General features: G+C 34.8%; 1 protein-coding gene and 1 non-coding gene across 2 annotated transcripts; one reads left to right on the top strand and one right to left on the bottom strand.

Moving 5' to 3' along the window:
• The first annotated feature begins 22,795 nt into the window (after window positions 1-22,795).
• On the top strand, window positions 22,796-22,904 carry LOC121205698 (small nucleolar RNA R71). The gene has a single exon (XR_005900774.1). It is a non-coding gene; the product is annotated as a small nucleolar RNA R71 (small nucleolar RNA).
• Window positions 22,905-40,903: 17,999 nt separating this feature from the next.
• LOC107948025 (50S ribosomal protein L9-like) lies at window positions 40,904-43,525 on the bottom strand. The gene is made up of 5 exons (XM_041074528.1): window positions 43,372-43,525; window positions 43,138-43,272; window positions 42,108-42,212; window positions 41,469-41,573; window positions 40,904-41,144 (listed from the first exon to the last, which is right to left on the bottom strand). Exons 1-5 carry the CDS (start codon window positions 43,435-43,437, stop codon window positions 41,127-41,129), a joined length of 429 nt encoding a protein of 142 aa, XP_040930462.1. The 5' UTR covers window positions 43,438-43,525; the 3' UTR covers window positions 40,904-41,126.
• Window positions 43,526-60,540: the final 17,015 nt, after the last annotated feature.

Below are 60,540 nucleotides of genomic sequence, written 5' to 3'. Positions count from 1 at the left end.
TTACATGAGTACACACCCCAACCCATTCAAGGAGGCGTCGCTATATATCACAAATTCCTTACCCGACTCCGGTTGCACTAACATTAGGGCTTTGGTCAACAAAACCATTAATTTCTCAAAACTTTGTTGGCATTTTTCTGACCACTCGAATTTGACATCCTTCTGTAGTAGCCTCGTTATTGGAGTAGCGATCATAGAAAACCCTTGAACAAACCTTCTATAGTATCCGACCAAACCCAAAAAGCTTCGGACTTCTGTTACATTATTCGGCGGTTTCCATTCAACAATAGCCAAGATTTTGCTTGGGTCAACTCTAATCCTATCAGCCGACACAATGCGTCCTAAAAATCCAACCTCCCTAAGCCAGAATTCCCTCTTACTGAACTTGGCGTACAATTATTTGTCTCTCAGGGCCTGTAATACAATCCTCAAATGCTTCGCATGTTTACTCTCATCACGCGAGTAAATCAGTATGTTATCGATAAAGACCACCACGAACTTATCCAAATACGACCGAAAAATACAGTTCATCAAATCCATAAACACCGCTGGGGCATTAGTCAAACCAAAAAGCATGACGAGGAACTCATAATAGCCGTATCTTGTTTGAAACGCAGTCTCCAGTACATCTTGCTCTTTCACTCTTTACTGGTAGTATCCTGACCTCGGGTCAATCTTGGAAAATAAAGTGGCTCCCTTTAACTGATCAAGCAGGTCATCGATCCTTGGCAAAGGATACTTGTTCTTCACTGTTACCTTATTGAGCTATCTATAGTCGATGCATAACCTCATTGACCCATCTTTCTTTTTCACAAAGAGCACTGGAGCACCCCACGGGGAAAAGCTCGGTCTCGCAAAGCGCTTGTCAGTTAACTCTTATAGTTGAGCTTTCAACTCCTTTAACTCCGTAGGAGCCATCCTATACGAAGCAATCGAGATGGGTGTCGTGCCCAGTATCAACTCGATTCCAAACTCTACTTCCCTCACTGGAGGTAATCTTGGTAATTCCTCCGGAAACACGTCTGTAAACTCACAAACCACTGGTACTGATTCTATCTTCTACTCAGACACTAGAGTAATTAGCAAAAAAGTGAGATAAGACTCATATCCTTTCCTCAAATATTCCTCAACAGTCAAAGACGATAATATTACAGGAAAATTATCCGATTCATCTGGCCCAACCCGAAGAACATTTTCGTCTTAACATTTCAACTCAATAACTTTTCTCCCACACTCCACTACAACACTATGAAAAGTAAACCAATACATTCCAAAGATTACATCAAATTCATTAAACGGTAATAACATTAAGTTAGCCAGAAAACAATGACCTCTAATTGTCAAAGGACAATTTCTACATACTTGGTCCACTAGCACATGTCTGCCTAAAGGGTTAGACATTTTATTACAAACTTAGTGGACTTTACTATCATGTTCATATGAGGTATCAATTCCATACAAATATAAGAGTGGGTAGACCCCAGGTCAATTAAATCAACAACAGATATTCCATGAATAGAAAAAGTACCCGTGATCACGTCGGGAGATTCTGCCTCTTCACGGGCACGAATAGCGTAAAGCTTTGGAGGTGCTCTGCCCTTGGACCTCACTGTAGCATCTCTACACGCACCCCTACTAGTAGCCCTGCTTCCAGAGTTCTTTTGTGGTCTACCCCTCGAAGGAGCACTACTTGATTTCGCTTCTTACTTTCTCTCTCTCTCTCTTCCATTTTAGGACAGTCTCGGATGAAATATTCTAATGATCCACACTTAAAACAACCCCTTTCATTCCCCCAGCACTCACCGAAGTGACGCCTACCACATTGCAAACATTCTGGCCTATTCGGTCGAGCACTACCGTCGCTCGCAACAAAAGTGGTCTGAGCTCTAGAAGTTGAGCTCTGCCAGTTCTTGTTTCTATTCGAAAACCCCACTAAAGCATTCGATTGAGTAGAAAATTCCTTTGGTCTCTTAGATGAGGACTGATGTGACTTCTCCATATGTCTCTTCTTTGAATCTCGCGACTCAATAGTCGCTTTCCTCCTCTCTTTCACCACCTCTTCTGCCTTGCATGCTCTCTCAATGAGCACTACAAGTTCTCTTAGTTCTAAGATGCCAAAAAATACTCGGATATCTTCATTAAGACCATCCTCGAACCTCTTACACATGGCGGCTTCTGAGGACATGCACTCCCGCGCGTATTTGTTGAGTTTCACAAACTTTCGTCTATACTCCATCACTATTCTATTGCCTTGCTTTAACTCTAAAAATTCCTTCCTCTTTTGGTTTATAAATCTCTGGCTAATAAACTTTTTCTGGAATTCTTCTTGGAAGAATGCCCAAGTTGTAACACCCCTATCCTATAACCGTCACCGGAATAGGTAAGGGGCATTACCAGACTTGTAACTCATGTCAGAACAGTAAAATTTTGAACTTTTTCTTGAAATAAAGATCATTCATTTAAATAAGTACTAAGCACAGCCAGGGATAAAATTTAAACTTCTCTAAGTAAACATTCAAAAGATGCCATTTTCGCATGGCTTATATACATTAACCAAAAATATTCTTCCGCCACTAGTCTATTCTATACATGCCATAAAATAATTCTAAACATAACAGTAACAAGCAGTGGATAGTGATAGTGTGACTAGTTGCTGACGATCCCCGAGCCTGTAGCTTCGCAATGAGATCTATAAAACAGTGAAAACAAAGTAAACGGAGTAAGCATTACAATGCTTAGTAAGTTTTAAGCAGTGTCAACAGATAACAATCAAATTATAACATAGTTGTTCATATTTTTATTTCACTCTTCCTTCGGGCATACCATCCCTTTACCGAATATGCACATCTCATCATATACAATAGGCAGATAAACTTTCACATAAAAGTGAGCTCATGTGACATAGATATATTGTATGATTTCACATAACCTCTCACACTGATCCGATGTCACATAATCATAGGAATAGTCTCATAGATTGCTCTCGTATGCATCACATAACTACCTTATGATTTAGTTCAAATCAAGCTCACATATAAACTTGAAGTACATACCTGTTTAACCTTTCGCATTGAGTAAATTTATAAGTAATTCTTATTACGAAGTCTTATAGCTTTAAACTCTCCTCGGATTATCGGCGGGACCTTTAGCTCAGATGAAATCTCCACACGAAGTCAGCGGGTCTTAACCCGGACATAGTCACCACATATAGTCATCGGGCCTTAAATCCCGGATTTACATCACAGAGTTTCATGCATATTTATTCACATGTTACAGCATTCACATCGACTATCATATTTGTAATTTATTTACCTCATCAATATCTAATAAAACACACCTTCCGCCGTTTGTCATTTGGCCACAATATATATATACACATCTCATACATATCTCACATTATCCATTTGGCTTTACCACATATCCATCTCATACACGTTTCGCATTAGCCATTCGGCTTTATCTCATATCTAACTCATACACATTTCGCATTAGCCATTCGGCCTTACCACATATATACATGTTCACATTCATCACATTGGCCATTCGGCCTTATCTCATATATGCATGTTCACATTCATCACATTGGCCATTCGGCCTTATCGCACATACGCATGTTCACATTCATCACATTGGCCATTCGGCCTTATCGCACATACGCATGTTCACATTCATCACATTGGTCATTCAGCCTTATCACACATACGCATGTTCACATTCATCACATTAAAATCCTAAATCAAAATATAAATTTTCATGTATTCACATCACAATTATCCAAATATACTTCACATACCACATATACTTTCACGTATACACTTTGTCTTGGCTGAATCTACATCTATCACTCATATACCATTTTACAATATCACAATTTAGAATTCACGTATGGGTTTAATCAATAGCTTATGAGCAACTAAAACAAGTTTTGTCAAGGTTTACAACATAATCTCAAATTCAGCACAAGCTGTTTTTCCTGAGCAATAGTCACTGAATTATTTATAACTAGAGCTAAAAAACTCCAAATCAATTACCGTTAATTTTCTCTGAATATAGACTTATATATCTTCCATCCATAAAATTTTCAGAATTTTTGGTTTAGCCATTCAATACCAGATTTTTCTTAAAATTTCCCCTGTTTCACTGTTTGACTAATCTGACCACTCTTCACTACGAATCAAATTTCTCATTTTACAGAATTCAAAATGTGTTGTATTTGATTTCATTTAAAACTAGACTCATTAAGGAGTCTAGGAATATAAATTTTATCTTATAACCATTTTTGTAAAAATTATAATGATTTTCTAAATACAGAACAGGGAATTTCGGAGTCATTCTGACACCGTCTCACACAACTTTAAATATCTCTTTATAGGAAATTTCTTTGCTCACACGGTCTCTTTTATAAGAAACTAGACTAATTAAGATTTGATTACATATTTTATTCAGCCTATTATTCCACACCAACAATTTATGGTGATTTTCTAAAATCACGTTACTGCTGCTGCCTAAGCAAATTTTTACAATTTGTTCTTAAATTTCCAAGTCCAAACACTTATGAACTTACCATTTGAGTTTAAAACATATCATGGCCCCATCATATCTTATTAAATCAACTCACTATGTCGTATTATGATTGAATTTACTCAATGTTTAATCACTTAAAACTTACCTCGGTAGTGGTCGACGACTAGATATCCACGGCTATTCGTTTACTTTCTCTTTTCCCTTATCCGACTTTGATCCTCTAAGCTCTTGAGCTAAATCAAACAATTTACTTCCCAATCAAACACAATCACACGGCATCCATATACATTTTAGAACCATTCTTAACATATTTACTACTCATTTACAAACAAAATACTCATATCACATTTATAAAACTACCTTTCATAAACACTATGTATAAATATGCATTTCTTCACTATTTACTAAGTCAAGCCAAACCACATGATTTATTAATCGTTAATATATATATATATACAGCATTAAGAACTTCACTTAAGCTTAAGTATAAAATTTGGTCTTACCAAATTTTGCACATTTTACCAAAATAATAACTACCAAATTTACACATAAGTGCCGAATCAAATCATACCATAGTTACAATATCACTTGACTAATGAAATATCCAAAATATCAATCTATCATTTACCAAATTCATAAACCACATATAAGGCACATTTTAAACTCAAGCATGTAACTTAACAACTTAACCATTAGTTGCCGAACCACAAACAAAACATATCATAGGCATGTAAAAACATATTTTACCAGTTATAAATATACAACCCTTTACCATTTCCAAAATACATATGCATGGCCAACCTTTTAACCATATATTCGGTCATAAAATTTATTCCTTAATAATTCAACCAATTTCACAATTTAAATCAAAACTAATTGCATCATTTATAACCGTACCTAAATGAACATCAAATAGTATACAAAACATATTCATACGTTAACATCTCAAACCTTACTTTAACAACCAATATGCAAGATATCACATATACATAACTTAGCTTATGAAAGCATATGTATTATATCATAAACACATCTTTTACCAATTACCTCACTTAAGCGAAATTTTATAATCAACCACAAAAAAAAAATATACCACAAATCATTCTTCCAAAATGAGCTACTTCCATGGCCGATTATATTTCATCATTAACATATCTCATTTTCGAATCATATAATCAATATCACATACACATCACCCAAACACAAATCATACCTATCATATAACAAGCATAACGAAATAAACCAACCATGTCAAATATAACCATAATTTGATCAAACCTTGAAACTGAACTTAACAAAATAAACAAGCCATTGAATGATTAGAACTTGAACTAACCACCTTCTTTATACATAATTTTTCAAGAATTTTAAGGTACTTACTTCTTCCAAACCTCAAAATTCTAAGTTTAATCTATGGGATAAGTAGAGTTTGAACTAATCATCTCAAACATGCATAGATTTTCAAGAATCATTCAATACATACCTCATTCTAGCCATCTTCTAAGCCAAAAATCAAGGCAACCAAACTTTCTTCTCCCTCCCTTTAGGCTACGGTAATGGAGGACAAGGATCAACCAACTTTTGATTCAATTTTCTCTATGACCGAATGCACATACCTCAAATTTTTAGCTTGCTATCTTGCTGAAATCCTCAAAACATATTTCTTCTTCCTTTCATTTTTTTTCGGTCAAGAAGAACAAAGAGGATGAAGCCTTTTCTTTTGTTTTCATCATTTTCCCTTCCATTATTTTATTACCATGCTCCTTATTTTATCATTCCTCCCATGAAACACCAACATAACATGTTATGACATGTTTTGCCCATCACACTTTGTCCACCCTATTTGTCATGGCCGGCCACTACTAATTACGGGGGGAAATTGACATGCAAGTCCACCCTTTTTATTACATGCACTAATAGATCCTTATGTTTTGACCTATCACATTTCAAAAGTGTCACACATAAGTCCTATTGACTAAATTCACATGCAATTTACTAAATCAAAGCTTAAAACTTTCACACATTCATATTCACATATAATAAACATAAAATATGTTGGCTAATTATTTTTATGACTCGATTTTGTGGTCCCAAAACCACTTTTCGACTAGGGTCAAATTAGGGGTGTCACACAAGTGATCCTCTCTCTCGGTACAACAGACACAAGAGTATTCTACCACTGATAAGCTGAATCCCGTAGGAGTGACACTGCGCACTTCACGCACTCTTCAGGCGTGCACGACAATTCATCAAACACCCTAACGGTATTCTCTAACCAAAACTCTACTTTCTCTAGGTCATCATCTAAGTTAGCCTGGAACTCTTCGACCCCTTGCTTCCTAATCTTATCTACTGGAGGCTTCTCCCTCCTAATAATGTCCGCGCCTTGCGGAGCTACCTAGGCATACTGAGGAATCGGAGGAGGTAAGGGAGGTGGAGTGTTTGGATTCAAACAAACGAACTCCGTGTACCAAGTTTCTACCATTCAGAGATAGGCTTTTCTAGCCCCTCCGCCTTGGCCCATAGTCACGGGCTCGTTCTCAACTGGCGTAGTCCCCTTGGCGGGAGCTGACGAATTACTCTTTACATTATCCATCGTGGCTCTATTAGGATCCATTTACTATATAGAAATACAATTTATAATCGTCAGAAGTCGTCACACTATCAATATACAGTTATGGCATGTATAGCAAGACCGTGCTCTCGCTAGGTTAGTCTTAAAACCGACTAAACCATAGCTTTGATATCATTAAATATAACACCCCATACTCATAACCCACGTTGGAGCGGAATACGAGGCATTACTTAACTCGATCTCATGCACACAAATGTTCCCCAAGTCACCGAGACTTGATCCAAATTAGATTTTTTTCAATTTCTACTTAAAACTTCTTATTATGGGCTTACGAGCCCCAAATCGACCATTGAAAACTATTTGGGATCAGCCCAGGTCCTTAAACCATCTATAAAAAAATTGACTTTGAAATAGGGCACACGCCCGTATAGAGGGGCAACACGCCCATGTGGCCATTTCAACATGGTCATGTTGATGGCCCATGTGGCTCACATGACCTACGTAATATAGGGACACACCCGTGTCCTCCACCTGTGTGAAATTAATTCTAAATGCAAACCTACAGGGGTTTTCTCATGGCCTGACACACACTTGTGTGCCTAGCCTGTGTCCTTCACACGGCCATGACATGCCCGTGTGCAAAAACATGGACATTCTATTTTTATCGTCAGCATCCTAAAAATATCACACGGCCAATGCACAGGCCCGTGTGCTAGGCCATATCCATCACACGGATGAGACACACGACCATGTCTCTGCCCATGTGTTTACTATCATGCATACTGACTTGAAATTTTTACGTGCAGGGGACACACGGCCGGACCACAAGCCCATGGGGCAGACTGTGCGTCACACACGGTCTAGACACACGCCCGTGTGTCTACCCGTGTGGACGATATAAGGCTATTTACCAAGCCTATTTGCCACCCTTACTTACACAACCTGCATAATAGCAACCACAATCAAGATAAGACTATCCCATGCAACCAAATCAGCCACAATAAACAACATTCCATTTGTGCATTTTACTCATCTATGAAAATAACATCTTTGCATATAAATCAAAATGAATATTAGCCATCATTCAAGGCTTAATACAAAATGAAGGGTTCCCAACCCAAGCCAACACATTTGGCCAGTTTTCAATGACACAAAAATAGCAAAGTAGTTGTATTATTTACATAAAAATCAAGCAATTCATGATATAATAATTCAAATACAATTCAATACATACATAAGCAATGTAGTTGTATTATTTACATACAACTTACCTTGGATTACAAAATGTGGCGACTAGTCGATTTAGTCGATTTACTTGGCTTTCCCCCGGTCTAGGTTCGGATTCGGTATTTCTTGATCTATAATAGAAAAATGCACTTATTTAGCCACTTTATAAACCTAGGCACTCTACAATTCATAATCGGGCAAGATGACCAATTTGCCCCTAGACTTTTGCAAAATTACCATTTTACCCCTAGTCTGAAAATCAATTTTTATCAAATTTCTTCACATCTTACGCCTAGACGAACCCTTTTTTTCTTATAGCAACTCCAAATTATCATTATTTCAAATATTTAACATCTATTTTACAACTTGTGCAAAATGGTTATTTTAAGTGTTTTCATGCTAACACCTTAGACTCATTTTCTTCCACAAAAACTCAGCAAGCATTACAAATCCTTTCATGGAAAAACCCTAATTTCCTATTCATTTTGCAAAATAGTACCCTCATTTGAAAGCTTATGCTCCAAGGGTCTCAAAAGTACAAAAATATTCAAGAAAAGCCATAAAATCACTTACTTGCAAAAGGAATGATTTGCTAAAAATTTTTAAGCTCAAACCCCTAACAATGGCTAAAAAATCGATGGTAAAGAAGAAATAATGAAAGAAAAAGATGATAGCTAGGCTTAAGGCATTATTATATCATACATTATGTCATTAACTTACCTAATGTTGACTTTTCAACATTTTTACCTCCCATGGTCGGCCAAGCTATCACAATAGGGTCTAATTTCCCTTTAAAGACCTCTGATTTTTATTCTCGAGGTATTTGACACTTTTAGCTATCAATTTAGGACTTTTGCATTTTATGCGATTTAGTTATTTCTTGCAATTGGACTCGCAAACGTCAAAATTAACAAACCAATTTTTTCATACACTTATATAAACATGCAATGACTCCAAAATAATAATAATGAAATAATTTATTCAACTCCAGATTTATGGTCCCGAGACCACTATTCCGATTAGGCCCTATTCGAGCTGTTACACATATCTTGGATAGTGTGATTTCTTATGTTGATCCGATCCTCTAAGCCTTCAAAACGTAATCTACAAAATGAGACAAATACAAGTAAGCTTGAATAAAGCTGAGTAAGTTCGTTCGTATATACTGATAAACCTTTCCAATTAAACATAGTAATCAATTAAAATTAAATGCTGAAATTCCATAAAACACAACTTTTATCAACAATTAATAATCAGTACAGTAGTTCAGTATATTTAGTGGATAATGCTCGTTTGAGCTTTACTCAGTATATTAGTAGATTTCGCTTGACTAAGCTTCTTCGATATATCAGTGGATAACATTCCTTGAGACTTATTCAGTATATTAGTAGATTCTTTTACTCACTAGAGCATTCTTTTCAATAAATTTAGTAGGTATGGCTCAAAAATGCATACGTTTCAGTAAATTTAGTAGGTATGACTCATCTGAGCACCAATTCGTATGTCAGTTGGTAATGCTCTTTGATCTCATTCGGTACATAATATAACATTCAATAACAATATATTAACAGGAGTGTAAGAATTATTAGAATCATAATTAAATGTATGAACTTAGAGAATTAATTTGCAGTAACGACTCATAGTATCTCAATCAGTGATCAATGTCATTTCAATTCCTTATTTCCATTTTCAGTTACACACATCAATATAATCCAATATTATGCAATTAAGTTCGTATAATACATTTTAAAACGTACTAAAATTAAACAATACGAACTTACCTGACTAAATTGTAGCAAAGACAAAGGTACAGGGACTATCCGATAATTTCTCTTTCCCTCAGTTTTCCACTCGTTCCTGATCTAAAATAATATTTCCATTCAATTAACTAATTCCAACGGTAAAATTAACTCATTTTATGCAATTAAATCCTTTTTGGAATTTTTATAAAATTGCCCCCAACATTTTATCTTTATTCAATTTAGTCCTTATGCCCTAATCATGCAAATTAACCATTTTTATTTAAAAACATCCATGGCCGAATATCCAGTGATCTCAATACAGCCCATATTTGCAATTATTTCTCATCAAGTCCTTGTAACTTTATCACTTTAACACTTTAGTCCTTAAACCTTAAAATCATTAAAAACTACTTTATAAAATAGTCTTATCTAACAACCAAATCAATATTCTTTTATAAAGTTTCAAGAATAATACAAACTCAACAATGGCACAATCCAAAAAATTTAAAAATTTCTAAAATTATTCCTCAGATTAGCTAGATTAAACTAATATGAGCTTGAAAATATAAAAATTACTAAAAACGGGTGAGATTTCACCTACCTATTATGGAACCAAGTATGGTCGAATGGTTTCATCTTCTTACACTAGGGTTTCGGCTCAAAATGGAGAGAAAAATGAAGAAGATGATTAAATTTCATCTTATTTTAATGAAATTTAACTTATTAACATAATTAAATTTTGCCCTTTAATTTCACTTATTATTTTAGCAAAAAGGAAACCAAAACTGTCCACTATCCCTTAAAATGGTATATTTATCATCTAATGGTCTTGCCTTACATTCCCATTATCATTTAACGCCTTTAATCTATAGAACTCCACTGTTATAGTTTTTACGATTCAATTCTTTTCACTTAATTAACTATCTAAACGATAAAATTTCATAACCAAATTTTAACATAACATTAATAACCCTGTAAATATTATTTAATATTTACGATATGACACATCAAAATTGTGGCTTCGAAACCACCATTTCCGATCATACTAGAAGACAGATTAATTAGTAAGATTAATTAGTAAATCCTTAATTAACTAGGAATTAATTGAAATTTACCGAAATCTAGATAATTTCATATCACTTCTATTATTAGGTCATTTAATGAGGGTCCAATTACACCATTAGTCCTTCAGTTATTTTAAATTTTAACTAGACAAGCTTATTTTTAATTTAATCCTAAATTAATTAGGACTAATGATCAAATAGCCCAAAAGTTAGTGGATTTAATCATACCACCGCTTGGACTTTTTGACCATGGTTTAATTACCATTTTGGTCCTTTTACTATTTTAAATCTATAGCAATTACCTTTTACCTCTTTTACAATTTAATCATTTTTCCTCAATTAAGCAATAAATCATCAAAATTACCTGACCCAAATTTAATTCACATATAATATGACTCTGTAAATATTTAATAAAATATTTACGGCTTTATATTACGAAAACGAGGTCCTAATACCTCATTTTCAATAACCACTTGACTTTTAAAGTCACTCACTTACACTAACTTTTAATTCAATTGTCTAAAATCATCAAATCAAAATTCAATATAAAAAATCAATTAACTCGTATAATTTAAATATCAATTATATGAACTTATTCGTGGGATTTGTGGTCCTGTAACTATTGTTTCCGACACCACCGAAAAACGGGTTATTACAAGTTAACTCACACAAGAATTATCTACTCACCTAATAAATAAATCATGAAATTTAAAATGAATATGCAATAATTAGATTAATCTCATATCATAGAGATATAAACTGAAAACTCGCGTCACTTGTTGTCAGCTTTTGCCTTTCCTTTCCCTCTCGACAGCTTAACGTCGTCTTTAGCTACAAATAATTATTCAAAAATAACAAAATATCAAATTCCATATGAAATCAAATTCAATTACAAAGCCAAGCATAATTTTCAATTTATTTAATTTAGTCCCTAAATTCGGGACAAGCATAACTTTCGATTTAAACCTTTAGATTAAAATTTGATTTCACATATACTCATTACGTACCATCTATTTTCTATTCCTACCAAAGTTTCATAACTGAAGGTCATGAAACTAACTAAAAATTTGACTTAAGGCAAGCGCACCAATCGAACAGTAGTATAGTTATGGTGAGACCGGAAATATCGTATCCACGAGGACTAAAAGTACTAGTAATTACTATATTTTTATTATCTAGCCCAAGAATTAAAGGGTGTTTTTAAACTAAACTAATTTTCTAATTTAACTAAGATCACGACAGAGATGGAAGTTGGAAAATACTTTTGAAAAACTGATTAAGAAAACAATACCCAAGGAAGAATCCACCTAGACTTCACTTATTACCTTTGACTTAGACAATTTATTCACTTGACTTATTCCGTAGAAATCCCTGATTTATGTTAATATCCTTTTTGAGACTAAAAACAACTGACTTTAGGTTGATTAATTGAAATCTCTTTCTAATTAAAACCCCTATTGTCGCATTAACTCAATCTATGGATTCCCTTATTAGATTTGACTCTAATCCGACAGATTTATGTCATCCTATCTTTAGGATTGCATGCAACTCCACTTAATTATGAATGATCTACTCTTAAACAGGGACTTTTCCTCTATTGAATAAGCACATCAAAGACCTGAATTAATATCCTGGAATATTAAAGCAAGAGTTAAAACTCACAATTAAGAATAAGAGCAAATATTTGTCACATAAATCAAGGAGTAATAAGATTCGTCTTAGGTTTCATCTCCCTTAGGTATTTAGGGAGTTTATTTCATAATAATAATGGTAAACATCTCAAAGTTTGGAAAAAAAACATAAAGAAACCCAAAGAACTTCAAGGAAATTGAATGGAAATCTTCAGACTTGATGTAGATCCTGGCTCCGAGGTGATTCCGATGGCTATTCTCGAGTATTTTTTGCCTCCAACTCTGCGTGTCCCCTCTAATCCTCTTCTAGGGTGTTTATATAGGCTTTAGAATGCTTCCAAACCCTCAAAAGTGGCCTTTTCTGAGTAGAACTAGACTTGGGCTCGACAAGGACACGGCCGTGTGCCATACCCGTGTGCAAGTGCTCAAACTGTATGCAATTCTGACTTGGATTAATGTCAACACGGCCACGACACACGGCCGTGTGGTCTGCCCGTGTGTCACACACTGGCATGTGGATTACCCGTGTGGAAATGCCTAGGCCGTGTGAAACACTATTTTAAGCCCAATTTGTTTGTTTTTGGCCCGTTTCTCACTCCTTTTGCTATTCCAAGCTCTCCTGAGTATAAAACATGAAATTAAAGGATTAGGAGCATCGAATTCAATAAAACCAAGGAAAAATCATCCATAAATATGTCAAGCATGGGGTAAAAATATGTATATATTACAGTTTATCAAATATCCCCACACTTAAGCATTTGCTTGTCCTCAAGCAAAATCCTCAACTCTTAATTAAAATAAGTTCTTCTCAACTTATAATTCTCACCAATAATGTTTGAAGTAATCCTCAAGTAATCATACGTTAAGAGCTTAACTATAAGAACATTAAAGTTTCAAACAATGCAGATCGAGCATTTAAGTCATAAAATTATAGGTATCCCCCTTTAACTAAGTAATCACCTTTAATTCCAAATTGACAAGGTTGACATCCTCAACATGGAAAGTTATTACCATAGGCTTGCATGAAAGTCAAATCTTGACCACTAAAAATGAGATGATACACAAATAAAAAGGTCTTTGAAGGGTTGTAACGGGGCTTTAGGTTAAAGGTGTAGATACAGGCTGAAAAAGAAACAGTTAGAATCGAGATTAAATTAATAAATTACCTAACTGGAAAAATAACTAACATCAATTGAATAAACATGAGCTTTTTCTCAGAATATGGAATTAAATACTTAAGCTCAAAAACAAAGAATTACTACCAATATGTATATATATATTTTTTTCACAATTAAGAACAAGTATTTGTATAAGAGATAATCAAACGATTTGAATGAAAGAAAATAGTTAGGCAATTAACCAAATCAAATCTCGACAAAAAGAGACTCAATAAATTAGGAAAAATTCTCAACGAATCAAAAAGTATGATACAGGGGTTAAAATTTAGGGTAAATAATAGAAAAAAAATAGTTTGTTAAGCTCAAATGGGTTCACTAAGGGTTAATTATGAGGGTAGGCTTTTTATGAGGTAAATGGGTTAAAACCTAAGTACCTTCATCATTTTCATATATCAAATCAAAGGTGTGGTCTCGACATGTATAATCAATGCAAGTTATAGAGTAATAAATCAATGTTGACACATTCACAACCAATAAAATCAGTGAGCAAGAAAGATATATGCTCTAAAAGGCTCAAAATCTCACGAAAATTATGGGAATTTTGATGTCAATCCTATAAATTCAAAACTTCAAGATAATGCCTCAATTCAGGGAAACAACCTAGCAATTTTATTTCTCAAAAGTCAACTCATCATGCTTGATTCCTTAATATCTTAAAGTTTAAACAATTAATGCACAATTACCTATGGTTTAATTCAAAACATATCAATAAAAATCATAGATCAATCAAAATTTACTCTAATAATGATATGAGAAAATTATTTAAGAATAAGATAAAAATTCAGGGATTTTCTGATAATCACATAAATAACCTCCCCACACTTAAGGTGTACATTGTACTCAATGTACAGGGATAGATAATAGCAATATAAGCATAAGATTAGAAGAGAGGGAGAGAATCGAAACTGCCCTGAATTTGGATGTAATCCTTGAAAGAGCGGGAACAGGTTTAGAAGCATTAAAAGTGATGTGTATGTGACATGTAGATAGAGGTGAAGGTGGTGGTACAGGTTGGGTTCAGCAATCACAGTGCCCAGCGGTGTCGTGGTGGCTATGGTCGTCGTCGAGCAGGACATGGCAGTCGTGGATGATTGTATGTGTATGCCTTAGTAGTACCCTTCGACTGAACCTTTTGAAACTGCGATACCATCGATAATATTTAAAAGATTTAAATGTATATGGTTATTAGGGTTAGTAATAATGAAATAACTAGATAAAATAAAATTCAAATTATACTAATAAAAGTCTTGTAAGTATTTGATAATGAAAGTGCAAAAGAAATGACAAAATAAAAATAAAATAAAAAGAAAAGCAATTTAAAAATTAGATGGACTTAATAGTCCTCGTCGACAGCTGAAGCGTGCGGTGGTGGTGCTGGAGGTAATATGTGAAAATGTTGGCAGATTTTTTGTAGCGTCGCCTCGATGCTGTCGAATCGCTGAGTGCAATACTGCTCAAAGCGATGAAGGTGGTCAGAAACTTTAGATACTGAAGTAACCGCATGAATTGGCCGGTAGCTCGGTGGTGGCTGTGATGGTGGGTCCTCCTGAAATGCAGGGATATCATCAGGAATATCCTCAGCGTCATCCTCATCGGTAGCTCGTACAAGTCGGTACTGAAGAGGGTCGAACCCATGACGACGCTTAATCATTCGCATATGGAGCATACTTTGGATGCCTTGTGGGGACATCTGGCCAATGAGAGTGAGCGATGAAAACTGCGCCACCGTATTTAGGAGCCCGAAGTAGCGCGCTAGACGAGTCACATACGGGCCTAGGTTGATGACTCCCTTCCGGTGTGGCTCGGTTTAATGGCGAAAGGCAAGGGTAATGAAGTAGGCGAGGTAAAAAATGTGCCCCTGCCTCATGCTCCACAGGAAGTATGCATCGTGAGTGTTCACTACACCAGTGCTTTCTCGTCTCCCTATTAATTTGTATGCCAAAAGAGCGTGGAGATATCGTAGAGCTGGAGTTAGCGCCGATACCTTGGAACGGCTGGGGTCATATATGCCTGTAGCAGGCATCATGGCATTCCAACATGATGAAGGCGCATAGTGGATATGGCGGTGGAGGTGAGGAAAGTTTTTAGCCTCTATGAACTCATTCGTATATAGTCCTAAGGCGACGCCAAATTCTGGGACACTCAGCTGCCGTACTAGCTCGCCAAAGCGGAATTTGACTGTTCCTGGGTCGTCATGCTCCGCCAAAACTGTTTGCATCTGAAATGTCGAGCATAGTTCCAAAGTGAGCTCTAGGTATGTTGGCTCGACGATGTCAAAGAATTGGTCCCTTGGAGTGGTGGCTAAGAGGGCTCGAACCGAATTAGCTAGATGGACCTGCTCTAGTGCAGTCCAATCAATGCAACGACCCACACCTAGGGATCGGGCCCGTAGGATCTGAAATAGTTCTTCCTAGGGTCCCGGTGGAAATTGAAGGAATGGGTATCGTATCTCGATGGTGGGACTCAAGGAAGATGTCGCTCCTTTTTGTTTCTTTGAGGCAAGAACTGCACTTTTCTTGCCTTTTGAGTTTGTCATGATATCTACAAATACAAGTTTTAATCATCAAAATAATCTCCAAATCAAGCAATCATCTTCATAATCCAAAATAATAGCTTGCTCGTAAGATAATATGAACAACTATTCAAGTATGTCAGAACCAAGTGGTGATATTGCATATGAATAAAAGGGCCAAATGGTTATTATTGAATAAAAGATGAAAATAGTCTTAAGGCTAAACAAGGCCAATTTTAAAAGAGAAATCAAGTTATAGTGGATAATACCAAAAATATATAAAAAAATGACTAAGAATTGTCCTAAACTGATAAGCATGAGAGTATTATAAAGAGGAATAACTAAATAAGCAAAGATACAAAAATATGATAAAGAACTATTGATAATACTAATTATGTGGGCAAATCATTAGTAGTGGAAACAAATTAAACAAGACTAAATCCAGAAATAGCATAAAGAAAGGAAAAGAAATGAAAATAGTGAGGTGAAAAGAGGGGCAAACGTCTGATGAACGATGGTGGTCCTTGACGGGGCTTGGGGTGTGCGCAGTGGGGGCTGGTTGGCGGAGGAGGAGTGCGTATAGAGGAAGAGGTGGTCGGCGCCAATTTGTGGTGGTCGAAGGGTGGGAGAAATGGAGGAGAGGGGAATGAGGTGAATAGTAAAAAATAGGGGTTTAAATAGGGAAGGGGGAAATTAGGGTTAAAGGTTGGATTTAAAATGGGCTCCACGGTCGTGTAAGCCCTATGTTGGGGCAACGGTCGTGGCATGCGCCTGTGTGGTGTGTCCCTAGCCCGTGTTTTTGGTGAAATCGTAGTCAGGCTCACACACGGGCCCTTCGCATGCCCGTGTCCCCAAGCCGTGTGGTACGCACGACCACTTCGCATGGCCGTGTGCACTATCGTTCACTTCTCCGACGCCTGTGTTAGGTACACCACACCCGTGTACCTGGTTTATGTTTATGGTTTGATGTTTCAAGTCAGTATCACACACGACCTGAAGACACGTCTGTGTCCTTAGGCCGTGTGACCCACACGGCCACATCGCATGGCCATGTGGTGCTCCTTTCGTTTCTCCCACGCTCGTGACCAATCTAATACGCCCGTGGCAATTAATCAGAATTGTACACGGCCTTTAAGCATAGTTGTGGCGTACACCTGTGTTCTATTCTAACTTTGTTTATCATTTCAATTTTTTTGGGAAGTTCTCCCACGGCCTCCAGCACTCTCGTGGTGCAAGCCGTGTGTCTTCCACGGCCGTCTCACACGGCTGTGGTGTTTTATTGTAAGCCGTGTCTCTACTGAATATTTTTGGAAATCAAGGTGCAATTTCACCACGGTCTGGGACAAGCCCGTGTCCTTTAGCCGTGTGATGCGCACGGCCGAGTCGTACGGCCGTGGCTATCTATCGCAGCCCGTGTGTCATTCAGTCTTGGGAAAAATATGTGTCCTATTTTAGCACGACCATGACCACACCCGTGTCTCCTGCCCGTGGGGATCCCACGACCGAAACCACGCCCGTGTGCTAGGCCTTGTGTGCCGAAAATACCTACAGTTAAGGATAAAGTAAATGGGACATAAACAAACTAAGTTATTTAGTGGGGTTAGTACTCGGGTTGCCTCCCGAGAAGTGCTTATTTAGAGTCTAAGCTCAACTTTACCTGGTAGGTATGTTTATTCAGGTTCACGAAGCTGAAGCTCCTCTCCTTTGTCTTTGAAATCCTCACCGATATAAAGTTTAAATCGATGTCCATTTACCTTGAAAGTGCCCTGAGTTGGGTGACTTACCTCTACTGTGCCATATGGAAAAATGTTTTGGACGACAAAAGGACCTGACCATCGTGATTTAAGCTTTCCAGGGAATAATTTGAGCCTTGAGTTGTATAACAAGACAAGATCTCCCACTTCAAATTGTTTGTTTTGCTTTAAACGAGCATCATGGTGGCACTTTGTTGCTTCCTTGTATATTCGTGAATTCTCGTAGGCATTAGCTCGCCATTCATCTAACTTGTTCAGCTACATCAATCTCCTTTCACCTGCGAGTTTGAGATCAAAGTTTAGAAATTTTATAGCCCAGAATGCTTTATATTCTAATTCAAACGGTAAATGACAACTCTTTCCACAAACAATTCTGTAAGGGGATGTTCCTATAGGTGTCTTAAAAGCGGTTCTATAGGCCCATAAAGTATCATCTATTTTCTTTGCCCAGTCTTTCCTATTTGACTCTACAGTCTTTTCTAGAATGTATTTAAGTTCTCGATTAGCGACTTCGACTTGTCCACTAATTTGAGGATGGTAAGAGGTAGCGGTTTTATGGTGAACTCCATATTTCTTAATGGTTTTATCAAATTGAGTATTACAGAAATGAGTGCCCCTATCAATGATTATTACTCTAGGTGTTCCAAATCAAGAAAAAAGTATCTTAAAGAACTTTACCACTACTCTAGCATCATTAGTAGGTAAGGCTTGGGCTTCCACCCATTTAGACATATAATCAACGGCTACTAATATGTATTTATTCCCAAATGAGCTGGGGAATGGACCCATGAAATCAATACCCCATATATCAAATATTTCACATAAGAGCATGCACGTTTGGGGCATTTCATCACGTTTAGAGATACTACCAGTTCGTTGGCATTTATCGCAAGTAGCAACATACCTATTGGCGTCTTTGAATAGTGTAGGCCAATAAAAACCTGATTCGAGTGTTTTATGTGCGGTCTTAATTCCACTGTAATGTCCCCCAGTCGGTCCTGAGTGGCAATGCTCCAAAATTTTAATCGCTTCTGTCTTTGTAACACATCTTCGAATTACTTGATTTGCACATATACGAAAAAGAAAAGGTTCTTCCCAAAAATATTTTTTCTCATCAGTAAAGAATCGATTCTTTTGCTAATGTGTCAACCCTTTCTGTATAATCTTAGCGGTTAAATAATTTGCAATGTCTGCAAACCAAGGTTCTTCAGAGTCAGAGATAGCAAAAAGTTGTTCTTCAGGGAATGAGTCATTTAATTCCTGTTCATTCAATTCACTGAGATGTGGGTTCTCTAATCTGGATAGATGATCTGTTGCAAGATTTTCTGCTCCTTTCTTATCTTGAATTTCTAAATCGAATTCGTGCAACAATAAAATCCATCTTATTAGTCGAGGTTTTGCATCTATTTTAGTAAGGAGGTATCGAAGAGCTGAATGGTCAATGTAAACGACAACTTTAGATAATATTAAATAGGGTCTAAATTTGTCAAATGCAAAAACCACAGCCAATAATTCTTTCTCAGTCGTCGTATAATTTTCTTGTGCAACTATCAATGTTTTGCTAGCATAGTAAATCGGTTGAAAGTGCTTGTCTTTTCGATGTCCATGAACTGCTCCTACTGCAAAATCACTCCCATCACATATTAGTTCAAAAGATAAATTCCAATCAGGTGCAACAACAATTGGAGCATTAATTAATTTATCCTTAAGAGTATTGAATGCTTCTAAACACTCCTGACTGAAATTGAAGGGCACGTCTTTTTCTAGCAAATTCGTTAAAGGCTTAGCTATTTTAGAAAAGTCTTTAATAAATCGTCTATAAAATCTAGCATGATCTAAAAAACTACGAATAGCCTTAACTATAATAGGAAGGGGTAATTTCTCAATAGTTTCAACCTTTGCTTTATCAACCTCGATTCTCCTACTAAAAATTTGGTGGCCTAACACAATCCCTTCACGAACCATGAAGTGACATTTTTCTCAATTCAGTACAAGATTAGTTTCCTCACATCTAGTTAGAACTAGTTTTAAATTTTTAAGGCAGAGATGGAAAGAGTTACCAAATACCGAGAAGCCATCCATGAATACCTTCATAATGTATTCTATGAGTTCATCAAAAATAGCCAACATGTATCTCTAGAAAGTAGCAGGAGCATTACATAGTCCAAAAGGCATTCTTCGATAAGCAAACGTACCGTATAGACATGTGAGTGTTGTTTTGTCTTGATCCTCAAGAGCTATTGGGATTTGGAAATAACCGGAGAGTCCATCTAGGAAGCAATAATACATATGTCCAGATAATCTTTCTAACATCTGATCAATGAATAGTAGGGGAAAGTGATCTTTTCTTGTGGCATCATTCAATTTCCTATGGTCAATGCTGACTCTCCATCATGTGACTGTTTGTGTTGGAATTAATTCGTTCTTCTCATTGGCCACGACAGTCGTGCCTCATTTATTAGGAACAAACCTGCACAGGACTCAGCCAGGAACTGTTAGAGATAGGATAATAATTCCAGTATCTAGAAGTTTAATTACCTCAATTTTTATAACTTCTTTCATGTTAGGATTCAACCATCTTTGCGCTTGCACACAGGGTTTTAATTCATCTTCCATTAAGATTTTATTTGTGCAAAAAGAAGGGTTAATCCCTCTTATGTCAGAAATCTTTCAAGCTATGGCTCTTTTATGCTCTTTTAAAACTTTGAGTAACTCGTCCTTTTGGTTGGCTGTAAATCTAAAGCAATAATTACTAGTAATGTGGAATTATCCCCAAGAAATGCGTATTCCAAGTGATCTGGTAATTGCTTTAATTTCAATTTAGGCGGTTCTTCAACAGAGGGTTTTAATTTTACTTCATTGTTTACCTCAATACCCTCGTAGTTCTTCTGTCTCAATGAAGGTTCATTAGAATTTAGTTCTACTTTTATCTTACCTATCTCAGAATTATCATCATTAACCTCATCTCCTTAGAAAAGACACAGTTCCAACGTGTCCTTATGTATGATTTCCTGCAAAGAGTCTTGAGTAGCATGATCAATAGAGTTAATAAAATAACATGAGTCATCCTGTTCCTTAGAGAATCTCATAGCATCATAAATTTTGAAAATAATCTCTTTGTCACCTACTCGAAGCACAAGTTTACCATCACCCACATCAATAACAGCCCTAGTAGTGGCTAAGAATAGATGACCTAAAATTAAAGGCACCTTAACATCCTCATCCATTTCAAGCACAACAAAATCAACAGGGAATATAAATTTGTCTACTTTTACGAGTACGTCCTCTATAATACCCCTAGGATATTTAATAGATCTATCAGCTAGTTGAATACTCATCCTAGTAGGTTTTGGTTCCCCAAGACCAAGTTGTTTAAACATTTTATATGGCATCAAATTAATGCTAGCACCTAAATCAGCTAGTGCCTTCTCCACATTCAAACTACCAATTAAATAGGGAATAGTAAAATTTCTTAGATCTTTGAGTTTGGTTGGTAGTTTATTTGGAAGTATAGCCGAGCATTCCTTATTGAGTTCTACTGTAGATAAGTCTTCAAACTTCCTTTTATTTGTTAGAAGCTCCTTTAAAAATTTTGCATATGTAGGCATCTGCGAGATAACTTCAACAAAAGGTAAATTAATATGTAATTGTTTAAAAAGTTCAAAAAATTTACCAAATTGTGCATCCATGGGGTCTTTCTTCAACTTCGCTGGGTATGGGATTGGTGGTTTATATTCCCTCAAAATCGGGTTTTAATTATCTTTGATTTTTTCCTTCTTACCTTCTTTTTTATCAGCTTCCGGTTGCAGCTTTTTTTTAGATTCAACTAGCACCTTCCCACTCCTTAATGTAACTGCTTTCACATGCTCTTTTGGGTTGGGCTCGGTATTGCTAGGTAGGCTCCCTGGTGGTCTCTCTGAAATCATCTTGGCCAACTGTCCTATTTGATTCTCGAGTCCTTAAATTGATGCTTGCTAATTTTTAAGTGCGGTTTCAGTATTCTGAAAATGAGTTTCCACTACTGAGATAAATATTGTCATCATCTCCTCAAGGTTCGGCTTTTTCTCGAGCTGGTACGGTTGTTATTGGAAGCTTGGAGGGGGTGGTGGTATTTGATTTCCTTGGCCTCCCCATGAAAAATTTGGGTGGTTCCTCTAACCTGTATTATAAGTGTTACTATAAGGATTATTTTGACGCCGAGGATTATTACCCATATAGTTCATTTGCTCCTTCTCCATGGTAGGGTCGTATGATGGATAGTTCAAATTGTTTATTCCACCTCCACTTGTATCACACTGCATTACTGGATGAACCTGTGAGGAGCCAAGCAAACCATCAATTTTTCTATACAAATGTTCTACCTAATTAGAGAGCATAGTAACCGAATCGACGTTAAAAACACCGACTGCTTTTGTTGGCTTTGTCCTCATGACTTGCCACTACTAGTTATTTAGTGACATCTTTTCTATAAATTTATAAGCCTCTTCAGGTGTCTTATTATTTATAGTCCCACCAGCGGCTGCGCCAACCATCTGTCTAGTTGAGGGATTCAAATCGTTGTGGAAAGTTTGAACTTGTAGCCAAAGGTAAATCATGGTGAGGGCACCTTCTCAATAGGTCCTTGTATCTGTCCCATGCATCATAAAGTGTTTCTAAATCCATCACTACACAAAATAAGAAATATCATTCCTTAATTTAGCTATTTTAGTCGGCGAAAAATATTTTAGTAAAAATTTTTTGGTCATTTGTTCCCAAGTTGTGATTGACCCTTGAGGTAACGAGTTCAACCACTGTTTAGCTTTGTTCCTCAATGAGAATGGAAACAACCAAAGGTGAATGGCATCGTCAGAAATGCCATTGATCTTAAAAGTGTCGTAGAATTCCAGAAAGTTTGCTAAATGAGTGTTTGGATCCTCGTCCTGCAAACCATCAAAATGAACAAACTGTTGTATCATTTGAATCGTGTTAGGTTTCAGTTCAAAATTATTTGCAGCAATAGCAGGTCTAACAATACTTGATTCAACTCCTGTTTAAAGTAGGTTTAGCATAATCATACATAGTACGAGGAGCAGGTTCCTGATTTACTGGGTTTACAACAACGACCGGAGGTAATGGATTGTTTTGATTATCAGTCATCTCCTCGGTTGTGGTTTGAATATCGTCCTCTTGTCCTTTCTCTATGTATCGTAGGCTTCACCTTATTTCCCTTCGGTTTCTGCGAGTTGTGCTTTCGATCTCACTATCAAAAAGTAGGGGTCTTGACGGGTTTCTTCTAGTCATAAACTATAAAAACCTGCCAAAAGTAAATAAAAAAATTAGTAATTTAAGAAAAAATAAAATTAAATTGCAATAAAAATAAAAAATGACTAAAGTAATAAAAATTAAGCGTTTCTAATATCTTAGTCCTTGGAAATGGCGCCAAAAACTTGATGGTCGTGAAACTGACTAAAAATTTGACTTAAGACAAGCGTACCTATAGAACAGTAATTAGTTATGGTGAGACCAAAAATATCGTATCCATGAGGACTAAAAGTACAAGTAATTACTATCTTTTTATTATCTAGCCTAAGAATTAAAGGGTCTTTTTAAACTAAACTAATTTTCTAATTTAACTAAGATTATGATAGAGATGGAAGTTGGAAAATGCTTTTGAAAAACCGATTAAGAAAACAATACCCAAGGAAGAATCCATATAGACTTCACTTATTACCTTTGACTTAGACAATTTATTCACTTGACTTATTCCGTAGAAATCACTGATTTATGTTAATAACCTTTTTGAGACTAAAAACAACTAACTTTAGGTTGATTAATTAAAATCTCTTTCTAATTAAAACCCCTATTGTAGCATTAACTGAATCCATGGATTCCCTTATTAGATTTGACTCTAATCCGGTAGATTTATGTCATCCTATCTCTAGGATTGCATGCAACTCCGCTTAATTATGAATGATCTACTCTTAAATAGGGACTTTTCCTCAACTAAATAAGCACATCAAAGACCTGAATTAATATTCTGGAATATTAAAGCAAGGATTAAAACTCACAATTAAGAATAAGAGCAAGTATTTGTCATATAAATCAGGGAGTAACAAGATTCATCTTAGGTTTCATCTCCCTTAGGTGTTTAGGGAGTTTAGTTCATAATAATAATGGAAAACATCTCAAAGTTTGGAAAACAACAAAACATAAAGAAACCCAAAGAACTTCTAAGAAATTGGATGGAAATCTTCAGACTTGATGTAGATCTTGGCTCCAAGGTGATTCTGATGGCTATTCTCGAGTATTTTCTACCTCCAACTCTACGAGTCCTCTCTAATCCTCTTCTAGGGTGTTTATATAGGCTTTATAATGCTTCCAAACCCTCAAAAGTGGCCTTTTCCAAGTAGAACTAGACTTGGGCTCTACAGGGACACGGCCGTGTGTCATGCCCGTGTGCAAGTGCTCATACCGTGTGTAATTCTGACTTGGATTAATGTCGATACGGCCATGACACACGGGCATGTGGTTTGCCCGTGTGTCACACACAGGCGTGTGGATTACCCGTGTGGAAATGCCTAGGCCGTGTGAAACACTGTTTTAAGCCCAATTTGTCTGTTTTTGGCCCATTTCTGGCTCCTTTTGCTATCCGAAGCTCTCCTGAGTATAAAACATGAAATTAAAGGATTAGGAGCATTGAATTCAATAAAACCAAGAAAAAATCATCCATAAATATGTCAAGCATGGGGTAAAAATATGTATATATTACGGTTTATCAATAACATTTTTTTATTTTCTTCAATTTTGCTCAGAACGTACGAAACTAACAATTAAGCTTTACAATTTAGTCATTTTCATAATCTAGGCTTAATTTCTATCAAATTCACATCAATTTCATCCATTTCTCAACAATGATAATTTTCAAAAACTTTAACAATTTTATCTATTGATACATGAGTTATCTAAATCAATATCCGATGATTTAGAAAAATGACTACTAACTTATTTGAATTTGGTAGTCGAATGTCCAAGGGTTTTCAAGCTTTCTTCTTTTTTTTCTCTTTTGGTTTCCACGATTGAAGATGAAGATGATAACATTTTCAATTTATTTCCATTATGTTTTATTATTTATACTTAAATTAACATATTTTAACTTTAATGAATTAACTGAAATATTTAATTAGTTTAAGTTAATTGTATCCACCATCAAATCCCACTATCATATATTTTAATTTAGTTTATTTACCCTTTTATTTCTTTGGATAATTATTATCTAAGTCCCTAAGTCTTTTCCTAATTAAAAATCTATAGAGATTAAACTTTACAATTTAGTCCCTAAGCCTTAATTAACCATAATTCCGGCTAAATTACTTAATCAATTTTCAATTCATCTATTAGATTTGAGTGACTCAAATCCTTGTTAAAATAAAATACAATAGTAAAATAAAATAAAAGTAAAATCTATATAGAACTATACTTCTTTTATTTGACATTGATTAGAATAAGGTTTTTCAACCTTACTACATTTCTTCTATTTGAAATTGATTAGAATAAGGTTTTTCAACCTTTAAATAGATGTAGTTGAAACTCTTCTTGTATAATAGGAATTTCAAAATTAGTGAATTTTCTTCTCATCTGCCCGTGGATTTTTCTCGAAAGGGTTTCCACATAAAATTTGTGTGTTCTTATTTTTTTCCTTTTTGCTTTGCAATCATTCTATATTCTTATTATCAACGTTCAATTTTTTACAAAGTGGTATCAAGAGCTTTTCAGGTTGCTTGTCTCATTCACGGTAATGGCGACATTGAAGTATGATATTTCACTATTTGATCACAACACCATATTTGCGTTGTGGCAAATAAATATGCAGATAGTTCTTGCGCAGATAAATTTGGAGGATCCCTTGTTAGGGATAGATAAGATGCCTTCGACATTGACAGAGGAAGAGAAGAAGCGTAAAGATCGAAAGGCTTTGATGCAATTACATCTGCATTTGTTGAATGAAATTCTATAGGATGTGATGAAAAAGAAGACCACCGCTGCATTATGAGTAAAGCTACAACAACTATGCATGTCAAAAACCCTGACTAGCAAGTTGCATATGAAGTAGCATCTTTATGCTCATCGTTTGAAGGAATGTGTTCAAATACTTAATTATATTTAAATAAATTCTATCAGATCTAAAGGTCATAGAGGTTTAGTATGATAAATAAGATTTAGGGTTAATTCTACTTTATTCATTGCCCTAGTCTTATTCAACCTTTAAAGATACGATTTTGTATAGCCGTGAATATCTCATTGTTGATGAAGTCTATGCTTATTTAACCTCGTATAAAAAGATGAAACATCATGTAGTTAGATCTGACTCTCAAGGAGAGGGTCTCATTGTTCGTGAAAGATAAGAATGAAATATTGGTGATGATCGTGGGAGAACATAGAAACAAAATCCTCGTAGTAAATCTAAAGGTAGATCGAGATCTTTAAACAAAAGTAAAAATTGTAACTTCTGAGGGCACATTAAATCTGAGTGCTATAATTTGTAGAAAAAGATCAAAAGGCAGGCTGCAAATCAAAAGGGAAAACAACTAGAACAATCCAGTGAAGCTGATGTTGTAGAAGACTATTACGATGGTGAACTCCTAGTTGCTTCTGCCGATAACTCTAAAGTGAGCGAAGAGTGGATCCTCGATTTTGGTTGTAATTTTGATATGATTCCTAATCGAGATTGGTTTACAACATATGAAACAATGTCTGAAGATATTGTTTTGATGGGAAATAATGTTTCATGCAAGATCGTAGGTATTGACACTATTAAAATTAAAATGTTCGATGAAATTGTCAGAACACTTAATGGATTACGACATGTACCAGAATTGAAGAGGAATTTGATTTCATTGAGTACTCTTGATTCAAAAGGGCACATGTACACAGCTGAAACTAGGTTTCTAAAGATTAGCAAGGGTTCCCTCGTTGTGATGAAAGGGTAAAGAAAGACTACCAAGTTATATATGTTGCAAGGTTCTACTGTTACTGGTGATGCATCTGTCATTTCCTTATTTTTGTAAGATCATAATGTTACTAGATTTTGGAATATGCATCTAGCGCATATGAGTGAGAATGACATGAAAAAATTAAGCGAAAAAGGACTTCTTGATGGACAAGGCAGTAGCAAACTGAAGTTTGATGAGCACTGTATTTTTGGGAAGCAAAAGAGAGTTCAATTCACTAGAGGACTCCAAAACACTAAGAGAATGCTAGATTATATTCATTTTGATCTTTGGGGACCATCTAGAGTGTCTTCAAGGGTTGGCGCTAATTATATGCTGACGATCATTAATGATTTTTCTGGAAAAGTTTGGGCATTCTTCTTGAAGTAGAAAAGTGATGTGTTTTTTGCATTTAAGGTTTGGAAAAATATGATCAAGAAGTAGACAAGAAAACAGGTAAAACACCTCCGTACAGATAATGGGCAAATCAAAAGGAATCATGAGACACATAACAATTCGTCATACTCCACAACAAAACGGTATTGTAGAAAGGATGAATAGAACAATCATGGAAAATGTTCGATGTATGTTGACGAATACTTATTTACCAAAGTCATTTTGGGCTGAAGTGGCCTCTATTGTATGTTTTTTGATTAATCGGTCTTTGTCTGTTGCGATTGAGAAAAAGACTTTATAAGAGGTATGCTCTGGTAATCTTGTTGATTATTCTTATTTGAAGATTTTTAGGTGTCCCGTGTATGCTCATGTTGACAATAGGAAATTGGAGCCTAGATTTATCAAATGTGTTTTTCTTGGTTATAAGGCTAGTGTTAAAGGGTATAAGTTATAGTGTCCTGAAACGAGGAAAGTTGTAATTAACAGAGATGTTATTTTTTATAAACTGTTATACTGCCTAACTTACCTCTTAAAGATTCTTCCAATAAAGACCAACAAATTTCAAACACACATGTGAAGTAGGTGGAGCTTCAAATTGATCTAGGATCTACAATAGAGTCTACTTCTCAGGTTAAAATAGAAACTTAGAGTAAAGTTACTTCTTCACCTTAGTCAGCACCACAATATTCTATTGCCAAGAATAGACCTAGAAGAGAAATTAAACCTTCAAACGATACGATGAGGCTGATCTAATTGCTTATACTTTAAACATGGCTGAAGATATAGATGCAAATAAAGAGCCATCTACTTATTTTGAAGTAATTAGCTGTGAAGATTCAGGAAAGTGGATGTTTGTCATACAAGAATATATGAAATCGCTCTATAAGAATAGAAAATTAGACTTAATGAAGCTTCCTAAGGGTAAAAAGACTGTTTGTTGTAAATGGGTGTCCAAGTAGAACCCAGATATAAAGTAAGGTTGGTTGTAAAAGGTTACAATCATATTGTAGGTGTAGACTTCATAGATGTGTTTTCTCCAATTGTGAAGCATAGTTCGTTTCGAGCCTTACTTGGTATTATGGCCATGTATGATTTGGAGCTTGAGCAATTAGATGTAAAAATAACGTTCTTACATGGAGAACCTGAGGAAGATATTTACATGCAACAACTAGAAGGTTTTATAGTCTCAGAAAAAGATGACTAGGTTTTCTTACTAAAAAAGTCTCTTGATGGCCTGAAACAATCACCAAAGCAGTAGTACAAGAGGTTTGATTCATTTATGACTACTTATGATTTCAAAAGAAGCAACTTTAACAGTTGTGTTTATTTTAAGAAAAAATAATAATGGTTCTTTTTTATATCTCCTCTTTTATATTAGTGACATATTGATAGCAGCCAAAGATAAATGAGAGCTGAGAAAGGTCAAGCCTAGCTTAGTGAAGAATTCGATACTAAAGATTTGAGAGTAGCAAAAAAGATACTTGGGATGGATATTCTTAGAAATAGAAAAGTATGTAAATTGTACCTAAGTCAGAAAGGGTACATTGAGAAAGTTATTTGCAGATTTAATATACAGAGCATCAAGCTTGTTAGTACTCCATTAGTAGCCCACTTCAGACTTTTATCAGCTTTGTCTCCAAAATCAGATGATGAGATTGACTACATGTCACATGTTTCATATTCTAGTGCAATGGGATCTCTCATGTATGTTATGGTTTGCTCAAATCCCCAGATATCATATACAGTTGGTGCAGTTAGTAGATACATGGTGAATCCCAGTAAAGAACATTGGAAATTAGTTTAGTGGATTTTCAGATGCTTACGAGGTATTACTGATTTTTGCTTACAATTTGAAAGAACTAGAGATGGAGTCATTGGGTGTGTTGATTCTGATTTTGTTGGAGACCTTGATAAAAGAAGATCTCTAACAGGGTATATATTTATTATTGGGGGTTGCACAATTAGTTGGAAAGCCACTTTGCAAACTACAGTTGCTTTGTCTACTACTGAAGCTGAGTACATAGCGCTTACTGAGGCTTGTAAAGAAGCTATTTGGTTAAAGGGACTTTTTGGTGAACTTAGTAAAGACCTTCAACCAGTACAGTGTTTTGTGATAGTCAGAGTGTCATCTTCCTTACGAAAGATCAAATGTTTCATAAGAGAACAAAGCATATTGATGTTCAGTATCATTTTGTGTGTGATATTATTGCTCATGGAGATATTATTGTGAGCAAAGTTAGTACTCATGAAAATCCTGCATATATGATAAGTCACTTTCTATAACCAGGTTTGAGCATTGCTTGGACTTGGTTGGTATTCGTTGTTGAAGAACACCCCTTAAAGGGTTTCATGGAAGAGGTGGAGAACTTGTTCGTCGAGAGTTCGTGGTGAAGAACTTATTCGTTGAGAATTTGTGTCAAGGTGGAGATTTTTAGAGTTGAGTGACTCGAATCCTTGTTAAAATAAAATAAAATGGTAAAATAAAATAAAAGTAAAATCCATATAGAACTATACTTCTTTTATTTGATATTGATTAGAATAAGGCTTTTCAACCTTATTTCACTTAATCTATTTGACATTGGTTAGAATAAGGTTTTTCAACATTTAAATAGATGTAGTTGAAACTCCTCTTGTATAATTCGAATTTCAACATTAGTGAATTTTCTTCTCCTCTGTCTGTGGTTTTTTTCCCGAAAGGGTTTCCGCATAAAATCTGTGCGTATTTTTCTTTCTTTTTGCTTTGCGATCATTCTATATTGTCATTATTGACATTAATTTTTTTACATCATGTATTCACTAACTCTGTAAATATCTCTATTTAGTATTTACGGACTTGGTTTATGAAAACGAGGTTCCGAAACCATAATTTTTGACACCATTGAATTTCAGGTTGTTACAGTTCCCTCATCTAATGAGCTCAACCCCAATGATGATCAACAAAACTCATGCTAGTACCCCTAACTGACGAGGGTTCCTAGAATCTTCAATTGGGGTCGCAATAATTCACTTACATGCAAGAAAGAATGAAAGCTTAATTTTATTATGCACACTTTATTACATCCATTAATTTAATATATTAATAATGTTGTTGATTAAAATCTTGACACAAATTAAATCAACACCACCTCACAGATTAACAATTGTATTCATTTAGTATTCTTAATTTGATATATTTATGTGTTTAAATTTCATTTTACTCACAATTTAATCTAATTTTTTCAATTTAATATCATACATATTTCATGTGTTATTATTATAAAATAATATTTGATATACCATCGGTGCATAAGTCTCATGCACCATTAATGAATAATAACATGACACATCATCATTAAATTAAACAAAAAAATATGAAAAACTTGTATATAAATACTAATTTTGTTTAAACATAATTAAATATTAATGGTAACTATTATAAATAAAATTATTAGTATTTATTTATAGACCCTCCACTATTTTTATTTTTTTAACGACGAGGTGTCATGTTATTATTTATCAATAGTGCATGAAACTTATGCACTGGCTGTATATCAAACATTCTCCATATTATCCCATTCATTATTTATTGAATGATATTTTTAATTACACCTATTTTCACACGTATACGTGCGAATAATTAAGTTGGTAAAAACAAGTTAAATCTTTTAATTATAAAATCACTTAGTACTAACAAAAACAGAATCGATTTATTTTCTTCTGCCCATTTGCTGAAGCAGTTTGGAGAATGTCATCCTTTAGTTTAAGTCCAGAAATGGAGTATTTGTGTAGCTTTGCACATTGGTGATTAGACATTAACAAGTTGCTCAAAGCAAATGGACTAGCAAAAGTCTGTTGGAACCTTTAGAATTAAAAAAATTGAACTGATTTTTTTCACAAAAACAGCGAGCCTGCTGCTGTTTGAAATCGATGCGTGCTGGACAGCCCCTTTAAGACTGAATTCAGTGAGAGAAATTTCTGATGCTTCACGGCAATTCCCTCCCTCAAACACTATTAAAGTAATTGTGATGCTTCTTAGGACTCCAAATCTTTTCTAATAGGCATAGTGGCAGTAGCTCGCGATTGCAATGGAATAAACACACTTGTACGAGCCCCCCCGATCCAAATGGCTGAAGCCTTGGCTTAAAGGCTTGGTTCCCTTCTTGCCAAAAGACGACCAATGGCATTCAATCATATTTGAATCCTACAACAAAGATCTTACCAATTCTGTCTACGAAAAGCCTTAATAGTTGGGATTCCCTTACGATTGAAAAATATATTTTTACTGTTATTGACCACTTGAACTTATGTTTTTTTTTTTTTTTGAATAACTGTTAACAAGGTTCTTGATTAGTTTGCCAATTGTTTTAGGAAAGGAACTTACCGCATTGACTGGGTTTGAAAATTTACCATCGGCTTTCTCCATACTTCTGGTTGGAGATGCTCCTTTTTTTACTAGATATTGACAATAAAAGCAGTTTATTTCATATTTTTTATATAACGAAAAATAAAAACAATTCGGATATTAAATTTAAAATTAATATAAAATATTTTGTACTTTATATTAAATCAAATGTCGGGAACCTCTTTTATCTTGAGATAATGAGTGTATACTACAAGAGTCGCAGTCGCAGTCGCAGTCGCAGCCGCTAGAAACAAACATTATTGGGGTAAGGACGAGATAAAATCATCCAGGCTAACAAAAAAGAAAAAGGAAGACCCGCAGTGACACTGACGAGTCCCTTTCCTGCCCCATCAATTAACACCAAAACTGAAACAGAACGCTTCCTGTTTTTCCGATGGGAGCCGCCCATTATAATTCCACATGGCACGTGCACCCTCCTCACCAGATATTTTCAGCCTTTGACATGCTCAAACTTCATTACGGATCCAAACCATGTGCATTTCACGTAATCCCCCTTTTTCGTGTCAAAGACCTTGTTCCTAGATATCACAAAACTTAATTCATTTCCGTACGTAGAAGAATAAAATTTACGGTTTAATTACAAAGCATCATGTGTTAAAGTTCAAATTATTATAAGTCAAAGTTATTAGGGTGAATATGATGATATCATCTTTGTATCATAAATATTTTTTTGATTAATTATTAATTTAAATTAATTAAAAGGTAAATATTATTTTTTGGTATTATCACTAAAATAAAATAATTAAATGATAATATTAAATAATTATTTTATCTCTAATTAGTTAAATTAATAATTAACTAAATTCGGTATTCGTCTGGTATCCAACCCAAGGAGGAACAAATAATTCTAAATTTTGGAAATCTTCAAATTTATTTTTATTATTTCTGAGTTCTCATTTAGCAGTCTTATTAATATATCAATATTTCTGGTGAGTATTGATACACTATCTAGTTAGTCATGAGTTAGGCGTGTTAAGGATAAAGTATCATTGTAGTCAATTTCAGTAATCTAGAAAGTCTGATAGTAGAATCCCTTGTAGAAAATATGAAAGCAAACCTCAAATAGTATCGTTAATGAACAAAAATATCATTATGAAAATGTTCCCCAAAGATTTGATAATTAGACTCTACCGAGAGTTTCAACAAACTAAATTTATAAGAAAATAACTTTTAAAACTTTAAATGTCTTTTTGTAGTTATGTTATAAAAAACAAAAGAAAAAATTTTACCAATCCAAAAAGAATATGAAACTATCCGGTTATTAGATAGAGTTGTCATTAATAAGCTCAAAGAACAAAATTATAAAAACATCCATTTTAGATTAGTTCAAGTCGATGTCAAACCACTTAATGTTGAAGCCACAAAAAATATTTCAATTTTAATTGTCTTAAGAGACCAAAAACATATTATGTTAGAAATTTTCCTTACTAGGAACAATAGAAACAAGCCTATGTACTGACCTAATATATTTTAATTGTTACCCAAATTTTATGGGTTCATTAACTGATAAAAACATTTTAAAATCATTGACCCTTCAAATTCATAATCAAAATTACAAAATGCACCTTAGATCCAAAGTACTGACTTTAGTCTATCGACTCCATTTCAAAGTTATGTATTCCGTAATCAACACCAAGACTTTACTCCCAAACCTAAAAAGAGAAACCCTTTTAATAGAAATAGACACCTCAAGATCTCATACTACAATCCAAAACACAATACAATGCCATGAAATCAATCTCCTTACCAAATGGAAACTAGAAGGTGCTAAAGATCTTGTTGCACCAACCCTAATTAGAACACTTCTTTAAGTGAAATTTCTCAACACCAAGATGACACAGTTGAATTAATATTCAATAAGCCACCCAGAATGCCCCATGACATTCCTTTGAAATAGGAAATACCAGTACAACCTTTGGAAGGTTAAATATAAAAGAAGAATCAAAACTCGAAATACAGATGACATACTTTAGGATTGCCAGAGCCTCTGTCTCTTAGAACCAATTTACAAGGAGTAGATAACTCCTCAAATATAGCCCAACCTATCTATACCAAATAGGAAGAGAGCACCTAGAACTCACCTAATATGTCGCCAACATACTTATCAATGACTAATAATGCAAGATTAGAAGAAAATTTAGAAATTTTTGTTCTAGAAAAATCTTTTCAGATCAATAAAGAATGGTGTAGAAAGCACTTCTATTCCAACCAAAAGAAAAAAAAGAGAAGATTACTTTAAAAATTATAATAATGAGAAAGAGAGTATTCTCTAATAATATTAAAAAATTATGAACATCCATAAAATTCATATAAAATTATATGAATGGTTTGAAGAGCATTATTTGAAATCTATTAATATAATAAAAAATAATATTAGATGACAAACAAATAGAAGAAAAGTTGAATCTCAACATCCCCCTTTAATGGAGGTTCAATATCTTCAAGAAGGAAAAGGGAGAGCTATCTTCTTCTTTCCATTCTAAGATACCATGATTGATTTGCCTTGGAGCTAAGGATGGATCTTCTTTGTTGAGTTGAAACTGAGGATCAGAGTTCTAAACAAAAGTTATTTCACAACCTAGGTAAGTGCTATGGTTGCATGTTAACTTTTATAGTGATAAGTTCTTAAAAGGATGAATAGGAAAATAATCTAAAAAAAGTTATTTAACAACCTAGGTAAGTACTATGGTTGCATGTTAACTTCTATAGTGCTAAGTTGTTAAAGAATGAATAGGAAAATGGAAAAGTAAGGCTTTGCATGAGGATTTTTTGGGTACGAGATGATGATAAAGATAATATGAATGAGTTTTAATGGTATTCTGATGCTCTGTAAGTAATGGATTGCTAAGGTTTTTGGATGGATGTTGAGATATGGAAATCAAGTTGTTGTTTGTGAGTATCAGGTGAGTCCCTAAGCCTACTCTTACTTGTATGTTGTTCATGTGAGTACTTCTATGAATAATGATTAAATTCTGTAATTGAACTGGAAATGTATGGTAAGGTGAGGATGTTATTGCATGTGTGTTTGATGGATTTTGCACGTATAATATGTAGAAATATGAGGAGTTTTGGTAAGTGGTTTGAATCATTAAGTTAAAGAATGGTTGTATGGGTATGTTTGGAAAATGTGATGAGATGTGAAACAGTTTGCGTGTTTGTATGAATTGAGTGTTGAGTAATGAATAGTGTCAATGTATGAAGATTTTTCCAAGTGAGTCTATGTATGTACACCATGGTGGAGTCTAAATAGGTCCGTTGGGACTAAAAACACAATCTCTAATATGAATCCCTGAAAGGAAACGTCCATGGCCATAACAACATATTGTGTAAGACCATATCTAGGCTATGGTATCATATGGAAAGAATTAAAGGTAGGTTATTATCCAATGGAGTTCTATGCCTGTCCCAAGAAGATAATAGACAAGCCTCACAAAGTGTGAGTCTAGGTGAATCCATATCCTAAAACATATCATGAAAGAGTAGCCTTCATGGCAAATATGAAAGGAATGCCTTTGTGGCAAACTCTGTGAGGAACGTCTTCATGGCACATTCTTAAGGATTGTCTTTGTGGTGAGTAAGTGGAAAAAAAGCCTTTGTGGCAATCTACGAAATGGGAAACCTTTGTGGCAATTTATGAAATGGAAGCCTACGTGGTGGATCGCGAAATGAAAGCACTTTTGGCAATAATCTGAATGAAATGCATTCATGGCAAACTCTAAAGTAATGAGACTCATAAAAAACTTGGAAAGGAAACGCTTAGTGTGTAAGGATGAGGCTTTCAGTGGCAGACTCTATATCAAATGGTTTGGCATGGCAAGTATAGAGGAAAAATGAGACTTTCAAGGAGGATTCTAATTGAATAATTGAAATAGGTATCTACCACTTGTATACGGGATCAATGATAGATTGTCGAATGAATGATGACTTAGAGTATGTATTCAAGAATAACAGTGGTTGTCTATTTGGACTTCTGGAAAGGAAATGGTCAAGGAATCGTGAAAGTTCATATCGAGGAACATGAGATGTATTGAGGAAGAGAGGGGTAAGACATGATCTCAGAGTAGGATACAAAGGCTATGGTATGAGGAATGGAACTCTAAAAAGTATTTGCCAAGAGGCAAGTAGAAAAATAAGCATAAAAGATAGCTATTTGAATTTCTAGATGCAATGTTCAAACATGAACTAGGTAATTGGTGTTTATCTCACCAAGTTCTTATGAACTTACCTCCGTGTATTTTGTTAAGGTAAACTGAGATGGGTCTATGTAGGGGTGTTCAATCGGTTAATCGACCGGTTAACAGATCCGAAATAACATTAACCGAATTGACCGACCTTTCAAAATTTTTAACCGTTAACCGAACCGAAATTTTTTCAAAAAAATTAACCGAACCGAAAATTTTTCGGTTAATTCGGTCGGTTAACCGAATTAACCGAAAATTATATGTTTTTTAATTTTTGGTTAAAATAAGTATAAAATTAACTGAATTAACTGAATTAATCGAATTAACTGAATTACCCAAATTAACCGAATTATTTGTATAAATTATATGTTTTCTATTTTTATTTTTAGTTTTAGTTTTAGATTTTTATTTTTATTTATTAAATTATTTGTAATTTTTATGATTAGGTTGGGTAATTGAGTTGGGTTAGGTACTTGGGTTAATATATATTAGATTGGGTATTTGGGTTTATGTTGGATTGGGTTTGAGTGTATAGTGAGCTATTTATATATTATAATTTTTTTATTAATTTTTTAGGTTAACCGAATTTTTTCGATTAACCGACCGGTTTCGAACCGAATTAACCGTTAACCGAAAACACAAAAAAAAATTAACCGACCCCCAACCGAATTAATTTGGTTAATCGACCAATTAACCGAATTCAGTCGGTTAATCGAATATTTTCGGTTTTACCCGAATTTTCACACCCCTAGGTCTATGTCAGGAGGGGTGATGTTAGGACTATGCCAAAGGAGTAGCATATTGAGCTATTATGCATACAAAACAAGGTGGTAGCATAAATGTAATCAATAGTTTTGCACAAAAGTCTATGTACTGGAATGTTGTAAATAGTTATGAGATTAGTTAGAATTTCCTTGTAATTAATTTATGCAGTACTACAACTATTATTATCTGATGTATAATCACTTGTATTTTTTTAATGCCCTCAATCTGATCCAATCTACCGGATCCAAATCTCGGGTGTTACGTCTTATATAGATATAACTTAAAATTTTCTTCTAACATTTTCTGTAACACTCCTTACCCGTATTCGGCGACAAAACAGGGTATGAGGCATTACCGGACTTAAACACAAGCAAACATACATTTTCAAGCCATGAATTTTCGTCCAAATTAAAAAATTTTGTATTTAATCATAAAGTCCCTAATACGAGCCTACGAGGCCCAAAACATGCATTGGAAGTGATTCGGGACTAAACCGAGAACTTTGAAAAATTTTGCAACACTTAAAAAAGTTTTCACTAAACAGGGGTCACACGCCTGTGTGGATATGAGACACGCCAGTGTAGACAGGTCGTGTGGTCACATACACCCCTGTCCCTAACCCGTGTAACACTCTGTTTGTCACCCAAGAACAAATTAAAGACACACGGCCAGGTCACACGCCCATGTGCTAGGCCTTGTAGTCGATTTAAAATTTATGATTTTTCATTAAATAGGCGTAGACTTTACACGGCCAGGGGCACACGCCCATGTTCGAGACCCTATCGTCCACACAGCTGAGACACATGTCTGTGTCTCTACCCGTATGCTCAATTCTGAGCATTCTGTTTTTCAAAATTAAGGTGCAGGGGACACACGGCCGGAACACATGCCCATGGGGTAGACCGTGTGTCACACACGGCCTAGACAAACCCCGTGTGTCTACCCGTATGACAAAAATAAGACTATTTACCAAGCCTTTTTGCCACCCTTTTATGCACATAGCTACACAACATAACATAGTACTAATCCAAGCATACACATACAACCAAATCAGCTACAACCAAGATATCAACACATCATTCACCTGCTACCATCTATCACACACAAACATCACAAACTTATCAACTCAAATCATGTAAATTCCCAAATCCATGAAAGGCATCATCATATAAATTACTTATACCAATAGTAGCCAATTTCAAATGGCCTTATACAAAATGAACTTTCAACCAATATAAGCCAACACATTTAACCAAATCAATTACGACACATAACAAAATGACCAAGTCTCCTATACATGCCATAACTCAAAATATTGAATTCATTGGTACCAAAATAATTGTTGACAGTGAGAGTGGATCTCCGATGATCTCCAATCCTCCAGCTAGCTTGATGACACTATAAGACAAAGGAAAGGATAGGGAGTAAGCTATAAAGCTTAGTAAGTTCCTATGCAAATAATAAGCATCATAACTACACATTTAACATGCAATTAACATGATGAAAATTGGCATGAATGTTATTAAAATCTTAAAATCATAACTTACTCAATCATAATCCTACCAGGAGTTCATCACATATCTAGCTCATTACTTATGAGTTTCACATACATACCTGTACCAACTCGCAACATAGCCATATCCTTTCACAACTTTGACATTCTTGTTGAACACTCGGAACATTAACGGATACTCAGAAATCTTGCACATAAGTGCCATATATGTAGCCAAAGCTACCTTATATTTCATAAACATAGAGGCTCATTTTCGAGCTATTCACGGGCCTGCTCACACAAGCTATCAGGTATCCGCAACACATGTCGGACTACCCAGCCACTAGTAGGACGTACAAGACTAGAACCTAGATCATGTAAACACATATACACATGGGTTCCTAGTGACATGTCACTCGTATCCTATTCTATTCTTAAGGTTCAATTGGGATTTCTCGCTTGTCAAAAATTTGTCGAATACATACAAAGAGTCAATCACAACTCATACAATATTAAAGCATTTAAAACATAAATATAACAATGCATTATTTACATACGAACTTACCTTAGTACAAAAATAGTAGAATTTGGCCTAATCGTTAAACACTTTATTTTCCCCCTAATCTTAGTCCGAACCTCATTTTTCTTGATCTATAATAACAAATTTAACTCATTTAATAATCACATTGTTCAATTCAGTCCAAAACCATATTATGGAAAAATTACATTTTTTCCCCTAATTTTCACATTTTTACGATTTAGTCCCTAGGCTCGTAAAATGAAATGTATTCCATTTCTTCAAAACCCAAGCCTAGCCAAACCATTTTCATACTTATACCAGCCCACATTTTCCACTTAATCACACTTTTACTATTTATTTTTGTAACTTTTACAAATATCTCCGTTTTAACATTTTTACCAAAAATCACTTAGCAAAAGTTATTTTTCTAACAACGAACATGCATTTTCTACCATTTTCCATCAAAATAAACAATGTATAACATAGCCTAGACCTTAATCATTCCTCAAATTAGTGCTAGAAATTGGTAGATCGAGTTGCAACGATTTCAAAATGTAAAAAAAAAATTAAAAACAAGACAAAAACAGACTTACAATCAAGCTTGGAAGTGGCCAAGCCCTAGCTATGGATTCCCCTTCTAAAATTTGGCTATGGTCAGGAAGATGGACAAAGATTTTGGCTTGATTTTTTCTTTTAATTCATTTAATTACCAAATGACCAAAATGCTCTTTTATTAAAACATTAAAATTTCTCTTACTCTATGTCTATTTTTGTCCACCAACTTAAGTAATGGTATAATTACCATCTAAGGACCTCTAATTTAAAATCTCATAGAAAATAAACACTTTTAGCATATAGAACTCAAGTTTTGCACTTTTTTTGTAATTTAATCCTTTTTGCTAAATTGAGTGTTCAAACGTCAAAATTTTCGAACGAGATTTTCACAAAACCATTCCATAAAACTGTAGACCATAAAAATATAAGAAAAATAAATTTTTCTACGTCAGATTTGTGGTCCCAAAACCACTGTTCCAACTAGACCCAAAATCGGGCTGTTACATTTTGCCTATGTAAAAGAAAATTCTATCTATGACAGAGTTTCTTATGTGTGTACAATGTATGGTTACCATTACAATTCAATAAAATTTCAATAAACTCTATTTAGGTTTCTTGCCCTACTGTGTACATATTGAAATTTTACTTAATGATCTAATGCGCAGTCTTTAATATGCCACTTACAGCACGTTTGGTTCGCTGTATTGGATTAGAGGTGTATTGGATTGGATTAGAGGTGTAATGGAATAGAGGTGTAATAGCAAATCAACTGTTTGGTTGAATGTAATGGAATAGAGGCGTAATAGTAAAACTGTGTTTGGTTGAATGTAATAGAGGTGTAATAGCATAATGGAGAAAACTAAAATGACCAGAATACCCTTAGCATAAATTTGTTTTGGTAAATGATTATTGTTATTGTTATTTAAATTTTAATAAGATTATTTATTATCAAAAATAAATAATTTAATCATATTTAAACATAATTATTATTTAATATATTTTAATTAAAATATATAATTTAATAAAATTCTTAATAATTAGCAGAAATTTGTTTTGGTAAATTATTTTATTTAAATTTTAATAAGATTAATATCAATAATAAATAATTTAATCATATTTAAACATAATTATTATTAAATATATTTTAATTAAAATATATAATTTAATAAAATTCTTAATAATTAATATTCTTATATGAATTTACTCAAACCATAATATATAATACAATTTGGAGACCTGGATTTGTAGTAATTAAGTCCAATTCATTTCTGTTTTTATCATCTTCAATGACTTGAATCTAATGAATAAATATGAAAAAAATCTGCAAGAGTACAGCAACCACATCTGACATTGGAGTAAAAAAGCTTACTTCATTCATATTGTTAAGAAACTAATTACAAGTGCTAATCCAACTACATTAAAGAGGAAAGCTTTCTTCATCAAATATTATTAAAGAACTAATTCCTAATTCCAAAATGCTAATCCAAAAGAAAAAAAGAAAAGAAAGTGACCCAATTCAAGAATCACTAAGTTCAAGAAATTGGTTTCAACACATACATTTTGGCATCCGCAATTGCACATCAAACAGTCCAAATGTTTCCAAAGGTGTTGGAAGGTGCAGATTTTCAGGATCAATTTGAACTCAAAGCTGCCTTCCAACCTGAAATGGAATAAAAGGAGGAGATTAATCGAGTGCGTAAATGGAAATAACAAAATCATAACATTTCAAGTCCACATCTTAAACGTTTTATGATTAAGCTATGTCACTTGGACTTGAAGCGAGTGTTTGACATGGGTTTATTCAATTTGCTCCAAGTTTACTCACATATTTGGAGGATATAACCATGTACATATCTAAATACGCGTCGAACATAAATACTTCAGAAAAATAAGAGTCCGAATAACATAGCATATAACACAAGGAGATTGTCTATTGTAGTGACGTGAGAGAAACTATTACTATCAATAAATATCATGGCCATACCTCAGCAACAATTTCATCTTTTGTCACAGGTGAGCGCAATTCAATTGGGTCATCTTTGGTCGATTGGGCACGAAACTTTTCAACATTGATAGATCTCCTCAATACCTATAAAATGCAATACAAGTTACACACTCGTACCACAAAGAGCCTGACATAAATACAATTACTGTTTTCAAGCTTCAACAAACTTTTGAAAAAGATTCACCACTAACAAGTTGAATCAATTATGACTAGTCTAGTGGCAACTTGTTGTATGTGGGTTCAAGTGTTGGCATGCTATCTAGGGTTTGAACCTTGTGAAACCCCATCCTCCTCCCACTTAGAATGTAATGTAAGCTTTGCTTGTACCAAAAAAGAATTTAAACAAGTCTTAATTTAAAATTTGACACCATTGTTATCCCACATATGCCTAGTTCCACTATTGTTAGCCTAACCATAGAAGAGGCAGGTCCAATGTTTCAGTCCCACACACCTTGACCTTGTTTCCCCAAACCCTTTAAAAACACACACATACAAACATTGTTGAGAGGCTGTTTTTTGTGTATTTCCATGTGTTGGGAGGAAGGCAGATAAAGTATCAGACATTTAAACCAGAAAAAAACATTTACGAAATTAAGGGCTTCATAGATGGGAACTAACCAGCCGGCCATTAAGTAGACGATATGCAGCCTTTTCATATACTTTGCTCTTATCTTCCATATTCTTTGTAACTACTTGAACCTCTTCTTCCTTCGGTTGATAAATCTGATGAGGAAGTATACCACTGGTAAGTTATCATTTAACTGAAAATGAAAAGCACAATATCCCACATATCAGAAGTGACTCCACCAAATAAAGACTTTCAAAACAGTAACTTAATTTGACAAAACTACATAAGCAGAATGTGCATCTGAAATAAGGAATGGATTTTTACTTCATCAATATCTAATATCCATACGCAACATATGAATCCTCAATAAGAGTGAGAGAGTGAGAGAGAACGCAAGATTTAATATACTTGCAGTTGGAGACATGTTTCCTCCTTAAGGCTGAAATAGCAGATAATACATGTCTAAGAAAAGGCATTACTTATATCATAACAAGCAAAATCTAACCAAAAACCAACAGCAATATGAAAACACTGTTACTCAGACTCTTCATTTTCCTAAAAAACCTGTGTCAGACACATTCGGATATAAATATGTGTATGATCTTCGTTTTAATTGTATCTAGCACTCACCCCCTATGTTAGATGGACTATTCATTTCCGTAATATATTTTTGTCTGATACATATACAGACATAGTATAGAGATATACTCCTCCAAATACAAGAAAAAAACCTTAAAAGCAACATATACTCATATCGGTCACATTCACATATCCAAATCCACTCCCAAGTCCAGCCAACATAGCTTACCCCATAATCCGAGCAACAAACTGAAAACGTTCTACCTTTATGTCAAGCTTGTTTTTCCTTGAACGTGTCATGACAAAAGGTTCATGAGAGACTTAGGTAATGCATACAGATGTGTGTGTTTAAGGGAAAACAAATTGATGCATATTTGTTTGTAAATTAACAATACGATTATGATTAATATCAACTGAAAAACTTCTTTTTATAAACAAACAGCATTGCAAGAACACATGTTTCAAGCATCAAACACAAACTAAAAGAGAGAAGAAAGCGACCTTACGCTGCTCCTTAATGAGATAAGCGAACTTATCAATATTAGGAACAGCAAGCAATTTCGGCATCAGATGATTGCGAAAATAACCAGGAGCGACTTTGACAGTCTCACCAACTTTGCCAAGTTTCTCAATGCTCTAAAAAATGGAAGCAAAAGCAAACGTGAATGATATTTTGCAATCTGAAACAACAAAAAATTGAGAAAAGAAAAAGATTATTGGATCGAAATGACTCACCGTCGTAAGAATCACATCCAACTTTCTGTATCTAATTCCTTGACAAGCATAGAACAGAGGTTGCATCAAACGATCATGGCTTTGCTGGACATTCGTTTCTTTGATAATTTACCGAAGGGCATGTCTTCCATACTGGATATAAACCATTAATTTCCTAACTTTGTGGGGGGCTCTAAAATATAAAAGGAATTTAACGGTGAGGGAAGAGGTTCATGCACGGAAGACCTTTTGCCTAAAATTTCACGACAGAATAATCAACGGAAGAAGTGGGAAATGGGAGGAGAAAATGATTAGGACGGAAGAGGAGAGGGTCGGGTAGGGAGGGAGGCTAAAACAGGGAGATGGGGAGGGAGGCCGGAAGTAATAGCTAATACAGCGAAAAGGGAAGGGATTGGAAAACACGGGAATTTGAGGATTAGGGGCGTAACCGATTACGCGCGTAATACCTATTACAGCAAACCAAACGCCGGAATAGGGGCGTAATGTAATACGCACGTAATCGGGGCGTAATGGATTGGGTAATACGGCGAACCAAACACAGTGTTAATTTCCTCTGTATGCACAACAACCCATCATGCTATTCTCTTTTATCATAGCCCTGTCATCATCCCTCGATGCATACTCCTTCATAACCTAAAATAAGAAATAACTTTAGTAAGTTCATAAGAACTTAGTGAGTTAAACCTTAAATACTTGATTCATTATATCAATTTTGATCAGTGTTTTGCATGTCTTTCATGTTTCCTTTGACTTTTCATTATTCCTTCTAGCGATTACTTCGCTAGGGTTTTCCTCTTTAACAGATTGTACTCTTCTCTAAATTAGACCTTTATCTTCTTCTCAGGGTCCTCAGTGGCTTATCTTCCTTTCATGTTCATTAAGCTTTCACTCTATTGGCTCTAGATTCGAAGACCGAACTCAAATTGTTGTTTCTTTCCTTTGAGCGCACTATACTTAATATCTCTTCACTTTTTATGTCCTTTCTTAAATATTATCTTTACATAGTCCTTAACCATTTCATTTACCTTATGTACAGAATTAAAATTTTATTTCTTACTTACTAACTTTTGTACAATCTTTAGGTGATGTAAACTACACCTATTACTTCACACAGAGTTAGCCTAGATCCTCCTTACTTCAGGGTACTATCTATACATCCCTATAACACATATCTCGTATTTTTCACCTATTTTGGCACGTTCTACCTTCACTATTCATTTATTGTCACTATGCAAAGTTTTCTGGCTATTTAGTTCTTTCTACTTGTCCCATAAGTCATCTCTTACACTTACTATACCTCAGAGTTGTAACAGCCCGAATTTGGGACTAGACAGAATAGTGGTCTCGGGACCACAAATCTGGAGTCGAATAAATTATTATTATAGCATGATTTTATGAATGCATGAAATATTTGGTGAAGTAATTTTAATGTTTGTGAGCCCAATTGCAAAAAAGGACTAAATTGCATAAAGTGAAAAAGTCCTGAATTGATAGCTCCAATAGCTAGGGAATAAATATTGGTGCCCTTTAAAGGGAAATTAGACCCTTAGAAATAGGGTGGCCGACCATAAGGGACAATGAATTGAAAATGTTAGGTAATTGATTTTTGACTTTTTGACTAAAGTAGAAATAAAATAATCAAAGGATGATATCATCTTTTTCACCTTTCCTTTTTCACTAATTTTACCAAAAAAAATTAGCGCTTTGGGAGCTTGAAATTTTAGCTACTTAGTTGACTCACAAGTAAGTGATTTCCATACCCTTTGTTGATGATTTTTGCATTTTCGAGACCCTTGAAGCATAAGCTTTCAAATGAGGGTACTATTTTGCAAAATGATTAAGAGTTTAGGGTTTTTTCCATGAAAGAAAAGGTAATGTTTCTGAGTTTTTATGGAAGAAAATGAGTCTTGGGTGTCTTATAAACAACTTTTGTGAAAGGTGTTAGCATGAAAACACCTAAAAGGACTATTTTGCGTAAGTTGTAGAATATATGATAAGTGTGTGAAATAGTGGGAATTTGCAGTTGCTATAAGAGTATAAAGGGTTCAGCTAGGCTTAAGATGTGAAGAAATTCGATAAAAATTGATTTTCGGGCTTAGGGGTAAAATAGTCACTTTGTAAAAGTCTAGGGGCAAATTGGTCATTTTGCCCAATTATGAATTGTAGAATGCCTAGATTGATAAAGTGACTAAATAAGTGCATTTTTTTATTATAGATCAAGAAATACATAAACTGAACCTAGACTAGGGGAAAGCCAAGCAAATCGACTAAATCGACTAGTCGCCACATTTTGTAATCCAAGGTAAGTTGTATGTAAATAATACAACTACATTGATAGTATATGCGTTTGAATTTTATTGAAATTATTATAGCAAAAATTGCTTGATTGTGGAAATGAGAGAATGTGATGAGAATAGAGATAGTAGGATTCCCAAATGAACCTTAGGAACTAAATCGGATATTCATGCCATGACGTTTGAGTCACTTGTGAGAGCTAGTGTAAGACATGTCTGGGACATGCATCGGCCACATTGTGAGAGCTAGTGTAAGACCATGTATGGGACATGGCATCGGCATTGAGATGAGTACTAGTGTAAGACATGTTTGGGACATGCTTCGGCTTCAAGACGTAAGCCAGTGTAAGACATGTCTGGGACATGCATCAATTACGAGATGTGACAGTGTAAGACCATGTCTGGGACATGGTATCGGCACAGATATGCTAGAACTTGTGTAAGACCATGTCTGGGACATGACATCGGCACTTGACCCTATGTTTGAGGCTAAATGAATATCCGATAATGTTCCAAATGGTTTAACGGTGAAAGTATGATTTCAGGTTAACAAAGAAAGTACAACCGTGTTGTGAGTGGTACAGGTACCTACATGTTATGTATGAAATGTAAGCTCAATATATGTTATATGAGGTGTATTGAGTATTGATGAGTAAGTTTTGCTTATGTCAGTTGTGTATTATGATACTTGTTGATGACTGGTAAAGTTATGTTGAATATTTATTTACGTGCAACTTACTAATCTTTATGCTTACTCCCTCTCCTTTTCCATTTTCTTATAGTGCCACCTATCTAGCTCAAGGATCAGCGGAAGTTAGAGATATCAATCACACTATCAATTGAAGCATTTGGTATAGTTTGATTTATATTTTTGAATATGGCATGTATAGGGAATTAGGCTTGTGTTCTGGGTTATTATTAATTTGGCCAAATGTCTTGGCTTGGGATAAATCCCTCATTTTGTATTAAGCCTTGAACGATGGCTAACATTCATTTTGATTTATATACAAAGATGTTATTTTCATAGATGAGTGAAATGCACAAATGTAATTTTGTCTATTGTGGCTGATTTGGTTGCATGAGATAGTCTTATAATGGTTTTAGTTACTTTTGTGTAGGTTGTGTAAGTAAAGGTGGCAAAGAGGCTTGATATATAGCCTTATATTGTCTACGCGGGTAGACACACGAGCGTGTGTCTAGGCCGTGTGTGACGCATGGTCTACCTTATGGGCTTGTGGTTCGGCCGTGTGTCCTCTGCACGTAAAATTTTCAAGTCAGTATGCATGGTAGTAAACACATGGGCAGAGACACGACCATGTGTCTCAGCCATATGAAGGACACGGCCTAGCATACGGGCATGTGCCTTGGTTGTGTGACATTTTGGGGTTGCTGACATCAGAAATAGAATATCCATGTTTTTGCACACGGACTAGGACACGGATGTGTCATGGCAGTGTAAATGACACGAGCCAGGGACACGGGCGTGTGCGAGGCCGTGTGAAAATCCTGTAGGTGTGCATTTAGAATTAATTCTATACGGGTGGAGGACACGGGCGTGTCCCTGTATTACTTAGGCCGTGTGAGCCACATGGGCCATCAACACGACCATGTTGAAATGGCCACACAGGCATGTTGCCCTTCTACACGAGCGTGTGCTCTGTTTCAAAGTCAAATTTTTTATAGATGGTTTAAGGACTCGAGCTGATCCCGAATAGTTTTCAATGGTCAATTTGGGGCTCGTAGGCCCAAAAAAAAGTTTAAAGTAAAAATTGAAAAATTTCTAAAATGGGAACAAGTCTTGGTGACTTGGGGATCGTTTGTGTGCATGAGATCAAGTTAGGTAATACCTCGTATTCCGCTCCAGCGTGGGTTACGGGTATGGGGTGTTACAAGAGTCCTATCTTTACCTTACCTTTAGAGAATCTTTCATACCATTCTTTCCTAATTATTTTCATGTCATTCATTCATAATTTTATTGTGAATGCATTCCTTTATTTAAATAGTCACAAGGGCTTCCTTTGTATTCGTCGCAAAGGCTTTCCTTTACAGAGTTGCCACCAAGGCATCATGCCCTTAGGTTGCGCCATGAAGGCTTCCTTTACCCGGGTAGCCATAGAGGCTTTCCTTTGATAAAGATCACCAGGAAGGCATTTCCTTTCAAAGATTTTCCACCAAATTGTTCTTAAATGGAGATATTGCCACAAAGTCTTTTTATTTACATTCAGTACTCGCCACAAAAGCTTTTTGCCTGGAGTTGTGCCACAAAGGCTGTCTTTTACATTCAATACTCACCACAAAGGCTTTCCTTCTCTTTCTGATTTAGGTGATAGGGATTTGCCTCAAGTCACACTTAGTGAGGTTTGACCATCATTGTCCTAGAACACAGAGGGAACCGTTTTAGGCAGTAACCTTCATTAAAAATTTCCATATGATGCCATAACCCACCAGTTCTGGTCTTACATGATATGGTCTTCTTCCCATATGATGCCATAATCCACCAGTTACGGTATTACACGATATGGTCCTTTAGTGTCATGGCCATGGACTTGTCCTTTCAGAGATTTGTGTTTTCAGTCCAAAGAAACCCCTTTGACAACTCCATAGATAGACACAGACTATCATGCAATGAAATGCTTATGATAAACATATTCATGCTTACCAGACACAATTGCATTTCATATTAGACTCATTCATACTTTCAGATGCATTAACAAATTTTTTATCTTTAAGATTTTTGTTTCTCACTTAGGCCATCAAATTTCATGCAATGCGTGCTCTTATATTCCTCCTTCATACATTACTTTTCTTAGTTTAGATTTAACATTTTTACTACATTATGCAGAGGATTTTAAATGTAACACCCTTGACCTATAGACGTCACTGGAATAGGGTTACGGAGCATTACCGTATAAAGGAAACATAAAATTATACATTTCATACCTCAATATAAATATGGTATAAATAGTTCGTACACATGCATATTGTCCCTTAACCGAGCCCTTGAGGCCCTATAAATACATTAGAAACAATTCAGGACTAAATTGAAATCATTTGGAACATTTAAGAAAAAGTTGGAGAAAAATTGAAATGTAGGGGTCACACGCCTGTGCCTCAGGCCATGTAACAATTGAAATAGGAATACACAGTCGTATCCCAGACTGTGTCTGTGCCCGCGTAACTTTTGAAGTTGGGTCACACGGCCAAGCCATACGCCAATGTGCTAGGACGTGTAACTCTCGAAATGGCCTCAGACGCCCGTGTGCTAAGTCGTGTGCTAGGTCGTGTAACTACTTGACTTGCTTGTCTTAACAACTACAGGGGACACACGGTCATGTCGCATGGCTGTGTCACATACGGCTGAGTCACAAACCCGTGTGTCAGGCCATGTGAACATGAAATTGGCCAAAATCAAGTCATTTCTATCACCATTTCAAACTTGTACCTAAACACAATTTGTGCCCAAATTCAAATCCCCAAAACCTAAATAAAATAATCAATTCAATAAACCATTATCATACAGCCAATATGTCATACAAGGCACCTCAATTACAATCAACCAAACATACCTAAACATGTACACTTACCATATCTCAACCATACTTATAAAATTCAATACCACTTCCAAACATACCATAGTCATGATCATTAGAACTTTCTTATAAACATACCATTTGATCACTCAAGCATGCATCATAACTTAGGTATATTAACACATACCAACAAGGCATCAAATGTACCAAAAGTACATCAACCAAAATAACATATACATGCCAAACTTATCAACTAACATTCAAACACAAGTCAACCTATACATGCCATTATAACCTTGGCCAAAACATCAATAACTACCAAAATAATCATTGGATAGTGTGACCAATCTCCAACGAGCTTTCAAACCGATTGAGCTTCCGAATAACTATAAAACATAGGAAAGAAAACGACGTAAGCATATAATACTTAGTAAGTTCATAAAACATGAACATAACTTACCATTTTAATGCATAACATTAAGACTAAACATGATATAATCCAACCATAAGTTTGGCACAAGCCTAAGCACCATCAACAGTACATGTTAATGTATTAACACATAATTCACTTGAATTATCATAAGGTAAGTTAGACGTACATGAACATGATACTTTTGAATTCATCCTTTTTATGAACATAGATATGTTTTCATGTCAAACCTTTTCATAAATTCATATCATAGTTCATTTGAACCCTTACTGTTCCTTTCCTTTTCATGCCCATTGAACCATTTAGAATAACATCGGATACGCGGGGAAGCTCACATAAAGTGTGTGTAACACCCCTTACCCATGTCTGCCGCCAGAACAGGGTACGAGGCATTATCAGACTTAAACATACAGATTCATGTAAAAATCGAGCCATAAAATCTCTTTTAATTCAAAACCTTTCAAACACATACATGTCGTCCCTTATTTGGGTCTAAGAATCCCAAAACATTCATCGAAATTGATTCGGGACTAAATTGAGAACTTTGAGAAGTTTTAGAAAAACTTAGAAAATTTTCCATGAAATAGGGTCACACGCCTGTGTGGACATAGGTACATGCCCGTGTCCTCAAGTCATGTAACTCTTTATTTATGAAATCATCATGCACATCGAACCACATGGCCGGGCCACACGCCCATGTCTCCAGGCCGTGACCCTCACACGGTTGAGACATATCCTTATGCAACCTTCATATTACCCATAATCTCTTGCAACCTTATGCACAACAAAGTCGCAAATCATGACATCATTTTAGTGATTAAAAACTCTTTATTAAGACATATCCTTAACATTAACATGTCCTCTTACAAGTAATGCATCTACTCATGCAATACCAAGTCTAGATTCCTTATTTCACATTCATAAGGCTTGTCATTTTGATGACCATTTTTACCATTATACTCTGGTTACCAACTTATCCATCAAGCACTCATGTTCAAATCATTATCATGTTTTGTTTATATCGTGCAATTACTACATAACTATGACCACCTCAATTTGTCATAGAGCATACATCCAACACACACGTCATATTACTAACCATGCATGGCAAACAAACATAATAACATTATAAACATTAGACATGACATGAATAGCTAGACTTACAAGCCATAATCAATATGAGCCACATCTCATGGCCATATAAATATAACTCAATATAAGCCAACACATTTGGCCAAAACAAAATAATACATGTCAATCAATTAGATCCGTATACATGCCACTCACTTGAAATTTCTAATATATACTCTCATTATTCCAAAGGTAGCGACTTGATAGTGTGATGCTACCTCCTACAATCTCCAACCCCGAGCTAACCTGAAAACACTAAAGAAAAGGAAAGGAAGGGAGTAAGCTTTATAGCTTAGTAAGACCATATGAAAATAATAAGCAATTTATCAACTTGCTTCTCATGGTAATACAATCCTATTTGCATTTTTACTCATGTTCCAGTCAAGCTGTTTTCTCGAGTCATAGTCACTAAATCATTTATATCTAGAGCTACAAAACTCAAAATTAAGTTCTACTAATTTTCTCTAAAACTAGACTCATATATCTTCTTACCATAAAATTTTAAGAATTTTTAGTTTAGCCAATTAGTACAGTTTATTCCTTAAAGTTACCCCTTTTTTGCTGTCTGACAGTTCTGACCATTCTTCACTAAAAATTAATTATCTCATAATACGAGACTCGGATGATATTCCCATATATTTCTCTTGAAAATAGACTCATTAATAATTATAATAATATAAATTATAACCCATAAATATTTTTTTACAATTTTCAATGATTTTCTCAAATCAGAACAAGGGATTTCGAAGTCATTCTGACTCTATCTCACAACAATTTAAATATTTCATAATATGAAACTCTTTTGCTTACACCGTTTCTTCTATGTGAAATTAGACTCATAGAGATTTAATTTCATATTTTATTCAGCCCCTAAATAAGTTTCCACAATTTTTGGTGGATTTTCAAAGTTGGACTATGGCTGCTGCCAAAACTGTTTTAGTATAAATTAACGATACTAAGTTGATCACACCATATTAATTCATTTTCACCACATTGGTAAGGTTACATATTCATACATCATAAGTATAGACCTATAATCACAAGGTCATCACAAAATCATTCTCATAGGCATGAATTACCTATTTACATCTTCACCAAATGTGCATCATAAACTGAAATCATTTCTCATGAGCTTGGCATACATACCTGTGTTGCTCAACATGCTCATATTCATTCCTTACTAATCATATAACATGAATTGAAGTCACATCTCATCAATTTCATGTAAGTACCTGTACCACTCACAATATGGTCAGAACTTTTCTCATTTAGCTTAAACCATAACTCTCACCGTTGAACCATTTAGAAAGCTATCGGATATTCACAAAGCCTCAAACATAAGGTATAATGCCGATGTCATGTCCCAGACATGGTCTTACACTGACTATCAAAATCGAGGCTAACACCATGTCCCAGAAATGGTCCTACACTAGCTCTCACATATCCGTGCCAATGCCATGTCCCAGACATGGTCTTACACTAACATATCTCGTAGCCGATACATGTCCCAGACATGTCTTACACTGGCTTACATTTCAAGGCTGATGCATGTCCCAGACATGTCTTAGACTGGCACACAAATAACCTGAATGTCATGGCATGAATATTCGAATTGTTTCTTAAGGTTCAAACGAGAATTCTACTATCTCAATATTCATCAAACATAATCGTTTCCACAACCAAGCAATTCATGCTATATCAATTTAAGCACATATAATAACAATATAGTTGTACTATTTACATACAACTTACTCGTTTCAATGGAACATCATATTCCATCAAATCTCTAAGCATTCAATCAACATATAAATGTTATTTACATTTGACATCACTTTCTCATATACAATATCATCAACCTAAACTTTAATACAATCATGGCAAGATATATTTTTAAGTATAATAACAATGGCATAAATATCATGCTCATTTAATCACACGAACTTACCTCAATTGCAATTTCGGCTAATTATTCTCTTTTTGTCCTTAACCACGCACTTTCTCGATTTAAGCCCAAATCTCGATTTTCATGATCTAACATGATGAAATTCACTCATTTAATCATTAAATAAATTTGGACAATCAAAATTCACATTTTTGACAAAATAACCAGTTTGCCCCTAGACTTTCACAAAATGACCATTTTACCCTTAGGCCTAGAAATTGATTTTTATCGAATTTCCTTATTAGCCAAGCCTAACCGACCAAATATTATTCTTATGGTAACCCCAAATTTCCATTATTTCACACAATTACAACCTATTTTATAACTTTTACAAAATGACCCTTTTAGGTGTTTTCCATGAAAATCCTTTCACAAAAGTTGTTGATTACACAATCAAGACTCATATTCTTCCATAAAATTTCAGTTAACAACACACATGCTTTCATGGCGAAACCCTAAACTCTCAACCATTTTACAAAATAGTCCCTTCAATAGCTAGATTAAGCTTTAGAGGTCCCAAAAATCTAAAAATCATCAAGAAAAGTCATCAAAATCACTTACTTGCAAGGGATGGAAGTTGCTGAAATTTTGATCTTTCAAAACCCCTATTTTTTTGGTATTTTCGGTGGGGGAAGGAAGAAAGATGAAAAGATGACATCTTTTTCTTTTTCTTTTATTTTAATGCCAAAAAAAGCTACTTAATACCCACAACTTTGACTTTTCAAACTATTTCTCTCTATGGCCGGCCAAGCACCCTATTTAGGGACTATTTGCACTTTAAACACCCCAAATTTTGGTTCTCTACCTATTTAACATATTTAGCTAGCAAAACAAAACTTTTTCCCTTCATGCGATTTAGTCCTTTTTCGCAATTAAGCATGAAATCGCTAAAATTATTTCACCAAAACTTTCATGCACTCATATAATCATGCTATAACACATAAAATATCAATAAAAATAATTTCTATAGACCCGGAATAGTGGTTCCAAAACCACTATTCCGACTAGGCCCAAAATCGGGCTGTTATAGTGTGCTAAACATATAACCTTTCCTTTCCTTTTCTTTTACATCGTTGCTCACACGAGCTATGAAATGGATCTGCTCACACAAGTTGTAAGTCGGAATGTAAGCTACATGATGCCGCTTACACAATCTGTAGAGTATTCGTAACAATTACAGGACCTCAGCCATTGGTAGGACATTCAAGACCAACACCCGAAACATGAAAACTCTAATGACATGTCATTTGTATCCTATGTATTCCCAAGGTTCAAACGGGGGTCGATAATCATCGTAACATCGTTGGATTTCCACCATTTAATTTCTTAGCAAGTAATACATGAATATATAGATCAATATAACATTAAAACATTATTTAATTATACGGACTTACCTCGATGAAAAATATGTCGAAACGAGATTAACTAATCTGAGACTTTAGCTTTTCCTCGATCTAGATCCGTGTGAGGTCTATCTTGATCTAAATAGATAAATTCAATTCATTCAATATTTCCAATACATAATTCAGTCCATAATTCATATTTTTGTAAAATTAAAATTTTGCCTCAAACATTTTAACTTTTTTACAACTTAGTCATTCAGGTCGTAAATTAAAATTTAACCATTTCTATCCCCAATTCATGCTAGCACATCTACTAGCTCATTAAATTCACATTTCATGAATTAACATAAAATTTTATCATTTTTAGAAATAAATCCCTATATAACAATTTCATTAAAAATCTCTTTATAAAACTTGTTTATTTAACAATAAAATTTCATATTCTTCCATTAAAATTCAAGAATCATGCAAGAAAATTCATATCAAAACCCTAAACCTTTAACAATTTTGTAAATTAATCCTTAGGCTAGCTAAGTTAAGCTACAATGATCCCGAAAACATAAAAATCATTAAAAACGTGACAAAATAACACTTACATGCAAGGGATTTTCTTAGCTGAATGTTCAAGCTTCTTCAATGGAGTTTTCTTAACCTACTTTCGATGGTGATATGAGCCAAGGAAGATGATACATTACTTTACCATATTTTACTTAATAAATTATTGAATTACCTTTTTAACCTTACTAATTAACCTTATAATCACTTAATTTATATCCATCTTTGTCCACTAATAATATAAATGGTCTAATTAACATATAAATCCCCTTAATTTAAAATTTCACAGCCAATTGATACCTTTAACTGATAGAACTCTACTTTGCACCTTTTACAATTTAGTCTTTTTCACTTAATTAAGCATACAAACATCAAAATTTCTTAACGAAATTTTTATACGACCTTATAATATTCCATAGAAATTAAAATGATAATAAAATAAAAACCTTCCCGTTGAATTGTGGTCCCAAAACTACTATTCTGATTTCACTGAAAACGAGTTATTACAACTCTCCCTCCTTAAAGGAATTTTTATCCCTGAAAATCTTACCAAAAAAGAGGTTCGGTTATTGGACTTTCACAACTTCTTCTAGTTCCCAGGTAACCTCTTCTATTCCATGACGTTGCCAAAGAACTTTCACTAAAACTATGCTTTTATTTCTCAATTCTTTAACCTCTCGAGTTAGAATTCTGATTGGTTCTTCACTGTACGTCATATCTGGCTGAATCTCAACATCAACGGATGAAATCATGTGTGAAGGATCTGATTGATACTGTCATAACGTAGACACGTGAAATACATTGTGAATCTTTTATAACTCTGATGGCAATGTTAATCTATAAGCTACCAACTTAATTCTCTCAATGATCTCATATAGCCCAATAAATCTTAGACTAAGCTTTCCTTTCCAACCAAAACAAAGAACTTTCTTCTAGGGCAATACTTTCAAAAACACTTTGTCGTCGAATTGAAATTTGATGTCTTTTCTTTTCAAATCCGCATAAGATTTCTGTCGAACCGAAGCTACTTTCAAACTGTCTCTCTCTCTTTCACCCTAAATCCTTTTGTGTTTTTAGAGGAAAAAAGGGAAAGAAAATATTTTCTTAACCAAAGCCTCTATGGGAACTTGGTAACCCAATCTGCCACCTCTAGGAACTTACACGACTACTTCTTTAGCCTTTAGCCCTTCCAATTCACGTTTGGTTAATTCCTAACCAGCTTTCCTCTCATTTTACCTATCATGGGACCACATTGGTCACTGGATGCATTATGTCAATGGCATGGAATCATACCTTATAACCATTCCTTTTGTATTACCACTTATATTTCCCTTATCATCGTGATGTAACAAGGAGTCCTTGTCTATTTATTTTCATGTCAGAGTCCACCCGTTCTATACACCGAAAATGGCTTTTGGGCGAACACTACTTCTCCAATAGTACTTCTTTATACTATGCGTCATATTCATATATATGTATTCTTACCAGCACTACTTGATTCGTCATACTTACCTTTCTTTAGAGTGAGTCATAAGCTTTTTCTTCCAGAATTCGCTAGACTAGAGTGTAATTAGCGTACTTGAAAATTAACTTACACTCAATCAAATCCCAATGTTGGGCACTTAAACTAATTCTTTAAACCTTATTCTTATAGAGAATATTTTAAACTTTCTGGGATTCACCCAGGGACGTACCCATAGATTTTAGTTTCTTAAATAAATCCAATCGATTTACTTATTCAGAACTTATTCTGAAATACTCGACTATTAGGGTTTTGTCAGGCGGGATGTTACAATTTTAGTTCAAGCGTTATGCAAGTAAGTTGTATTCATTGAAATTTGTATAAGTAGATTGAGCCTACATTTGTATTAGAGTAGTAACACCCAATATTCGGATCTGGATTATTGGGTTGAGTTTAAGGGTGTTACAGACTGAGTTGTTAAACTAATTCAAGATTGGTTGAGAGTGGCAGCAAATTGGTAGAAATCCTACGCTTACTTGAGGAGGAAAGATAAAGAGTTCAGTGTTGGAGACCAAGTATTTCTTAAGGTATCATCGTGGAAGAAAGTACTTAGTTTTGGTCGTAAGGCCAAGCTGAGCCTAAGGTTTATTGGACCTTACATGATACTTAAGAGGATTGGACTAGTGGCTTATTAGTTAGAGTTACCTTCAAAATTAGAATGTATTCATGACGTGTTCCACATTTCTATATTAAGGTGATATTGATCTGATTCATCTCACGTGGTTCCGATTGAGGAGATCGAGGTGAGACAAGATTTGTCATTTGAGAAGGAGCCAGTTCAGCTTTTAAATCGTGAAGTTAAAGTGTTAAGGAAGAAGATTTCAATGGTGAAAGTATTATGGCAAAATCATGGGACTAAAGAAGCTACTTGGGAACTTGAGGACGCAATGCGACGACAATATCATCACCTATTCTATTACAATAGATTTTGAAGACAAACTTTTTTAAGGAGGGTAAAGTTCTCAAGCCCCATAATTTATTTTAATTTTGTAAATTCCTGCACAAGCAAGTATTCTAGCTTAGAGGTTAAGAACTTAATTAAATCCCTTATAATCCTAGGTTCAATTCCCCAAATCATCATTATCTTTATTTTAACTTTTGGCACATTAAACTTGGTCAAACCTCATTGTGTCGTCCACACCTAGTTGCCATGGAAGGAAAGATTCTTTCTTTACTTATCTAGTCAACTTTCCTCCAATATCTCCCTTTTCACTTCCTTGGAGCTCTCATGATCCACTTGTCATGCTTTTGTCCCCCTTATTGACATTTTTCCCTCTCTTACCATGCTATTGCCATCCCATCCACTTAGACACCAAAAAATCCCTATTGTTTTCTCATCCTAACTTTCTCTCACCTCCTTTTCTTTTTTCTCCTCCTTCAACCACCTTTCTTTTACATTTTGTCGCCAAATCTGTAATGCCCTAAACCTGGTCTGATAAATTGGACTTGAATATTAGGTGTCATGCCCTAGTACGACTGTAGCTTAACTGTTTACTTAAATAAAAAAATCTATTCTAGAATATTTACATATTTATGAGATCATAGAATTGAATTACCTAAGTATATATATACAATGCATGATTCCAAGTACGACATATGGTAGTTAAACTTCAATCTCGCCTATGATTAACCGTTAAATCTAACATAATTACTATGAAATGTTAATTTACAACCAAGTAATTAGGTTTACATATGATGCTTAACTTGCTCTGAATGCATAATAGGCCTATCTTGCCACTCCTTTGGTGTAGTCCTGGCATCATCCCTCTAGGCGTAAACTCAATCCAACTCACCTGAAATAGAAGGCACAAAAATAAGTTCATGTGATCCTAGGAAGGCAAACATAATTACCTGAATTGCATTTGACACTGTAATAGCACGTTTCTAGTGAAATCAAAACAGTGGTTTCGAGACCACAATTTTAAATTTAAAAAAATTATTTTATTATTATTTTATGGTCTACAGCATGATAGTATTGCCGTATAAAAATTTCGTTAAGAAATTTTATCTTTTACATGCTTAATTTGATAAAAAAGGACTAAATCGCGTAAAGTGCAAAAGTCGAGTTCTAATAGCTAATGGTATTAAATTTAGTAATTAGACCACAAATGAGTTAGTGAAAGATATTGGCTTGAAATTTGTGTAACTTTTAAAGTTATTAAAGGTTAAATTAGTAAAAAGGTAATTAATGTTAAAATAAATAAGACAAATAAAGCTTTTAGCTTTCTTTCTCAACCACAACCGAACGTAGAAGAAGAAATAGCCATTTTTGAAGCTTGATATTCGGCCAATCTTGTAAGCTCAATTGATCAAGACAGACCTCGTACGAAGTTAGATCGAGGCAAAGGGAAAATCTCAGATTAATCGCCTCCGTATCTACTTATACTCATCGACGTAAGTTCGTGTAATTAAATTGGGTATTTATATGTTTTAATTGAATTAGATATATGTGTGTGTTTCTATAATTTCCATGTATAAATACTAATCGTATATTCGACGGTGTACAATGACTACGTAGTCCCGTTTGAACCTTAGGAATTCGTAGGATACAAATGACATGTCATTAGGGTTACATGATTTGGGTGCTGGTTTTGAACGTTCTATCAATGGTTGAGGTCTGGCATGTTTTACGGATACTCCACAGCTCGTGTGAGCAGCATCGTGCAGCTACGTTCTGCCTTACAGCTCGTAGGAGCTTATTGATTCACAGCTCGTATGAGCTTACTAATTTACAGCTTGAGAGAGCATATTGATTCACAGCTCGTATGAGCATACATGTACAGGATTTGATGGATTACAATTTAGCACACTATGTATGAGCTATCCTGAGTATCCAATAATATTCTAAATGGTTGAATGGGCAATATTTTGTTACGAGATGATTTGAGTTCAATACGAAGTATTATAGGTATTTACATGAAATACATGGAAATGATTTTACATCATGTATAGATACATGTATATGGAAACTTGATTAATTGTTGAGCTCATCCATGATTATTCATTCATATATAAATTTACATGACTAACATGGTTAGTGTATATGCGCTTAAGCTTTTGGCCAATTGGTGTTGGGATATGTTTTGTTACTTACCTATTATTTGATCAAATGGTAAGTTTAATTCTATGTTATACGAACTTACTAAGCTTAAATGCTTACTCTGTGTTATTTTCCGTGTTTATAGTGAATCGGAAGCTTGTCAGGATTGGAAGCTTGTTGGAGCTATATCACACTATCTATCGACTTTTTTGGTACTTTCGGTTGGTTAAATTTTGGTTATAATGGCATGTATATGTTATTTTGGCTAATGTTGGCTTATATGTGTTCTGGTTGTTGGAAATGACCATTTGGTTAGTTTGCATTTTGGCCTTGTATTAGTGAAATGGTATATTTTAATATGTATATAAATAGCCTTGTAATGGTTCTTATGTGACTTGATATGGTTGAATGATGGAAGAAAGAAAGGTAGTTGAATATGCATATTGTCGTAACCATTTTTTTTGAAAAAAACGGGGATTGACTTTAAAACGAAAATGAAGTCGCCACCAATCCTTTTGATGAGGTGTGATCGGATCACCTTAAATTAAATCATTTTAATAAAAGTTAAGATTTACTAAAACGATAATTTTTTGGTCTACGAAAATCAGAGAACGAGTTTGGGAGTCGGTTACGCACGAGGAAGGATTAGCACCCTCGATACGCCCAAAATTGGTACCTAGTTGATTAATTAGTGTCTTAGTGTCTAAAATTTGAAAACTTGAAAAAATTTAAAATACGATCCCTCTTTGTAAAGAAAATGCTCAAATGTTAAAGACCTTCTCGTCTCAAAATATAAAATGTCACATCCAGTAAGTTAGGACACGACATTTTGAATTTTCGAGAGCGAGCTTGCCTCTTATATAAAAATTCGTGTATTTCAAAAGGATATTCGGTTAGTTAAGGTGAACGAGGAAAATCGAAACCCAGTAAGTTAGGGCACGTTTCCCCGAATTTCCGAACACCGAATATTGCCTTTACTTGCAAAAATCCTATTTCGAGGTAACAAAATGCCATACCCGGTAAGTTAGGGCACAACACCTCGTATCTCCGAGAATAAGTATTTTTCAAAACTCGTATTGCGTTTTAAAAGAGTATCACGTTATTTAGGTTAAATGAGAAAAATCGAAAACCCAATAAGTTAGGGCACGATTGTCTCGAATTACCTAATACGGAATATCACTTTTATGAAAGAATCATTTTAAGGCATCAAGTGAAAAATATAATGTTATTTATGGTAAAACATGAGAGCAAATTATGGTGCTAATATGTAATAACATAATAATAGGTGCGACAACGTCAAAAATAATAATATGAGCAATTATAAAAGGTGAAATAATAGCAAGGCTAGTAATATGCAAATATAAACAAATACATGAGGAAAA

Source organism: Gossypium hirsutum, chromosome A08 (assembly GCF_007990345.1).
Source record: "Gossypium hirsutum isolate 1008001.06 chromosome A08, Gossypium_hirsutum_v2.1, whole genome shotgun sequence".
Classification (NCBI taxonomy): domain Eukaryota; kingdom Viridiplantae; phylum Streptophyta; class Magnoliopsida; order Malvales; family Malvaceae; genus Gossypium; species Gossypium hirsutum.
The sequence above is the reverse complement of the archived record's forward strand: the minus strand, read 5'-3'. Positions and strand labels throughout refer to the sequence as shown.

What these genes read in the sequence shown, in the direction of transcription:
- LOC107948025 (XM_041074528.1), bottom strand. Translation starts at nt 43,437, where the DNA reads ATGCAACCTCTGTTCTATGCTTGTCAAGGAATTAGATACAGAAAGTTG. An exon ending in TGGATGTGATTCTTACGACG is followed by an intron (nt 43,273 to 43,371) that starts GTGAGTCATTTC and finishes TCCATTTTTTAG; the next exon opens with AGCATTGAGAAACTTGGCAA. An exon ending in GTCTACTTAATGGCCGGCTG is followed by an intron (nt 41,574 to 42,107) that starts GTTAGTTCCCAT and finishes TGCATTTTATAG; the next exon opens with GTATTGAGGAGATCTATCAA.